Below are 72,089 nucleotides of genomic sequence, written 5' to 3' on the forward strand. Positions count from 1 at the left end.
GCCTTGCACTCAACGCACCCCACGCCCCGCAGCCTGAGGAGTAGAGCCTCGCAGCCCACGCCCGGGCAGGCGGGGTGGGGACACAAAGTTCAGATACCCTCGGAGGCCTGGCTTTAGGCTCACTTTGGTTTTCTTCTGGAAGGGGAAATGGGCGTAGTTCAGTGAGGATTTTCACTTTACAAACTTGGGAAACTGGGTGGTTTTCAACTGGGCTGCTGGTGGCCGAGGCTCCCTTTCCTCGCCGAGGGTCACAGGAGCGCGAGGCGAGAGGTGCTACTTTCGACGAGCCTCCTTCTCCCTAGCTTTGAATGGCGAAGCACCTCCGCCGGCTTTGAAGGCGATTTGGCGACCTCAGGGCCCGCGCTCCGCACCAGTCCAGCCCTGCTCGGGGAGAACCCCAAGGGGGAGTCTCTTCCCGCGTACCGAGTCAAGTGCCCAGGCACTCCCAGGACATAACCGTTTCCAGGGCTCCCTGCTGCGGTCTCCGGTCTTTTCTCACCCTCTTTTTCTTTGGAAGCACCCCCTCCCGCCCCCCCCCCCGTAGCAGAAACTCTGACCTGCAACCTCCCCTTGCTCCCTGATGATCCCACCCGCCCCCCAGCCCCGGACCCTACCCCGACACCGAGTGAACCGAGTCACCGTCCCCACACCCCAGCGCGTCGCGCCTTATTTAACCGCTTCAAGGTTTCCTGGACTGGGTGGGCGGAAAACGGAGGGTTCGGCTCCTGCACCTCTTTGTAGCCCCTAGCCCACGCAGAACCCTCGCCAGAAACTGGCTGGATTGTGAAAGAACCCGGTGGTGGACGTGGGTGGAACGCTACCTTGGGACTTGTGCAGTGTTTGGCACAGTCTTGGGTACACTAGTGTTTCCCCCAAGGGGGTTTTCTTCGCCTCGCAGCGAGCGCGAGGTGTCCGAGGTTTTTTGCAACTAACCACGATGCAGTCTCTTCTCCCTTTCTCCAGCCCGCTTCAAGACCTCTGATCTACAACCTTCAACTTTCTCCTTTGGTTGAAGTCAGCCGCAGCTTAGCGACCCCAGCTGAGGCCGCCGCTGCAGGGTTAACTCAAAAGCTCGGCGCCCAGAGGTCGCCTGAGGCCCTGTGGGTCCAGGCCAGGCGCGGCTGTTTGCAGGAGGAATTCCAGGAGGACTCTAGCAGGGCATGCAGCCGGCTAAAACAGGCGTTCCCTTTTCCAGACCATATTCCTCATAAAATCTAAAGCCAGATGCATCGCTTGGGCATGCTCCCATTTCACCTCGAGAGGCGTGGATTTATTTCCAAACTGGAAATAGCCAAGGTGTCTGACGCGGGTTCCAGTGGCAAGCGCAAAGGACAGGGGTTTCGATGGCTCTAAGGACTGCACAAAGGGACAGCAGTCTGAGCATTTAAGACTTAACGTTAGCTCATGCAAAGCATTAGTTATGAATGCATGGATTTTTTTTCACTAAAAAAACGTAAGAGTGTGGAATTTTTAAAAAACCGCGTGCTTTTTGTTTAGAAAGAATAGTGAGGAAGACCAACTTCACCATTACACACGCCCACTCTAGCAGCAACACCCTATGAAACGGCTCATGACAATACGTCATTTGCAAGAAGGTGAGAAAACTAGCCATATAATAAGACCAAAAGGCGAACTTGGTAAACGCAGACCTTTTTATAATCTCTTGAGTCAAAACTAGCTTTCGTGCTGAGTAATTTTATTTTTTTAAGAAATGGGGGCGAGCTAAGAAGACAGCATCAGGGTCTGTTTCCTAGGTAGCTTGCTTCACCCATGTAGAGGGAAAAGAGGGTAGAGCGGGCCTTCCCTGTCACAGTTAGGGCTTTCTGATCTTTACCAATGTGGTCCTGGGGGTAGAACTAAGAAACAACACATTTTGGAATGACAAAACAGTACCAGGAAACCAACTCTGCCAAAGTTCCACCAAGAACAGGCCGCTCCGCCGACTCTGAAAGGCCAGGCCATTTTTTTTAAAGTCCTATGGTTAAATAAATTTTTGACGAAGTCGAATTTGAACAATGCATGTCCAGGACCCCTAGTCTCAGGTTTTACAGAGCGAATGTGCTCTGTGCGAAAGCGCCTCTGAGCAGCTAGAAGGGCAATGACTGTCTGCTAAGTCCTTAGTCAGGTGTGGGTGGGCAGAACGAGCGAGCGCTCCCGCAAACCGTTTCCACTTTCAATTCCCTGAGACTCTGCAGGTCTTTCTCACACTTGCCCAGACCCATAGATACTGCTGCAGCAAAGGTGTTACTAAACAGAATTAAAGTGCGGGGAGGAAAGTATGGGGGTGGGGTGAGAGTGTCAGCGGCTTCAAGTCAGTGTTGCTTCTCCGTTCGGGAAGAAGAGGAAGCAAGGACACATTTTAGCTGACCAGACGGACACCAGCCGCCCTTCCTGAGCGCACCAGTGGTGTTTGGTTACCTTCACTTGGTGAAGATGCCTTCCCTTCACTGCTAAGTCGGCCCACCCGCCTCTTTGAAAGCTGCCGGAGGCCGCCTTTGTCACTGCAATGGCTCCTATGAGGGAAGAGGAATGACACTAGTTTTGTGAAGTCTCTCAAATGGTATAGAACTTTGGTTGTTTGCCTGTAGGCTCCGGGATGCTTATCCAATTTCAGCGGGGCAAGAATTCCGTGGGCCTCGAGTCCCAAGAGGCCTTTGCGCGCCCTCGCCTGCGCTCCTGCCTGAGACCCTGCTAAGAGATCTATCTGCCACTAGAAACCAAACTCGCTCCAATCTCACACTCCCTTTACTGCTGCAGGGCCCCAGTCTTCAACTTAGAGACCCAGACCAAACTTTCCATACAAGATTGATGTACTATCTATGTTCGCTTTTTCCAGAGATGGGGGTGGGGAGCCCTCGCAACCTAGGACAGATCCTGGCAACTCCTGGGCTTTCTCTAGGAACAGCTCCCCCACCCCACCCCCATCTCGGCCGATCTTCGCGACCCGACACTTTGGTCTGCCACCGCTGCCCTGAGGGATGTGGCTGTGACTGATGCGCCTGAAGTGGTTTCGTTTCGTTTTCCTTCCCTCCTCTCCGCGGCTGGGAAGACAGTGAAAGAACCAAGTGGGGGCGGAGAGCCGGTGTCTTGACGCTGAGCCTTAGTCCGGGGACAGGGTAAGGCAAAGTGCAACCCTGATCGTGCCTTGACAAACTCTGACCCTTGCAGGGGTGGGAAGGATCAGGAGGCCCTGACTTGTTTACTAACTGCAAAGGAACGTAATTTGTGGATATTACTGCAACCAAAGGGTCAAAGAAACGAATTTGCTTCTTTAAGAGATTTGTTTTCCAAATGTCGAAAATTGAATGGGTAGAAAGCCGGGAAGGTGAGTGGCTAGGGCCTCTGGATTAACTGCAGAGGAAGGGGAAGAAAGAATGAGCTCCCGCCCTAGGCTCCGCATACCGTCAGGTGTGGGCGACCAAAGCCTGTCAGGCCTGCAGTTCCAAACTTTAGAAAGGAAGCGACCACTGCAAAAGTTCATTTTATATTGTCTCACTTCCTTCTTTTAGCAAACACACTGACATCAAACTTGGAAGCCATGTTCTAAGCTTTAGAATCTAAAGTTTCTCCTTTAAAAAAAAAGAATGAAAATAAGAGAAAAAGAAAGCGGCCTAAATCTGGAAAGGTTTCTCAACTCTAGGCAAATTTATTTCCTCCCCAACTAACTCTTGGGAAAGTTCTACCAGATTTGGACCCTCTCCTCTACCTAACTGCCAAGGCCCTCACAGGAGTTAGGAGCCCTTGCTGAAGAGTGGCTTTGGTCCGAACTTGGGGCGGGGGAGTTCTTCTAGATTGTTTACCCTTCTCCACTTGCCGGGAAAGGTCAGACGCGTTTCCTGTTCTCCTCGGAGCCCAGCCTGTTTTCCTGAACCAGTGATCTGGTAGCTAACTTATTATATTCTGATCCTGAAAAGTACAACTGCGTTCTAAATCAACTACTTAGGAAAGGGGCTAGAAGCTACGGAAGTTAATTACACTTAAACTAACCACTATGTTTAACTTAAAAGTAAGACCTTCCTTTGGTGTTTATCGCACTTTTTGTTTACATCGAGGGCTCCGCCTAGGCTTTAGGCCAGCAGGGCACTCAGTTTCACTTCGGGGGTTTGGAGGGGCCTATCCTATCGCTTCATCCTGGGGTTTAAAGTCAACTTGTAGTGGTTTGCCCCAATCACTCCTGTAACCAAAGGGGGATTGGTTCTCTTGTCATGGGTTGGATGCGCAAATTCCTGGGTCTTTAAGCAGCTGGGAAAGCGAGAAGGAAGCTAGCGTGAAGCTAGCTGCACCTGCGGATCCCGAGCGCCAGCCCTGCGCTTCCCGCGCCCCGCGCTTTTGCCCGGGAGCTGCAGCGAGCCACCCCCGCACCCCTCACGCCAGTCGGCCACCAGTGCGGGGGGCGAGGCCTGGCAAGCCCCCGCCTGCGGGAGCCGCCGCACGGCGGGGACTCAGGGACTTGTCCAGGCTGTGGGCTCCAAAGCGAGGCCCAAACGCGCGCGCTCTCTTGCAAGTAGGGCGGTGGCGCTCCCAGAGACGGAGGCTGGTAGAGACGCCCGAACGAGCGGATCCCGCTCGGGGCCACTGCGCGCAAACCGCGGATCCCGAGGAACCCCCCAACCCCCGTCGAGTGGCCAGAGTGCGGGTACCCAGGTCGTGCACACCACCCGAGCCTGCGACCCCAGCCACGGGCAGGGGAGCGCCGCAGGGCGGAGGCCGCTGCCACGGAACCAGGCGGGCGGCGCACAGCCCGGGGGAGCTGGTTTTCCCGGGAGGGCACGTGACGGGGTTGGCAGCGCTCGGGCCAGGCGAGGGGGAGGGGGAAGTGGCGAGCTGGAGGCCCGGGGGCGGGCGGCTGGCGCGCTGTGTACTTAGGTCGTGTGCTGGGGCTTTTCTCTCCTGGGAGCTGGCCGAGGGGCGGGGGAGGGGCCACCGCTCCGCCTTCTTCTTTTCGCAATGTTGACGCAATCTATAAATAGTGGAACAAAAGGACCAACTTCCTCGGAGCTTTGCTGAAACTGCACAAAAAATCGAGCTGGGGGGTTCCCTGGTCCCCGATGTTGGGGCGGGGAGCGCGGCGCCGAGGGAGGGGGCGGCGCAGACCGGCCTAGGGGGACACCTGGCCGAGCGCAGCCGCCGCTCCGCTGGAGCCCTGCGCTCCAGTGCCCCCACTGGCTGGAGAGCTCGCCCAGACCGGGGGTCTTCCTCCGTCGCTGACAGGTCAGTGCGCACCGCCCCTTTCCACTCTGGCTTCTTTTCTCCCTCCTCTAGCCTCCACTTTTAGAAGGGAACCGTGGAGGGGGCGGGGGGTAAGGAAATAGAACGAGGAGCAGCAGCGACAGCCAAAAAAAAAAAAAAAAAAAAAAAGAGGCTGTAACACAGCACAGGGAGAAGAGAGTGAGGGGCTCCAGAAGGCGATCTGCGCGTGGCCCCCACGAGAGACGAAGCTGGTAGGGTGGGCGGGTAGACCGGGCCGTAGGGTGAGAGGAGGGGGCTCCTGAGAGGCCGTGCGTGTCTCTCGGTCCCCTTTAAATGCAGACTTGCAGAGTCTGCCTGGTCCACGGTGGGAGGAATGAGTGGAGAATTGTCGCCGCCGCCACTGCACCTCCGAGGCCCACGCACCCTGAGTGCCTGGATTTGGGGACAGGGTGGGAGAGGGGGTAACCGGCGCTCCGGGAGCGGGAACCTGAGATCGGGAGCCCGCTGCGTCGCCGTTGGTGGGGGCGCCAAGGGAAGGGGAGGGCGGAGCTGGCGCTGTTGACAGCGGTGAGGGAGATGGGAGGGCGAAAGTTGGGGAGAGGAGGCGGGAGAGGTGGGAGTCTGGTTGGAGGGAGGAGGGAGCGCGCGCGCGGGATTCAGAGGGGCGTGGATCACGTGATGGGCAGCCACCCCCGCTACAGGCTGACGGTAGGGTGACGTCACCACCCTGCCTGCAGGGGGTGGCACTTCCGTTTTCTTCCCCCCCCCCCCACCAGGCTGCTGCTCCCCAGCCTCTGCGCCCTTCTGAGGGTGGGCAATAATCTGAGGTAGTCAGGTGCTTTGGCAACAACCGAGGGTCGGCAGAGGGTGCTTAGTCTGAAGCTCGAGCCGGGCTGCCCGTTGACGCGCCCCATTGTGTGTGCAGTGGGCGAGGGCGGTGCCGGGTGCCGGGCCCCCCGCGGCTCCCGGCTCCAAAAGGGCGGGGTGGACTGTGTTGGTCTAGGCGGAGTCTGGCCACTAGCTGGTTCCTGAGTCCAGACTTTGAGATCCCAGGGACTAGGGTCTTACTCGCCTGACTAGTCCTCTGGGCGCCTGGTGGTTAGCAGCCAGGTCTATGGCCCTGGTCCATGGCCCAGCTTGATGGGTGTGTGGTCAGTCTGTCACCACTGGAGCGACTCGATTCCAGCAGTCCTTAAGAGCTATTTTGAGTAAACTCTGGGTTTTGGTGACTCAGCTCGGTGAGCGGCGCTATTTATAGGTAGATGAGTTAAAAGCAGGGAAATACGCTTCCCTGGGATCGGTCCGCCCTATTATAGCAAAGATCTCAAGAAGCAACAATTTAAAGTCTTCGGAAAGAAAAATATTTGGTTCTTAGAATCTGTGTTATAAGACACTGGTCAGGAGAAGACTACTTAGGACAGTGAAAGTGGAACATTTTCCAGAGTAAATGGAGAATTTAGGGACTGTCATGACCATTAGCTGGCTTTTGGGTGGAGGTTACTGAACCCCAGGAGAGGAGTAAAGACCCAGCAGCTCTCCTAGATACCTGCAGCTTAGAATACCCATATTAGAGAGAATGAAATAAGGGAAAACTAAACGCTGACAAAGTCCCTGCATTATATTCTGTAACAGGAAGGAATGCGTGATATTTATCTAGCATCAAAAGTCTGGTCTGGTGGGATTATAAATTTCATGTTTATCACCCAATTTCTTCCAAGAAAGTGCAACAAAAACGTGCATGTTTCTTCCCTGGTGTGTAAATGTACCACTCTTAGGTTATTGCTTACTGGGGTTTTATGATTTTAATTCTTACATTCCCACACGCTCCTCCACCCCCCCACCCCCCACCCCCGCTTTAGAAATCCAAGAGGCATTTGCTGTGAGAAAGATTGTGAGGAGATTGCCAGGTGGGGAGAGTTGAGTGAGCCCTCAGCCTTCACAGCTTTCCATAGGTAGTTGTCACCTGGGGTGTCTCTTGAAAGAAAGACGGTGACTTTCTGGGTTGTTAGGTCAGCTAAGAATAAAAAACCAGTGTCCAAAAGAGAACAGAGTGCACACTGGGGTGGGGCCTGCATGATAGATATGAGTAGGGGTGCTGGGTGGGACTTGAAGAGAGGTAAGAAGGAAACTGGACAGATGATCAGGGCCTTTATTATTCAGAATAATCATGCTGAAGAATTTGTATTTGTATCTGAATGGAAATTTTTATTTTTTAGCCTTTTAGGACGAACAAAAACACTTTAAGGGGGGAAAAAGCAGTGGGTGTTGTTTTTTTTTTCCTTCCAACAAGTCAACAGAAAATTTAGTACAGAATTTCAAAGGGTTACTCTGCTTTGTGAGTCAATTTCTTGCAATGCCTCAGCTCAAAACCTGTAAGAAAGCAAAAACCTCCAGAAGATGTTTGATGGATGTAACAGTTGGTCACATATGCCTTGTCAGGATCCTGGAGACACTTAAATGTAAAAGAATTGTGAGCTAAGATAGAACCTGTTAGAACCACTGCCATGTGCCCAGAGACAGCAGGGCTAGAGCAAAGACTCCAAGTCATCAGCTGTTTGAGGTCAAGGGATGCACAGTCTTGTCTTTGGTGAGTGAGGAGGTGTGAACCTCATGGTAAATACATCTTTTACATCATGGGAGGACCTTTCCCAGGGAGGTTGGTGTAAAGTCTGGATCTCTACAGTCACAGCAATGTAAGTGATAACTAAAGCCATGGGGGAGACTAAGAGGACCGGGAGGTTGTCTAGTTAGCCAGGAACTCCAAGGCACACTCACACTTAGGGCAAGTCTGGAGCAGGAGGAGGCTTTAAAGGACAAGGCTAAGTAAAAGCAATGTTGTCATAGTGTGTGGCTATAGTCCTGTCATATAGTCCTTAGTGCGTGGGTATAACCCGGCATGGCTATTGTCCTTTGTGCATGGCTATAAGTCCTCCACTGTTCTAATCCCTAATGCATGGATATAGATCTGTAGGCCATCAGTCCTGCTACCAGAGAATAAAGAGAAACCTGCTGCTTCCTTCATAAGACCCAAAAGAGCCAGGCATGGTGCTTAGTGCCCGTAATCCACTTGGGAGGCTGAGCAGAAGGACTACTGTGAGTTCAAGATCAGCATGCACTACAGAATATGACCGCCTCAAAAACAATGGGACTGAAAAGACTTCCACTCTTAGTGGAAAAGAAAGCATAAGAGTTGTGTGTACTTCTTCCATTTTCACAGTAAATGCTAAGTTATTTGGTAAATGGGCCGAATATCTAGGGAACTAAAAATAACACTTTTATCAAGGTAAATAAAATGTTCTTTATAAACTGGTATCTTTTATAATTTGCCTTAAGCTTCTATTATTTATGCATCTTTGGTGTTAGGTTAAATATGCTTCTTTTTTAGAGAAGAATAGTGGTTGGGCTATTTTAATAATTCATATTCTCCTAAGGGCAATTCAAAATACTTTTGTAGTTGCATAATTATGAGTCAAAAGCACTATACATTCATACTATGCACATTTTAAGATAAATACATCCCAGGGCTGGAGAGACAGCTCAGCTGTTAAGAGCATGTATAGTTCTTCCAGAAGACTGGTGTTTGCTTCTCAGCACCCATGTTGGGAAAATTGCCTGTGACTTTTGATTCCAGGGACACCTGGTACCTCTGGCCTCTGTAGCACCTGCACACACATATGTGCACATGTGCATATATACAAATATATAACATTTAAAATAACAAAAATAGAACTTTAAAAAGTAAATACATCCATATAAAGAGAAAATATTTAGTGAGTCCTTTGTAGATCACTTAGTGATTTTTTTGAAGTAGCTTCTAAAAAAATCCTTTTTAAAGTTTCTTATACAGCAGTGATTTTCTTTTTAAATGGACACAGCATTCACATTACATTAACATGCTTTGTGATCAGGCCCCAAACCTTTGGACTTCGCTGTGATGTCACGGCTGCCATGGAGGCAGCCCAGAGGAGCTTAAGTAAACACTTTCAGATGACATAATGCAGTCCTGAAGGAAGAACCACCTCAACCAAACTCTACCATCTAGATTTGCACATGCTGTTTTTTCTATATGCCAGAATGCTTCCTACCCTGATGTTCTGGCTATCCCTGGTTGTCAACTGCGCCTGGAATTAACTAAAACCCTAATGGCGGGGTACACCTGTGAAGGATTGTTTTCTTAATTAAATCATTTGAAGTTTGAAGACCTAATTCTACTCTGGATATCTGAGATAGGAAGATATACATTTAATCCAGATATTTTGAGGTGGGAAGATCTACCTTGAATCTGGGCCATACCTTCTACTAGCAGCCTATAAAAAGGTCATGGAAAAAGGAAACTTGCTCTTGCTCTCCTAGACAGTTAATTCCTTTACTGGCATTCAACCAGATGAGACATTTCATTTTGTGGAATGAACAACTATTAGATTTGTGGGCCTTCCATTGGTCAACAGCCATTGATGGCCTAGCTGGACCACAACCTGTAAGCCATTCTATATTCACACATATACAGTTTCATTCTGAAGCTCTGTTCCTCTAGAGAACCTTGACTAATACAGATTTGTGGTACCAGAAGTGGTTCTAGAACAGCAGAAGTATACAGATGGATTTTCAAGTAATCTCAATTAGGCTTTCTAATTTTGCCAACAAATTACTGAAGCCTCTCCAGTTCCTGAGGCCTCTCCTGGAAACTTAGTACCGAAAGCCATGATGTGAGCTATTTTACAATCTTGACAAAAGTATTTGATTATCCTGATTCACCAATTGTGAGGCAACAGACTATACATAAAACTTTTAGCAATTTACGGAAGAGTAATGACGCGAGTTGGTTGTTCCTAGCATTTCCGGATAAATTGACAAAGGAAAAGAATAAGCTCTGTGATTAAAAAAAAAAAAATTAACCAATTTTTAGCGTTTTGGAATATGTTGAAGGACAATGAACCCAGTGATAAAATGGCCAACTCCAGATGCACAGGAGCAGTCTAAAGTGTGTCCCGGAAGTGAATCTTCTCTCCAGCAGCCATTACACATCATATTAATAGAAATCAAACTGAAGCCCCTCATTAGAAGGTTGGCCAAATTACAGTGAAAATTTAAATTAGCATTTGAAAGATATGAGCTGTTAAAGTGAGGGCATTAATTGGTAAAGAATGGAATCCTGTAACTTGGGGTGGATATATAGGTTCAGAATCTGAGATCTCTGAACTCTGAAATTCTCAAGGGTTTTTTCTCATCTGAGGAAGAAGTCTACAACCTCAGCAGATGTACTTCCACCCCCACCCCCTGAGATACCGTCTCTTCTGACTTTGGGGCAATTAATCCTTCATTGTCTGCTAAACCAGCAGTGAGTTTCTCTGAAAAAAAAATGTCAGATAAGACATTACTGCTATCCCTCAGTACCCACCACCAGTTGCCTCTAGACCCATAACCATTTATGAGTAAGTGGCCCCAGAGAAGAGCTATAAGTAGTCCATGAGGAGGTGTGCTATACTACTAAAGAGCTTAGTGAGTGGTAATTTACTCAGGCAGAGATCTAGAGAATGTGTATGGGAATGGATTTTAAGGCTGTGAGATAATGGTGGAAAGAACATAAAACTGGAGCCCAAGTTTATTAATATGGGCCCAGTAAGTTGAGATTCTAGTTTAATATGGGAGCAAGCCAGTAAGCAGCACCCTTCCTTGGCCCACACATCAGCTCCTGCCTTCACATTCCTACCTAATTTGAATCCCTGTCCCAACTTCCATTAATGATGGACTATGATGTGGAAGTGTAAGCCAAGTAAGCCTTTTTCCCCCAACTTGCAATTGGTCATGGCATTTTATCAAAGCAATAGCAACTCTAACTAGGACACCTGGCTACAGAATTATTGCACATTAACAATAACATGAGGAGCCAGGCAGTGGTGGTGCACCTGTAATCCCAGCACTCTGGGAGGCAGAGACAGCCGAATTTCTGAGTTCGAGGCCAGCCTAGTCTACAGATTGAGTTTCAGGACAACCAGGGCTATACAGAGAAACCCTGTCTTGGAAAAAAAAAAAAATCCAAAAGACCAAAAAAAAAAAAAAAAAAAAAAAAAAAAAAAAAAAAAAACCCCAAAAAACCAAAACCAAAAACAAAACAAAGCAAAAACCAATAACATGAGGGCTAGAGAGATGGCTCAGTGGTTAATAGCACTGACTGTTCTTCCAAAGGTCTTGAGTTCAATTCCCAGCAACCACATGGTGGCTCATAACCATCTGTAATGGGATCTGATGCCCTCTTCTGGTTTGTGTCTGAAGACAGTGACAGTGTACACATAAAAAGAAAACAAATCTTGGGAAAAAAGACTTCTTTACAAAAAACAATAACATGAAAGGCAACGAAGTGGGACCATCTAGCTCTTGATATCTTGATGTCTCAGATTGAGTAAGGATTGAGGAAATTATTTCAAAGTAGCTATCAAATGAGGGTTTTGTTTTGTTTTGGGTTTTTTTTTTTGAGTTCAAGTCTACAAATAAATAAATTGTCTCAATAAATAAATAGATAGATATAGATAGATAGATAGATAGATAGATAGATAGATAGATAGATAGATAGATAAAAGGAGAGAGAGGATATAGCACTATCCAACAGTAAAACTGGCACACTAAGGGTTCGAATACAAACCATGACAGTACTGTCTTAGTCACTTTTCTATTACTGTGTTAAGGCACTGTGACTTACTTGTGACTTTTAATTTCTAAGAGTTAGGCTCCAGGATCATCATGGCAGGGAGCATGGCAGCGGGCAGTTAGGCATGGAGCTGGAGCAGTAACAGAGAACTTTACTGAGACACAATCAGGAGACAGGGAGGAGGGAGACTGAGAGACTGACCTAAAGAGAGACACCCTGGGAATAGCCTGGGCTTTTGAGACCTCAAACCTCATCCCCAGAGACACACCTCCTCCAACAAGGTGACACCTTCCAATCCTTCCCAAAAAGATTCCACCAACTGGGAACCAAGCATTCAAATTTATAAGTCTATGGAGGCAGTTCTCATTCAAACCACGCTTACAGTTAAAAACAACAATGTTGTTAAAAGTCAAGTATGGCCTAACTGTTCATTAAATAGAATAATTCAAACTCCTTGTGTAATTTTTCTTTACCTTTCTTTGGTAAAGAAATACCTTTCTGTGGGTTCAAAATACAATTTGGAGTGTTTGTGGTATAGGCTCCCATGCATATGCGTGTAGAATTCAGAAGAAAATGTTTAGGTATCTTATTTTGCTCTCCTCCTTGGTTTTTGAGACAGTCTCTCACTGAACCTGAAGCTTGCTATTTTGACAAGATTGTCTGGCCAGCAAGTTCCAGGATATGTCTGTCTCCAGTACCAACATGGGAGTTAGAGACGGCGTGGGGTGTAGTCACGCCAAGTTTTATGTGGTTCTGGAGGTTCATACTCGGTTCCTCTTTCTTGGATAGCGAATGTTTTTGTTTGCTGAGCCATCTCCTCAGCCCCCTATTGGTTTATTTTTTTTAAGGAATATTTCCAAAGTCAAGCAAAATACATATTTTTTAATCATGTGAGCAAGTCCTTATGTTAAGCATAAGCCTTGATGTGTTCATATGTATAAATATTTCTGTGCCACAAATGAGCTTAGTTACTAAATATTGAAAGTAAAAAAAAAATGCTATTATCTACATATTTCAAAATTACAATTACCTCCCTGAAAAGTATGTTTATGAGATGTATTATATTTAGCTGTTTTCTGTAATCTTAATTTCATTGGTCATTTGGCTTTGATCTATGTTCAGATGCTATTTTCCATATAATATATATATTATATTATATGTACATATATTATATAATATTTGTGTGTGTGTGTGTGCACATGCGTTTCTGTGTGCAGTGGAACACGTGTGGAGGTCAAAGGACAGCTTTGTGTGGAGGTCAAAGGAGTTCCCTCCCTTCCTTCCACTGTGTGGATCCTGGGATCAGAGTGAGGCATCAGGCTTGCAGCAATCACCTTCATACATTGGGCTGCTTTTCTTTCCCATTAACTCCTAGGTGGCAGTCACTTAGATGTGATAGTTTAGGATTCTGCTACCTTTGATGAAAACTGCAGATTTTTAATTTATTTTCTGATGAGTAATTGCTTAGAGGAATGGTAAGGTCAGCTTGATGTCTTCTTTCTTGTAAGTGATTGTGTCTTCTGTTAGGAGGTCTGAAAATGTTTTTTTTTTTTCATTTCTTATGAACATCTGATTATTGACAGCCAAGCATGGGAACACACGTCTATAATCCCAGATCTCACGATGTGCAGGCAGGAGGATCTAGAGCTCAGGGGCAGCATCAGCCTGGACTATGTGAGACCTTATCTCACTCAAACAAAAATAGCTTAACCAGGATACGCCTCAGAATTGAAGATTATACGCCCATTTTGTTTAAGCATTTCCTGCAGTTATAGTTTGTTCACTAGTTTTGGGGAAAGCTCTTCCCTTACCTCCTTAAGTGTAATTTTTTGTCTCACTTGCTGCATTATGTGCTAGGTGTGTGAATATGTATTGTGTCTTTTTGTCTCACTTGGATAGTGTCTTCCTTGCAGTAACTTTGGTTTATTTCCTCCAGTATTTGTTTCAAGTTCTACAGTTCCTTAACTCTACTTGTTTCCTGGAACTTACTGAATACCTTAGCACTGAGCCAGGTACCTTTGCCTCTATAAAGTTTATATTATATTGCAGTGAAGAAACAGTTTAGTGTGGCAGTGGGACTGAGACAATCCCAGATCAGAAACTAGAGAGTAGGAGATACTTCCAGTAGTTCTCAGCCGGTGGATCTAACCCCCAGCAGTCCCACATCAGATATTCTGCATTCTTGGATATTTACATTACAATTCATAACAGTAACAAAGTTACAGTTATAAGTAGCAGGGAAAATCATTTTATGGCTGGGGGGTCACACAACATGAGTGTGAAAGGGTCACAGCATTAGGAAGGCTGAGAACCACTGCTTTAGATCGAGTTGTTAGGAGGCTGTAAGTCTGACTTTGAGAAGAGAAGTGAACTTGGCAAAGCCCCAGGCCACCTAGATACAAGAAACTGTGTGTGCAAAGGCCCTGCGGGAATGCACTGTTCAAGGCAGGGAGGAGAGCCAGGCTAAGCATCTTGCTCAGTGATATCGTGCGTGCTTAGCATCCCATGCATAAGGTTCAGTCCTCATAACAATAATAGTAGTTTTTTAAGAAGCCAAATGAGTTACAAGGGAAAAGTTGGGAGATTAGAGAAAAAGATGAGTTTAATCACAAAAATTGCAGGCCATAGAAAAGTTTGTGTTTTGTTCTAAATATGAGAAGCATGCAGGTGACTGCCGCTGAATAAGAACTGCCAAAGAGCAGAGAGAGTTAGATCTTGCCTGCAGTGGTGGCACACACCTTTAGTCCCAGCACTCAGAGGCAGGACATATGTGAGAATCTCCATGCCTGTGTGGGACAGGCTCTGCCCTGCCACTGAGCCCCACGGGCCACGACTCGGCTCCTAGGGAAGTGAACCAACCACATGGAATTTGACTGCACTGATTCCAATGCCAGACACTGCTTTAGGGGTGGGAAATCACACTCTGAGATGTGGAAAGGCAGAAGCTGGTATCTCCTGACCCCTGGGCACCCAGTCAATGCTTGGAGCCCCGCACAGAGGAGTCAGAAACAAAGTATGGGGGTCCATAGGCTGTAATGAGGCCAGGATTGTTGGGGGCCCTTAGGCTGAGGATGGAGTCTAGCCTGGAGCTGGGGCTGGGGGCTCCTACTTAGCTCTGCAGTGGTTGTCCTTAGCTTGGCTGTGGGGTGGCTAGAGGCCTTCTACAGGAGACTTAGGCAAAGGCATTCTCCATGCTCCCCCATGGCAGTGATAGATGAAAGATAGACAGTCCTTGGTTCCAAACTGTTTTTTTGGTTGTTCATCGTGGAAAATGGATGTATACCAGCTTCTTAGAATAGACCCAAGATTAAATACCTTTTGCAGGGCCTCTAGGTACCTAATTAGCATGGAGAACTCTGTTCTGGACCTATATGACCACAGGTCACCGTTCTTTATGTGGGAAGTGTGGCACATGGTCCAGATCAGGGATTTGGCAGAGAGCAGGGAGTCACCTACCATCTCAGGTGTGTACCCCGAGTTTCCAGTGACTCAGACCTGTTCTACCTTACCAAGTTTCCTGGCATGGTCCACTGTCTCATGTCTGAGGCCAGTCTGTCTACATAGTAAGTTCTAGACAAGCCACATTGAGACCTTGTCTCTGGGCAGCGGGAGGAGGGAGAAGCATTTAGTCAGATAGATGTAAGACTGACAAAGCAAATCATTACCAAAATAATGGCGCACCCTGTGTTACTGTTACCTGCAGTAACCTGCAGTCACTGTCCTCTTGCTTCTGGGAGCCAGGGAGAGAAGATAACTGGAGAGCTATGAGGGGAAGTGCCGGCCACTTGCTGCCCTGTACCTGAGAGGAAGGCTTGGGGGTGGGGGGGAGAAAGAAAGAGATTTTCTTGAGTCTGGAGAAACACCTCATTAGTTAACAGTACTATTGCTCTTGTAGAGGGCCCAGGTTTAGTTCCCAGAAACCAAAAGAGAGCTTATGCCATCTGTCAGTCCAGTTCCCAGGAAGTCTAGAGGTCCCCAGGAACACACATGGTACATTAATATCCAAGTAGGCAAAACACATAAATCTAAAAAACATAAAACAAATTTTAAAGAACAATCTTTAATGACAGTGTAAGGGACTCTTCTTGGGCCAGCCAGGTGGCTCGTGGGTAACCGCTCTCCTCATGCGAGCCTGGCGCGAGCCTGGCAGATGACCTGAGTCCTGGAACCCATGATGGAAGGGGAACACCAATTCTCAAAAACTATGCTCTAACTTCCACACCCATGCATTGGCGTGTGCTAGCGCATACTTTCTCACAAACATGTCTCTAAGTCTTGAAGTCACTCCTAGGCAGTTCTCCAGTGTCAGTTTGGAGTCTGAAGGAACTCCCGAGTCAAAAATGACTCCAGCAGCACAGTCTGGCTTGCACCAGAGCATCGCAGTCATCTATGACACAGTGCTGGGTAAGAAAGGGAACAGATGAAGCCTCAAACCCAACTTGTTAGAATAGCTGAGAAAAATATCCTTATAGCTGAGGCCAATATGCTCCAGTTTACCTCCTAGCTATATGGAGAAGAGGGGGCTCTTAACATACTTGTTGTAGACACAAAACCAGCGATGGTTACATATTAAACAAATCCAAGAAAAAGACCTGGTCATTTCATTTATTTAGACTTTTTTTAAGATTTGATTTTGTTTCTAAATGACATTGTATGTTTTCTGACTATTTTTTCTAAGCATATGTATGAGTATATTTGGGTGCCTGTGGAGGCCAGGAGAAGGGCTCAGAGTCCCTGAGACTGGCATTACAGACAGTCGTGAGCTGGTCAGTGAGCACTGGGGATAGAACTCCAGCCCTCAGCCGGGCAGTGGTGCCGCACGCCTGTAATCCCAGCACTCTGGGAGGCGGAGGCAGGAGGATTTCTGAGTTCGAGGCCATCCTGGTCTACAGAGTGAGCTCCAGGACAGCCAGGGCTATACAGAGAAACCCTGTCTTGAAAAAAAAAAAAAAAACCAAATCCAAGAACTCCAGTCCTCTGCAGAGCAGTGAGCACTGACCACCTCTGCAGCCTTCCTCTTGGGGTTTTTAGTGAACACTGTGTCACCGTTCTGTTACTACAAATACACAGAGTGCCTTTACACTTCTTAGTGCTCATCCACAGTAAAACCCATAAGTAGTGGGAGTCAGTTTGGCTTTGCTATGTCACATTCCTGGGAGGAATGTTTACACATTCCCATAGCCTCTCAACTATTAAATATGTTCACATTATAATATAAATGCTACACTTGTGCATTATAGGGACTTTGAAGGTAGGCTGATTGCTGTAATAGAGCAACTCGAAAATAAGTAATGGTTCAAATTTGTTTCTTCTTGAAGTAAATGAATAGTTCAATAAGGAGTTTTGGGGGGCACTTTTTCACATAGGCTTTTAGAACTGAATGCTCCAAGATTTCCTTGAGATCTTCTGTTCTAGTCTATTGAGAGGAAATGTTTGGAGGGCTTTTTTTGTTGTTTTTGGACAGGGTTTCATGTATCCCCGGCTGGCCTGAAACTTGGTATATAACTGAAGGTGACCTGGTGACCTGTAACTCCCTGAGTGCCTGGACTACCAGCATGTACCACTACAGCCAATTTATGTGGTGTTAGGGACTAAGCCCAGGGCTTTGAACATGCCAGACAACTGCTGTGCTGGCTAAGCCATGCCCTCAGCCCACAAAGGTTTTTAGGGTAGGGTCTCAAAGTAATAGGCACCATTCCATTCTCACCACACTGACTGTAATTTAGTCAAATAATGACTTTACCTAACGGGGAAAATAGTATATGAAGGTTCTCTGATGTGGCCACAGTGGCTCTTGATGTCTAGTTAGGAACTATTACTTGCTTGGATGTTCACCATCACCATGACCATACACAAATTCTCAAGTGGAAACTGGCTACTGAAAAATAAGCTCTCAAACTTAGTTTTTATTAGTATTATGTGGCTCAAGGTCTGAAATCATAAATGTAAATGTCAGTAGACCAAAAAAGATCTATAGTTGAGATTTTATATTTCCCATGGTTTCATGTTTGTGTGTGCTTTTATGTGCACTAGAAAAGACTTCAAAAGAAGATAGTACTCTCTGACAGCCCAGCGCACTCTGGGAACCTGTGAAGCACCCTAAACATTGGCACTTTGGTGGAGGGTGAGGAAAGGCCTAACAGACTGTTGTGAAGTGCCATCACTAGAACCTGCTTTAGTATTCACTGTCTGGCTTTGTTGTTGCTGGGTGACAGGTGGAGAGAGAGGCCACCGGGGAGTGACTTTCTCTCACTTAAACTACTTGAAAAGCTATTATAGAAAACATAAGTTACACTTTCGCAGCCTTACCCTGACAGCTCAGCAATCCTCTCACTGGGTCCTAACACATCAATTCCTCTGTGAGGCAACAAGGAATAGTTTAAGGACTGTAGAGATGCAGAGTAATGTAATCCAGGGTACTTCTCTGAAAAGAAGTAGAGATTTTCTTAAAGCAAATTACTCATATTAACTATGTGACATGAGTCCCATAAAAATCTCTATGAAAATGCCAAGACTCAAATGACTAGTGTACGGTTTTTATATTGCTTTATTACTGAAAAAAATCTTACCAATATAAATGCTTTCATACTTTTATATGCTTTTTCTTAAGAAACATCCTTGGTTTTAAACTAAACACTGAGAATTTATTAAAATCATACACTATACCAATAAAATAGCAAAAAATATAATTTTTGTATCTAAGTTCTCTTGAAAGAGCATAGACTCAGAATATGTCTATCTACTTTTCTTCTTCTTCTTCCTTCTTCCTCCATGTTCTTCCTCCTCCCCTGTTTTCGTTTTTTTTTTTTTTTTTTTTTTTTTAAACAGAATCTACATAGCCCAGCCTGGCCTAAAACTCATCATGTAGGCAAGGCTAGATTTGAACAGTCTTCATGCCTGTACACCTGGGTGCTAAGATTACAGGTAGCAGCAATACCACTATCAATGTCAGTGTCCTTTTTTTTTTTTTTTTTTTTTTTTTTTTTTTTTTTTTTTGCTGCACATAACAACATCGTAGCTCACAGCGTATATGTACTTGAAGCACTGCCTTTTAACTTCAAATGTAAATGTATGTAGAATAGATAGGCATATAAGAAAAGCACACACATGTAAAAGGAAGTAAAAGCTATTAAGTAGTTGCTAAGAATGTGTAATAATGAAGTGATTGAAAACTGAAATTTAGGGCTGGAGAGATGGCTCAGTGGTTAGGAGCACTAACTGCTCTTCCAGAGGTCCTGAGTTCAAATCCTAGCAACCACATGGTGGCTCACAACCATCTGTAATGGGATCTGATACCCTCTTCTGGTATTTGAAGACAGGTATAGAGTACTCACATACATAAAATAAATCTTTTAAAAGAAAACTGAAATTTATAGAATAGGGAAAGGTGGGAGCAAGAAAGGGGCTTTTTAAACAAGGTTTCACCATGTAGACAGAAGGCTGAGCACAAACTCATAGTCCTCCTGCTTTAAACTTCCATGAGCACACCTCCACACCCAGTTCAGGCAAATCTTATATATGCAAGAGAGTGTGTATATGTGTGTGTAATTTTAAAGCAGCAATGGTCTTGGACTACCAGAGAAAAAAAGTAAAGAGATTTATTGACTGTGTGCTTAGTGTGGTTAGTCAACACACTAGACAGAACAATGAACAAAACTGCCCAGGAGGAGGAAGGTTGTCATTTCCCAGGCAGTTTGATAGTAACAAATACTAGAAAGAAGCCAGGCATAGTAGTTCACATCTGCAATCCCAACACTCGAAGACTAAAGCCGGAGGAACTAGAGTTTGAGGCTAGCCTTGGCTAGAATGAGTTGGAGGCCAGAGGGCTGTGTAGTGAGATTCAACAAAGAAGTAAAGAAGGGGATGGGTAGGAAAGGGGAAGGGAAATGGTAATGAGCTCAGACTAAGAGGCCTTTGTTGTTGGAAAAATTGTTTGGTAAATCAAGCTAAGCTGTTGGTTGCAGCAGTATGGTTTTCTTCTCTTATGTGCTTTTCCTTACCCTAGGAACTAAAAAGCTCACATAATACAAAATAATATTGCCCATATCAAGAATCCCAGCTGAGGCATGAGGTAAGCAAAAACTTCAATCTTCTATCTCCTTATCATCACAGAGGCTAAAAGTTTACAGAGAATCAGCACTGTAGAGATAGCCTTGTATTCGGTGTGTCCTGGCAGTCGGTCCTGGCTGGTCTCTGGAGGCTCTGCTCTTCCGCTTTCTTTCCTGGTGGGATTATTAAAAGAAAAAGAGATTATCATATTTAAGTTCCCTTTCCCCAGGGAATCAGGTTTTCCTTTTTCTCCTAGTTATACTTCCCTCAAGTGTCTGATCCAAGTGTTTTCTGTCTGTACAAGCTGGTAGAGACAGGTATAGTAAGGGAAGGAGCTAGGGTGTCTACCCAGAGGCAAGTGGCTGTCTGAGGAAGCAGTAACCAAAAGGAGGAACAAGTTTAGCAAAAGGTTTATCTTTATCCCTGAGGAGGAAAGAAAATGAGGAAATGAACACAAGAGTGTTACTCTAAAGATGTAAAATCTTATCTCCAACAGCAGACAATTTGAAGAGATATCTTCAGGTGATTGGGATGGGCTCAAGAGATCAAGCAAGCTATCAGACCTGTTGATGAACAAGTGAAAGTTACTGTAATATAGAAATTGAAATCCTAGGGACTGAAGAGAGAGTGGAATGAGCATCAAGTGACTCCACATAAACATTGATTCTAAGATGAACTGAGTTTCAGACTCATCACATGCATACCACGTGGATCCCCATTTATAGAGTTCTAAAACATGCAAACTAATCTATACAGTCATAGCCAACCAGTGACTCCCTGAGAAAAGGAGTGAGAGGTAAAGAGGCTGAGAGCACTCTCAGAGATGATAAATTTCATCAGATTTATTTCAGTTTCTTGACTTATTGAGTAAGGACAGATATCTTTGTATCATTCCTGGTCTTAGAAGGAAGGCATGATTAGACATAGGTTATCTCTGAGCCATTGTACACTTTTGGGTTTTTTGGCTTTTGGGGTGGGGGGGAGTTGTAGTTGTGCTCAAGATTTTTCTCTTTATCACTGGTCAGTTTGGTCATATGTGCTTCGGGATGGTTTCTTACTGCTTCTGGGTATTTTGAACATGTGTTGAACATAGTTTTCAGCAAATTCAAAAATTTGTGCCATTATTTTTTCAAATTTCTCTTCTACAGGTATGTTTCTTCTCCTTTGCTCACTCAAATTACATGTGTTTAAGATCCCTGGAAATTATCACATAGCTCACTGATTCTCGTCATTAAAAAAGAATGTCTTCATTCTTTCATTTTTTTTTTTTGTTTGTAACTATATTTAAGAATGTGGGAGTCGGTGGGTTGGAAAGTGCACGTGGGTAGGTGGGTGGGTGGGTGAATGACCTGTGAGGTCAGAAAATGTCAGATTTGCTGGTGCTGGGGTTTTTAGGCAGTTGTGAGCTGTCCCATGTGAATGCTGGGAACCAAACTCAGGCCCTCACAAGAGAGGCACTGGCTCTTAACTGCTGAGTCATCTCTTCTCTCCCTAGGAATACTTTCTGTGACTGGGTCTTCACATTTACTAGTCTTCTGCCATGTCTAATATGCCCTGAATCGTATTTAGTTGATTTTTATTCATTCCAAATATTACAGCTTTCATCTCCAAAATTTTGTTTTTGAAAATAGAAATATGTCCAATATGTCTGCTACTCAAACATGTAGGTCATTACTATAATACTGTTTTGTGTCCCTTTCAGCTAATTCAAGCACGAATGTCTATAAAAGGTCACTTTCAGTTGATTGACTGTTCTCCTCATTATGGGTCATTTTTCTAACTTCATTGTGTAGCCAATAATCTTTAATTAGATACTAGGCATATCGCTAGACTCTTCTATTTCTATAAACACTCCTGAGTTTTGTTCTGGGATGCAATTACGTTGTTTAGAAAAGTTTGATCCTTTGGTCTTACAATTTTATCACAGAGCTCAGCCTACAACTCACTGTTCTGGGAGTAAAGGTAGAATGAATGCAGCAGGATAATCTTTTAAGGTTAGGACTTAGATACGCAAAGGGCTTCCTAACTGACCCTAGAGCATATTTAATTCCACTTCTGATTTAAAAAATAAAACACATTTCATTAAAATTATACTCCAAAAAAATGAAGTGTGAGAAATCAAGGACACTGAACATTCCAAAAATTCTTCTTGTGAGTAAAGGTGACTTTGGGTTAACAACTGCCCTATGACAGTGCATAAACGTGTGAATATAGTGAATATAGATTTAGACATGATAAAAAGACTTGACCATACAGTGTACCTTAACCTGTCTAAACCTGTTTTGATCCTGTAAAACGGCATGGTGTTTTATAAAGATCTAGAAGAGATTAAATTGTTAGTCCCACCAAACTAAAATATGCAGAAATCAAGAGAACTATACAGCTTCATTAGGTACTATCTTCTTTCCTGTCTCCAGCCATTTCTAAGTGGTTTAAAAAGGATCATCTAAAGGGTAGAAAGGGAAAAGGAAAGGGGTAGGTGATATAATTCTATTTTGATTAAAAATGTATAAAAGTTTTAAAAAGAAACCAGGTGTAGGGGCATATGCCTTTAATCCTAGTACTTGGAAGGCAGAGGCAAGAAGATTTCTGAGTTCAAGGCAGGGCTACAAAGAAAAACCCTCTTGAAAAACCTAAATAAATACATAAGGGAAAGAGTGAATCACCTGAAACATTCACAATTTAAAAAACTACAACCTATGGAGACTATCTCATAAGATACATGCTTGGTTCCTTATAGTATAGCCATTAGTGTGCATGTAAGCTTACTAATACCAGATCCTAGAGTCTGTTGTTTTAAATTAAATATTAAGAATAATGTTATTTAAACAAATTCTAATGCTAAAATTAAGTTCTATCTGTTTCATGTATAGACATTGAACAGGCACACAAACCAACAAGATTTATTCTTAAACCTATAGCTGACAGCACATTTTAATATTCTGAACAAAATTGCCTTTACAGAACAAAACAAGTAACTAGGCTTAGCCTTTTAGATTTTCTTTTTAGAAATAAAAAAGCACAAGTTTTTTTTTTTAGATTATTAATAGATAGGAGTTCTAGGAATGAGAAACCTCTGCTAAACAGTTTTGTGACCTTATTGTTCTATCAGTGAAACAATTATTTAAAAATGTTATTCTAGCCTTCTCACTTCCACTTATGCCTCTTTTTTTTTCCCCTAAAATTACCCTGACCTGAGTTCTACGCCTGATGTGCACAAGAGCATTCTCCTTTGTTTCTTGGGAAGCACCCACAGTTTTGCTTGTGTGTCCTTCCTATGGTAATATGTTCAATGTGAGCTGTGCCCTCTTAACAGACTACAGAAATGTTCTTAATTCTGAGAACTGGGGTACTTGAGTTACACCTCCTGCCAAAAGAAAGGACAACCAAAAGGGAGGAGACTGGTTATTCTTCCGAAGGTGTGACTGGTTTTATGAGGACAGGCAGAGATGAGCTCATCTTATTATACTTGAAAAGAGCTTGAGTTTGGAGGTCAGATGTTGCGTGTAGCTTTTGCTGCCCTGACTACTGAGCACAGGGATCCGGCTGTGCTACCAGCCCCACCCAGAGAACATTGGGTCCACAGATGAAAACACAGACACACACAGCTGTTCAATTTCAACTTGCCTTTTTGGCACAATTGCTGAATACTACTTATCCGCTGCCTGCTCTTAGTTCCACGCCTCTCCACCTGCCCTCAGCTCTGGTTGCTCCTTTACATTTAGTCCCAGCTCAGCATCTCCAACTGCCCACCTGCAGGGGTGACCTGTAGCCACTCCTTCTGAGATCTGGCACTGCAAACTCTCTCTCTCTCCTCTCTCTCTCTCTCTCTCTCTCTCTCTCTCTCTCTCTCTCTCTCTCTCTCTCTCTCTCTCTCAGACCGGAAGGCCCGCCTGCTCCTTTGGGGAGCAGGACATTAGCATCAGAGCCATGCCTACACTTGGACTCATATTCTATTTCAAGTGCTGCCATTGTTTGTCAGAGTGGGCCACACTCCCCTAATGTGACAGCTGGGTATGAGGACTAAAGTTATTACAACCAGACGGTTTGCAAAGCAGGGCTGAGTGTTATATGCCTGAAATCTCATCAGTTAGGAAGCTGAGGCAGGGGATCATGATTTGCTACATGGTGAGACCTTGTCTCAAAAAAAAAAAAAAAAAAGTCAGAATTCATAGACAGCTGAAAAAAAAATTACTAGTCTTTGGAAAAATAAGGTATGCCCTAGCCATAACATTAAATCACTCTGTTTGCACAGTAAGACTATTTTGTGCACTTGTAATGATGAAGTGTGAGATAATACAAAAGGATGCTCTGAACATTCATTCTGAATTCTCAGTTTCTGTGACACATTCATGTTCAAGGGAGATAAGCATCAATTAGTCTGTTGCACAGCCTACTATAAATAGCCTTGGCTAAGCTGTAAAGAAAACTAAAAGGGACATGTTATACAACCACAGAATGGCCTAGAACCTTGCCTCTGAAGTCCAGCTTGGAACACAGCAGGGATGGAAGTGGGGCTGTTTCCATGAGCCTAGAGGATTAAAAGCCACTGGGGGAGGGAAGATGGGGGCTCTACTTAAAATATTATGTTTACACTGAGACTGAAGACACTGCATCATCATTATATTTAAAACAATGGAGCATTTACATTAAATTTAGGACAAAACAAAATGCTAAAATAATTTTAGTCTGGGATCAGTTTTTAAGGCACTTGTTCACTCTTCGAGTAACCATACTTTTTTCTTGGGGGGCGTGTAAGAGGTTCAGTAGTCTTAATGACTTCCAAAGTTTGCTAGATGAAGATAGATAATAATGGTGGTTATTCACATTATGAATAAATTTCATACCACAAAACTGAAAATTTTAATTTTACCAAAATTTAAAACCTGGGAGAAAAAAAATCCTCTTACTCAAGTTGAATGTTATTAACACATGTGAAAGTTTTATTTGATTTTAGTATGGGTTTTAAATTGGCCACTATTATTTTAGAATCACCTCTATTGTGCCCATGAAGAGTGTGTGTGTGTGTGTGTGTGTGTGTGTGTGTGTGTTTATGTGTATAGGTGGCTATGGCCAGTCCAACATGTATGCTAGAAGCCAGTAAGTACTTTTAACCACTAAGTTATCTCTCAGGATCTGATTCCACATTTTTAAAGCGTACACCATCAGATACCCTTGTGAAGAACATCTACTTGGCAGTCTTCACTCCTGGAGCTGTCAGCATGCCTACATGACATGCATGAGTACAAGTACTCAATATTCTGTCCAAGTTCCCAATTCCAGTCAGAGTTGGAATAAAAGTGCACCATTAAAACATTATAATAGTTGAGATAAATACAAATAGTTTCTCTGTGAAAACCCTACCAAAATATTTATTTTTAAGATATCCTTACTATCAGTCTCACTGCAGCAGGGAAAACCTAGAGTCAGTATACATACTGCAAAATGATTAAAAGAAATGCAATTTCATGGCAACCCTTAAACAGAGTCTCTTAGGCGAGACAGAGGCTCTCTCTCTCTCTCTCCAGGCCTTCCCCACTTTGCTCTCAGTTGATGGCTGAAAGAGGAAACTACCTAGTCCATAAAATAGTAAACTGTAATTTCCTGAAAATTAGAAACAACAGTATTCAGTAATCCTAAAGAGATAAAATTCAGTAATGTTTTAAGATAGTTTTCTTATATAGCCCAGGCTAGCTTTGAACCCTTTGATCTTCCTATCTCTGTCCTAAGTGTTAGAATTGACTTCTGTGCTATCACCCAACTAATAATGTTATTGGTACTATAAAAATGTTATTGATATTATAAAAAGAAAACATGAGCCTTCGTTTGTCAGTTGAAAAAGGAGGTGGAGAAGAGGTTTATTGTTAAATGTTCTTCAGAAAACAATGTCTTCCAGTCATTCCTAATGATTCTAATGATCCACAATCTTATATATGCATTAGGTAATTTAAGAGGAAATGTTTAACCTCAATTTTTAAAAGCACCCCCCCACACAAAAATACCTTGACATAATATATTTTTATATCATATGGTTTGGAAATAACGTTGCACTTTAACAACTGTACACTACGATTTTTGCATCTATAGGATGTAGAAGAACCTTTGAGTCAGATGGTAAGTAACTGTAATCCCAGTACTTGGGAGGCTGAAGCAGGAGGATCACAAGCTTGATAAGCTTGGATACAAAATAAGACCCTGCCTCTCTCCAAAAGGAAAGCAGTGGGGGAGGAGAGAGAGCAGACTGGAAAACTGTCAGACCTGCAGAAGCCGGCAAGCCTGTTGTGTATGTAGCCTTGCAGCTTATTAAAAGCCTATAGCTAAGTCAAAGCAGCTTCGTTGTTTCACAAGTGGCGCAACTTCTAATTTAAACATCTGTTTGTTTTTCATATACTTCTCTTCTAATATGGGGAGATAAATTAATTAAATTACATACAGTCTCGTTTCCTATCACACGTACCATGTGTTTTATAGTTTCTCTCAGTAGAACATGGTATTTACTCTCCTGACTTCTCAGAGACTTAAACAGTAACAGTATGGGAGCATCAAATAATTAAACATCAACAGCAAGAATTTTAGGACTAAATAAACATAGTACTCCTCTTATGACAGAAAGTATTCCCATTAGAGCTACAAACTCAGCTTTTTAAAGTAAGTTTCTTCAGAGTTGCCTTTAACAGTCTATTTATATCTATTTAAAGCAGTAAGGGTTGTAACATATTTTATCTTATTTCCCCACAGATTTATACTAATAAGAACCTTACACATGTAGCATTCAACCCAATTGTCCTAAAGAATTGGTCACATGTCCTCCATCATGTATCCTAGAAACTATGACTCTAATTTCATTTCTGATTATTAAAAATAAACAAGACAAGCTTGTAGATTCCTGATTTCCTGTCCTCCTCAGCTTCCAGGATCATCCCAAATCACCAAAATTTCTGTTGTCATCAGATGTAATCTGACATTTTCTACACATCATAAAGTTTTATTCAATTAAAACTCTTTTACATTTATTTATTTTGTGTACATGTGTGCTATGTATGGGAGAAGTGTCTGGGGATTAAGCTCAGGTTGTCTGGTTTGACAGCAAGCACCTTTTGTCCCTTCATTTTTTAAAACTTTATTTTTACAAAAGTAGCAAGGTAACTTTGTCAAAGTACAGGAAGCACAGATTAAGAAGGAGACATGGAGCCAGGGCTGACAGTGGGCCACATAACTGACAGTACTCAAGGGCCTCAACTTTTTAAAATAAACTGACAACAGCAGATAGTGATAAATTATCACTGTTTATGGGTCTAAATTTGCTTCCCCAGATACTGGGATTTTAATAGATGGGACAAAAAGTGAGTGCTGTTAGGATATCATTCAGAACATATATAAATCTGGCTGTCACTTTTTTTTTTTTTCTGAGACAGGGTTTCTCTTTGTAGCCCTGGCTGTCCTGGAACTCACTTTGTAGACCAGTCTGGCCTCGAACTCAGAAATCAGCCTGCCTCTGCCTCCCAAGTGGACAGGACCCAGACCCAAACAGTGGCACCCAGTGTTGTACTCTGGCTTCCACAGGTATCTTCTCACGTGCATCTGCCTCTGTCACACATAAAGCATGCAATCCCTTACTGCCAAGAACCAGCTTCAGCTTGGAGAGGGGTTCTCAGGAAGGGGTGTCTAGGACTGGCAAAAACAAATAACTCAAATTGTGGGCCCAAGCTGAAGGCCTGTATTCTGCTTGAGACAGCTTTCCAGACTGCTCTCTGTGTTCTGCCCTGCTAATACAGCGTTCTCTTACTATTCTAAAACCCTTCTGGAGAGCTTGTCTCTTGCAAATCAAAAGCCCGATTTTTATTTTACATATCCATTCAGTCATTACAGTTTCTGATTCTCCAGTGAATCAACAGCCTCTTGAGTCTTAGAGACTGCAAGCTTATAGACAATAAGATAGCTGAGTGGGACCCCACCCTGAAATCACTATTCCAACCTAGCCTGGGCCAGGCTGACCTTAAACTCAGGAAACCAGCAGCCTTTGTAAGCATAAACAAAACTGGGTGGGATCTTGCCTCGCAATCACCACCCCCTAAATATCTTTATCTCCTTCCTTCCTTAGTATCTTTCTGACAAACTGGCTCATAGCACAGCTGTCTCTGTTCTTTTAGATCTGTGAATTCATATTGCATCCTTATATTTTACATAGTTGAGAAATTATATATTTTCAAACTTGTGTTTTCAGTGTTTTTTTTTTTTTTCAGCCTTAAGGGCTGCCCTGACTTTCACAGCCATAAGGTCACAGCATTACCATTTTGCTGAGACATAAACATGCCACCCCTCCTGGACTCTAGCTGTCTCTGATTATCATGGAGTCATTAACCTTGGCAGAGAGGGCATTCCTTGAAGAAGGAATGTGAAAATATGTACAGTATTATACAAACAAACCTTATGCCCACAGGAATCATCGTTTATTTGTGGAGGCCCATGCCCTGCTGGCTCCATTCCAGGGCAGGAAACTGTCCTACCATCCCTTACATGCCCAAGCCATCCAGGGCACCACCTTATATAAATAACCCTATGAGAAGGATTTCTGCCTAAGAAATGGATATTAGCTATAGGGGAGAAATAATCTAAGTTATTTGAACAAACTAAATATCAGCTTAAAATAAATCTCAAATTTAAGTAGAAAGAAGACTTAGATGAGTAAATTCACAGGAAAAGCCCTCCATATTCCAACCGACAAATTACAGTGTGATCTCTAGGTATATAATTTCAGTGGTAGACTAGATGCTATATTTAACAAGTTTTTCATCTTGAGATCTGACACTTTGTAGACCTTAAAAAAGGAACTAAAAAATAATGTATGAATTTCTATAAGCAAAGCATTATATACTTAGTACTGACTGTTCATTTTTCTACCACAGCTACATAACACAAAGAAAATGGCAGTGTGCTGGCCAATGGGGCGGCTTGGTGGGTAAAGACACTTGCTGCCACGACTAATGACTTTAGTTTGAGTCCCTGGAACTGACATGATGTGAGGAGAGAACCAACTTCTCCAAGTTGTCTTCTGACCTCCCTATGCATTTGGCAAACCTGAGTCCCCCTCCCCATGACACATAATACACATAGATGCTTTAAAAACAAAGACAATGACTGTTTACATGTTTCCTATTGCTGTGCAGTTATACAATTATAAAGTTAGTGGTTATAAACAATGAAAATATATTACCTTATTATAGTTTTGAAGGTCAGGAATCCAAAATGAGTGTCAGTATCACAAAACTAAGAGGAAGGCAGAATTGTGATCCCCCTGAAGGCTCTGTGAAACCCCCTTTTTAGCTTTTAGAGCTCACAAGCTATTCCTTGGCTCCAAACCTTCCATCTTCAAACCAGCAAAACCTGGTTGAGCCGTTCTCACATGGTTCTCACCACACCCTTCTCACGCTTCTTCTACCACACTTAAAAGACCTATAGTGAGGGGTCTATTCAGATAATCTAGGATAAGCGAGTTTCAAACCACAGTGGCCTTACTTTCAAACAGAACTTGAATTCTCTCTTGACATGTTTGTTATGTATATAGATTCCAGATATGAAGGCACAGCTATCTTTGGACGTTCTGGTATGCGTTTGTTCAGCCAGAGTGATAGCTCAGTGGGTAAAGTGCTTGCTGCCAAACCCAACAACTTACATTCAATGCCCAGCCCACACTGTCCTCCGGCCTCCAAACGCACTCACTCTATGGCACTTCTGCACCATGCCCCCCACACACAAAATGTTTATGTCCAGTGTGTACTCCCCGTATTACAGTGCTTTTACAGCACCCTGTACTTTCTTGTTACTGCGGAGCTGTGATTCGTAAGGTCATTAATGTCTGCTTTTCTTCATTAGATTAGACCATAAGAGGGAAAAGTGTGGTTGTTTTGTTCACCCTTAACATACTTGATAACTAACAAAAGTATAAAATACATGCAGCACAGAGTAAGTGCTAAATAGTTACCTAGGAAAAGTTACCTGCATGCTGAACAAATAATTCTTTTTTCTTTTATACCTCATTTCACTCATTGCCTCTTCTCCTCTAAGTTCAAGTGCTCAATAATTTGCCTGGGCATTTTTCTCCAAAGAAGTTTCTCCACACCTCTCTGTTCTCTGAGTAACCTCATTAAGAAAATTTTGTGGATTTCTCTCAAAGATTCATTTATTTTTAATTATATGTATTTGTATGTCTATGTGAATGCAATGCTGAGATGGAAGTATTTATATATTTATTAATTTTCACAAAATAATGAAGGAACTGAACTCTTTAAGAGTTCAGGGTCCTCTTTAAGAGCAGTATGCCCTCATAACCTCTGAGCCACCTCTCCAGCCCTTCATTTAGAAAGTAAATTTCTAAAATACAGGTCTCATATTGGGAAGAGCAGTGGTGGTTCCCACCTTTAATCCCAGCACTGAAGAGCCAGAGGCAGGTGGATTTCTGTGTGTTCAAGACTGGTCTACAGTGCTAGCTCCAGAACAGCCAGGGTCCACAGAGAACCCTGTCTCAGAAAAAACAGACAAGCAAAACCAAATTAATTTAAGACTTTCCAATTGCATCAATATAAAAACAGCACATAAAACCATTAATGGTCTAACCTCTCTCCAGTTGAGCAGGCTGACCTTACTGCTTTCAAAGATCCCCAAGCTACAAACTATAGCAGACTAGCTGTCTAAAATGCCAGGTGCTTCCCAACTGTTCCATTTTCTTACACTCTAATGATTCCACTTGAAATGCTTTCCATGGCCTGGCCCATCTCTTCTTTTCTGTGTGCACTGACATGGCTCATTATAATCCCAGCGTGCCCTCCACCAAGCCTCTCGCAACACACAGTCTAACTACTACCTCCTTTAAGTTTCCTATATTACCCATTTCCATGAAATGCATGATCTTCCTCTATTTTTTCAGGCTATAATTGTTGGGAAATTTTATCTTTCAATGTATATTCAACTGTCTACTAAAAGAGATTACTCTTTTTTTTTTTTGTCTCAATCTCCAATTGTAGTTTAAATTCTGGTAAATGTTTATTCCATTTTGTGTGAGAACATATATTAAAACCCACAGAGGGCTTACTTCTAGGAAATCTTCCAATCAATTGACAAAACATTAAATTAAAAGGGGCATATATATAAAAATGTTCATTTCAGAATTATAATACCAAAAACGAGAAATAAGCTAAATGTCCAGAAATAGAAAATTCTAAAGATATATCTCAGAGCAATCTAAAATAAAGATTGTGAAAATTATATAGTAACTCATATGTTTATGACATGTTAAGTGGAAAGGGATTAAGAGAACTATGAAACTATATAATTATGTATATAGACACTGACTAAAAGGGAACATGAAGGAATTGATGGTGTGGCTGTGACTATTTCTTCCCTGAAGCCCTCATCCCTTTTAGTTTTTCAGACAGGGTTTCTCTCCGTAGCCCTGGCTTCTCTAGAACTCTTTCTATAGACCACACTGGACTTGAGCTCATGGAGTTAGTTCTGCCTGCCCCTGTGGGCTGGGGATTTCATTTCTTTTATCCAGAACTTTATGTCACTATATAAATTATATATTTTAATTATATGTAATTTAAAATTAAATTTATATCCTTTGCAGATTGCAAGATTTGTGTATAAATATTTGTGAGCATACACACAAATACATTTCTCAGGACTGTCTCCTATAAGCTCTAAGAGCAGATAATCCAGTACCAATAAGCATACTGAACCTTGTTCCCTAAGATCATTTTCCACTAACATGGAAACAGGCCTTCTAAAAAGGAAAAGACTTATTCCATGGAAAAGCAAACTTAAGAGACAAACATGTACTATCTCATTATACAAGCAAGGGAGTGCTTTTTAAAAATAAAAATGAAGTAATGCTAACAAAAGCCACAAGAGGAAGTGCTTCTACTAGCTACACAAGACAATTTGAATACCAAAATAATTAAATATATAGTTTAAATTAGAGGTGAAAGGCAATGATATATGTAACCTACCCTAAGTGATTAAGAAAAACAGTACACAAATATACAAATAAAAATATGGGTAGAATGGCTGGAGAGATGGCTCAGCAGTTAAGAGCATTTGTGGCTTTTGGAGAGGACCTTGGTTTGGTTCCCAGCACCCACAGGATGGCTCACAACACCAGTTCCAGAGGATCTGATACTGTCCATTTTCTGACCTCTAAAGGCACCAGATATAACATTGTGTACATACATACATATAGGCAAAATATGCATATAAGAAAATCTGAATTTTAAAAAATATTTGTAGATGGACGTCATAAATGAGAATAAGCAAATACCGAAGTGGAAAAACAGGAATTCAAATGTACTCGTGTAGATAATGAATAGGTTAGTAGGGAAGCCACAAGGGCTTTGTTTCCAGGAGAATGCTGTGGGCTGAAAATGAAGAGGGGATATGGGTTTGTTCAGTCATCTTGAATCCATCACATAAACTGTATAAGCAATGCTGAACACACAAGGAACTTCTGATGAGTAAGATATAATGTCCCTACAAACTGCTTTCTATTTTCAGGAAGGAAAAAAAAAAAGAGTAACTACACAGTTGGAAGTTTGGGTCACACATTGACAAGGTGATCAAAATTATGATCATCAGTGAGTAATACATGGGTGTCATGTTCTACAAGTGTCTCTGAGGAACAGGCCACAGAGTCTACAGCAGTCAGCTGAAATGCATAGTCTCCCTCTAACTGTAAGGAAACATGGAGTTATTGTTCTAAAAGTCCTTCAAATACATCAAGGACTTAAAAGACAAAATGGGAATTTTCCAGAGCAAAGGATGCTTAAAAAGATAAGACAATTAAATTCAATCCCTGGCCAGAGACAGGCTCCTGTGGGGTGGCGGGGGGAGAATATTATAAAGGGCCAACCTCAAAAATTGTAACATGATGGTAAAAATACCGTTCAAGTGTATGTTTACCAGGCTGTCATGAAATGCACTCCCAGGAATATAGAAGTGAAGAGCTAGGACCCATGCTTGCCTGAGGAAAGTTCAGAAGTAAAGGTGTCCTGGAGGGGAGAGGATGTAATGTATGTTTAGAGAGAAAGAGAACTGGTCTCCCCACAAGAGGCAGCAAATGAATGGATGATCTAATAACGTTTTATAAATTTGAATCTCTGATTTGTTGTTAAGTTCATTTTAAAGAAACAACAGGAATATAAAAGGGTACTGAAAACTGCCGAAGAAGCCGGGTGTACTCATGTGCGCCTTTCCTCCCAGGACTGGGAAAGCAACAGGTAGAGGGCTCTGTTATGATAGATGCAACCTACCCTAAGTGATTAAGAAAAACGGTACACAAATATACAAATAAAAATATGGGTAGAATGGCTGGAGAGATGGCTGAGCAGTAAGAACATTTGTGGCTTTGTGGCCACTTTACCATTCGCTCGCTGGTGATTGCATTCCGGATTTTAAATACGACTTGGGTTCTGCTCCCTGACAGGAATATACAGTGTATACTGTATACAGAGGCTTCAACTGAGTGGGTGGAAGTAGGCAGACAGATTATTACGCCTTTCTAGAAGACACCCTGGTACCCAAATACTAATTACTACCTAAAGACTGGGATTCTTTAGTCTTATAAGGTGTATCATGTTTCGGAGTTGTAAAATTCAGATTTTTATATCCAGAGTGTGATGATCTGATAGAAAAATCACCGTTTTTTTTTTCCCCCTTTGAAATTTAACTCGGGAATTTGCACCCTCTTGTGGTGGAAAGATAATTTTCCCCATTGGCTTTCTGTTCGGACATCAGAACTTTGTTACTTGATTTTTGGTTTCTCCCACTTTAATGACTCAATAAGGATTTATGGTTTGTTAAGATTTTAAACAAAATAGGACTTAAATATTCTAAAAGGGATCGACATATAAGTTTTAGTCAGAGCAAGTGTAGATAACTGAACACTATTCAGCCATGTCCAGTCTTGATTTGATTGCTAAAGTCTATTTCTTTTCCAGTTGCACCTCACTAATGGAAACCATGGAAGCCTTCTCCAATTCATTTACTCTTTAGCACTTAAGTCTCATATCCATTGTTTTAGCAGGCATAACAACAAGATACATCTTTTTATGTTCAAAAGTTACAATTCTGCAGGGTGTGGCAGCACAAACCTGTAATCCTAGCACGCAAGGGACTGAAGCGGGCTTATCTACCTGGTCACAAAGCTCAGTTCTAGGCCAGCCTCAACTCCATAAAAAGGTATTTTTTAAAGTTGCAATTCATCACAAGTTGTTTTTTATAATAAAAACTAGAGCAAACATAGTAATATTCCTGATTTTTAAACTGTTGGATTCTTTTTGATAAGACAAAACAAAACAAAACCATTTGATAGTGCTGGAGAGAGAGCGCCGCTGTTAGGAGCACTTGTTGATTTTGCCGAGGACCCAGGCTTAGTTTCAGCACCCACATGGTGGATCACAACCATCTCACTCCAGTTCCAGAAAATCGCTCCTCTCTGAATGTTTGAAGGCACATATAAGATGCACATACACACATGTAAACAAAACATTCACACAAAGTCATTTTTAAAAATTCATGAGAATCAAAGGAAACAACAAACTACAACCCTATAGTCATGTAGGAGCAATGGCAGGTTTTCTTTTTAAAAATGTCATCTTAATCAGCCTAGTGGCAGGAACGATGTCTTGCAAGCAAAGGATCAAAAGATGCTTTTGTAAGAAAAATTAAAATATTAACTTCATTTTTTTTGTCCTGTTATAGAGCCATTTTTAAAGGTGGTTTGCCTAGCTTGCTCTCACCAGTTGTAAGACAGCAGAATTCCTAATCGGAACATCTGGTATCGTCAGCCATAAAACAAAAATAGCAGTAGGTGTTACCATAGAGGTGTTGTGCGCACCACATTATCAATACCTAGTGGCTCTTAGAACTTTTTCAGGACTTCATACAACGGAAAAACTATCTGGTTAATCCGTAATTTACTACAGCACTATTTTTTTTTCTTTTGGAAAAGTACCCTAGTGACGTCGAAAGATTGTATATCTCAGGCTCCAATCCAGAGCCGAAAGCTCGGTCTCCAGTTCAGAATCAAAAGGCTTGTGCATAGTGGGCGGGTCGCATGCCTCGAGGTCTGGGGTGAAGGGAAACGTCGGTGTATGACAGCCGCCCGCTGGTCCTGTGACTGAACCGTAAAATTCCTACCTCGTGAAGTGGTTCGAGGTTTAGGTGTGACAGACCAGAGAGGCGCTGGCGTAGGGCGAGAGCACGACAGCGATGCGCGGTTTTAAGTTCCTGATCGGCCACTCAGGCTCAAAGGCACACTCGGTGGCTTAGAGTTTAATTAAAAGCGGTTTTTGTTTTTACGAAACGCTTAAGATAGACCCTAATTTGTTTCATCCCAAAGGTAGGGTACTAGTGTGTCATCGGAGTAGGGTCCGAAAGCTGACCACCTCCACTGCGGTACAGGGACGACGCTGGCACACACACAAGCGCGAGGTACAGCGGGGACTGGAACCTAGGAAGTAGAGGGCCTTGCGCCACGGCGATCCTGCGCATGTGCCGGGGGAAATCGGAGGTAGAAGTTTCCGCATGCGCAACAGGGTCGCGCGGGGGTTGGGGTGGGTGGGGGGAGGCAGGGACAGCTGTGGAGACAGCCCGCGTTCCCGGCATGCCCCGGGGCGGCGGGGTTGGCTCTAACGAATTTGAATGAGGAGCCTCAGCGCTTTCGGCGCCATTTTCGAGTGATGCCTGATCTCATCAATCTAGCGGAGGGAAGGGATAACCTGTCCGCGCGTAGCGCAACGCTAGGATCGCGCCGGAGAACCTCCCCAAAATCATCAAAAAATAACTTAGACCAGAGGGCAGTCAGAGGGGGTTTCGCCAGATCCCGCGCAGTCGGTAAGAGCCTCAAGTAGCAAAGCGGGTCTCGGGAGGTGGCAGCGATGGGACCGGAGGACGGTGAGGGGCACAGGCACCGGACCCGGGGTCTGCCCTCACTTTAATGGCTTAAGCTCCCCAGGAGATCCGGCCGGCGTAACTTAGGTGTCCTCGGGTGGGCGGTGTCTGGCCGCTTGTGGCGGGAGCGCGGAGCTGGGGGAGGGGAGGCGCGGTTTGAGCGGGACGCGACCGAGCGGCCGCCGCCCGACCTGTCAGCGCGAGCGGCCGGCCGTGGAGCTAGGCCGGCGCGGCAGGTCCACCCGCGCTCCCCGGTGTACACGGCGGTCGGAGCGCAGGCCGCCTCCTGCCGGGAAACTCGGGTTCCCGAAGAGACGGCTGCCCGCGGCCCCCGAGGTGTGCTGCGGAGCGCGGGGAAGAGGCGGCGCCGGCCGGTCCCGGCCCCGGGCGCGGCGGGCGGACGCGTCCAGCTGGGTCATTTTGTCGTTGCTCTCCCGGCGGTCCCCTCTCTCTCGAGGGGGGAGGGGTGTCGGGGTGAAGGGAAGGACGGGGCTGCGAGCTTGCGATTTCCTGGCGGCGCGCTCTTAGAAGAAGACTTTTTCCTTCTCCGGTCCTTGAAACACAGCGTCTCAAGGAAAAGTAGCGTGGAACTTGGTGTTTCCTGCGGACGAGCCTTTGCACCTACGATTTAACGGCAATTTTGCAGTCCGCAACTTTTCTTTGGAACTCTTGACGCGAGGCGGAAGAAAGCGGAGTTGTCTTTCCTTTGGGGGGTTCGTGTCTTTTTTTTCCCCCTCCCCGTTGGCTGTTGGCTTTTTGTCAACCCAGATTCGACAGCTCTTGAATTTAGGTAATCTTGACAGCTTTGACGTTAGGTAATGCTCGCTAGGTAGTAGTCTCTGTGAAGGGTGCACGTTAAACTCTCGTCCCGCTTTCCTCCCTCAGCACCCCTAGATTAACCCTCAGCTACTGTGACGCCCTGCGGGAGGGTCGCACGGACCTGGCTTTCAGATCCTCTGCAGATGCTTTTGCAGCAGCGTCTCGGTTCCTCGCTCAGGAATACGGCTTCTTGGGAACCTCAGTGACTTGCTGTTTGGAGCAGGCCCCCTACAGAGCTTTCTCCTTCTGGAATTTTTTTTTTATCAGATCCATGGATTTGGTGTGTGTCTGTGAAAACAGGGGGACCCGCCCTCATTTTGATCCCTTCCAGAAGAGCAGGAGCGCAATGTGATGTTTTTCAAATTGTGTCTAACGGAGCTCCCAAATGCCGGGCTTCTTACCCACTGATTGGCTGGAAGGTAGCGGGACTGGGGGGGTTGAATGTTGATCCCGGAGCTGATAATTCTTGACCTACCGAAAAACTATGTTTAGTCAGAGAACTATTCAAATAGATCCAAAATGTAAAATTGGAGGTTTTTTTTTTAAGTTGGTACACAATAGAGCTGTTTCTTCCGTAAAAGCCTTTCAGATGGCTCTAGAATATATATTTAAATATAAAACTAAAAAGGCTGATTTAGGAAAACTGTATTTCTGCTGTTGCAGTTATAAGACATTTCTGGTCTTCAATGGTTGAAAACTTCTCCGATGGATCTGAGGTGCTTGGTTATTCCTTTGATAAAATTTTTTCGTCTCAGCCTTCATGTATTTATTGGATACATATTATGGGAGAATTGTTTATTTTGATGAAAGTGAACTTTAAATTATCTGTTCTGCATTTTTTGTAAAATTTGAATATATTCTTAGAACTTTGCAAATTTGTTTTAAAATGTCTTCTAACTCAGCCATTGGAGTTGATTTAAAATTTTAGTTTACAAGTCATTTATGTTTCTTAGTTGAGACTATAACAAGTAAGTATGCACAGGTGAGCATATATATTAATGCATTCCTTTTACAAATTCATTATGAGAGAATGTGTTGTGTACAGCATTGCGTATGTGTTGGTTTATTTAATTTCAGTTAGTTTTTGTTTAGTGTCACTTGAGACAGGCGACAATATTTATTACCCTGCTTGACATTCCTTTTAAATCCATCTTGATAAGAGACAGGGTGGGGTTTTCAAACAGTAGATGATTTTGAAAGGAACTTTTAAATTTTATATCTTATAAATAATTGAAATTTTGAGACATTATTTCAATTTAAGACAAACATGCAGTTAGAAACATTCAAATGAAAACATTTTCATAAATGTATAGGACTGTAAATTAATTAATAATAAATACATTCTATTGTGTATTACTTTCATGATAATTAAGTTTACTGAACCCATAATCCTTTTTTTTCAGAATCTATTTTGTATCTTTTCATAAAATTTTCCTAAAACTATAAAATTTGATTTACTAAAATTGTTGATCTCGTTTCTATTCTGCATGTAATAATATGTAAAATGTGTTTTGCTTTTTACTGTTGATTTGTATTTGTATTTTAATTTTTATTCAAATTCTATGACTGGGAGAGAATTATGGGAATGGAGGAAATCTTTAAATTTCACCAAACTGGTGAAATTTAACCATAATTTTTTGACAGTTCCGTTTATGGAATGTGTGTTATGTTAAAACCATAATTGAAGGGTTTTTTTTCTTTCATTTGTTTGTTTTACTAACTTTTTGAAAGTGATATTCTTTATTTAAACTAATTCTTGTAACTATTTAGAATACACTAACACCTAAATAAATTTCACAGCATTCAAAATATGTTCATGTTTTATGTAATGCTAGGTAGAAGGGACAATTCCAATAGAGATATACCTACTTGTTTAAATATTTAAATACAGTTATCTGTGTTTTTCTACAGAAACTGATTACTCTAATTTTCTATTCTTTTGTAAAAGCTGCAAAAGTTATTTATTACCATAGGAAAACAGCACTGAAGAATGGTGCTGATAAAGTTCTCCCGGCACTCCATTTACTATTGTAGGAGACTGGGAACAGAAGTATCAGTTTCCCTGGTAGCATTGATTTTTATTTGTTCTTTATACTAGTTCCAATTAAAGGTCTAATTTTAGACAATTTAAAAAAAAACCTATTAACTTGTCTTCAGTGTACATTTTCAAAAGTTAGCTTCAGGTTTTTGTGTGCCACTAGATTAGTATCTGTTTTAATGTTTGTTAGGAACATTAAATATAAGGAACCAAATATAAGGATAAAAATGTAAAGGTTCATGTTCTGTTACCATGTTTTCTTTTGTGTGTTGCTTTTTAGTTTTTGTTTCCTGAAGACTTGTGTATGTCTATTATTCGTATATTTATTTGTACGAAAGAGTCTTCAGTCTAGAACTATTGAGTTTATAGAAAGACATTTCCAGGCTATATTTAATATTTCTTCAATAAGCTTTCAACAACTAGATTTTAAATTTAGAGTTATAGAAATTTTATAAAGTTCATCTCAAATTATAAACTGTTTCTAACCTTAAAAAGGCTTTTGTCTTTTTTATTTTCTTTTGTTTGATGACACTTAATCCCCACGTTGATTTCTTTTTAACCCCTTTTATGAGAAATATAATTAGTATAATTATAATTAGAACAGCACATTTTAGAAAGAATTTTAAGACTATGCATAGTTTACCCTTTTTATTTTTTAATGGCACAAATTTAGAAACTATACGCTTTGCAATTAATTTTAGCATATAATTAGATTTCAAACTATGACTTGCTCTAACTTTCTGTTCTCAAATCTCATAAAACCAAAGGAAATCAGTAATAAAATACTGATTTTATACCGCTATTTCAATTAAGTGTTGGAAAATGAGATAAAGCATTTAATTTTAAGAGATTCAGTATTAGAACCTCAAAATATGGTTGTCTTAAAAACTGATAATGTCTATGAAATTATTGAAATGTTACTATTATGTAATATCTGATTGCTAGTATATATAAATGATCATAAATTCTGTAAATAATGCTTTCTGGTAGGTAAGTTTTTGTTTATTTGCCTTTATAAAAGATGCTTTAATGGATTTTTTTCTTTGAGACAGGTTTCAAGTCTTGGAGTTAATAAATGTGTGTGTGTGTGTGTGATTTATTCTTAATACTTTTCTCGAGGTTGTGAATTTAATGTGCTCTTATTTAAGCCTGTTTTGTTTGAACAAAGAAATGCTCCATAGACAAGATTTGTGGTATTTTCTTTCTTTCTTTTTTTTTTTTTTTGGTGTTTTGGATTTGGTTTTTTTCGAGACAGGGTTTCTCTGTGTAGTCCTGGCTGTCCTGGAACTCACTCTGTAGACCAGGCTGGCCTCGAACTCAGAAATCCGCCTGCCTCTGCCTCCCAGAGTGCTGGGATTACAGGCGTGCGCCACCACCGCCCAGCTGATTTGTGATATTTTCTAAGTATAAATAGTAAATTAATAAATTTAAGTTTTACTTTGAAATTTTTCTTTTAGTCATAAACATTTTATTTTATATCCAAGCCTTTTGTTCCTTATTATCTAGTATTCTTACAACCTTTAAACAATCAAATATTACAGACATAAAGGGGCTTTTGGTATTCGCTCTTTATTTTATTTCTCACTTCAGCTATTCTTAAAAGTAGAAGCATTAGGATTCATATGTAGTACATTACTCCTTTGGTAATTTAATAACTTGCTCTTTTAATATAGTTGCTACCTATTAAGTCATTAAGATCCAGAAAGGGTGAAACAAATGAAAAAAATAAATAAAGTTGCATTTTCACCTCTATTTGGAAGCATTAAAAGGTTAGTCTAGTAGTGGTCCATGTATTTCTCATTTGTTTAAAATTATTAAATTGGTAGAACTGTAAGAAAAGATTTGGAATTCACTCAAGTATAACAATACTAAAGGTGAGAATAATAGTAATTTGTCATCATTGATCCATTTAGTAATTTTAGGGGAAAGGTAGTCAAATTTTAATCTTTATCCTTTGCATACTTTTAGGCTATACAGATTTTAGAATTACAAAGAATATTTTTTTATAATCTTTCTCAGTTCTTTCATAGCTACTTTGAAAATGAATGTCATAAAGAGAAATGAAAGCAGAAACCTACCTGATTTGTTTGAAGAGGCTTTGGGTGATAATGCGTATTAATTGTTCTTAATCAAGTTATTTTTTTGTTCTAAAAATATTTTCAGAGTAGTGGCTCTGAGCATTGTCAAGATGGATTAGATCAAGTGGAAGGAACTACAGGAGATATTTATCTGTTGAGTATCTTCATGCAATAATACATGCCATTTTTATTTCAGATTTTAACCTTTAGAAGACAGCCAATTCTGGAAAACAACCAAAGTTTCTTTGATTGAATACCCACGTAATGCATTGGAATATGATAGGAGATTAAGGTATACTAATGTTGTGATTCTTTGTCTGGTTTTGTTTTCTTAAGTCATGGTCTTAATTCTACAGCCCAGCCAAGAACTTGCTTTGTATCCTAAGCTGGCCTAGAACTATTAATTTTTGTGCCTCAACTTCTTCCTTAGTGTTGAGATTGTAAATATGTGTCAGCACGTCTGCCTTATACTAATGAATTTTCGGAACCTATCATTATATATCTTTGTAATATAATTGGACTTGGTAGTAATTCTGAAACATTTGAATGAACTAAAATCAATAAGTAAAGAATAAACAGAAATCTTGTAAATTGGCTGAATCTAAGTGTCTTGCTTGTTGATATTCCAGATTTTTAAGAACATAGTTGATGTTTTTATTATGTTGTAGATTCCTTCACCCACTCCCTAATAAAGAACAAAGTATATATGGTGATTTTTCTTTTTCCTGAGGGTGTTAGTACAGTGAGCTATGTAAGGTATTTAATTATGTACTGGACTTTATTCTTACAAAATGAAGTGTTTTAGGTCAAGTGGAATTTAGTACTTGGCTGTTTGACTAGTGGAGAAGTAGGTAGAGTCTAAAAATTAGATAAGAATAATGAAAATATTTTAAGAAAATTTGAAGTATTCCAAGTACCTTCCTAACCAAGTCACGGTTTCTTAAGCAGAAATAAGTATTTTACTCATAGATACTCAATACATTGTTAATATCAAAAGTTACAGCACTCTAAAAATAAAATTATAGAACATTTAAACTTTCAGTAACTACTACCTTAATCTCCAAAACACTTAGAGTTCATTTTTCTAACATTATTTTTACTTGATTTTTGTATTTAGTTGAGCATTTCAGATAGTGTGCAGCTTAAAAAACTGTTATTTCCTAGATGGTAATCTGGTATATATTGATGTTATTACTAAATATTACTTGGTTAGGATTTTTTCTAGTAAAGTATTAACCATAAGTTTTAATAATATTTGCTAAATAAAATGGCAGTTGCTAAAACTGATTTTCTTTAGAATTGTTGGCTTTGTAATAACTATGAATATATAAGCAACAAATAAAAAATCCCAAAGGCTTTGTTTTCTTAAGAAGTGCAGTTTAATCTTAAGACTAAAGTACAGTTTTCCTGCCCATAAAACCGCTCTTACTTTAAATAGTTTAAACATTCTAGAACACATTCTCAGGTATGTTTAAGAATCCTAGAGTGTTAAGGTCCATTTTAAAATATTAATAAACTGGATTTTGATATTTTTATATTATGAGATAGATAATCCAGAAATGCACATTTGTTAATAATTGAGGCAAAAAAGAAGTGTTAAGAGGTAAATAGAAATCAGAGTTTAATTAAAAGTGAATTTCTGATAACTTTTTGTTACATTGATATATGGTGACTATTTCAAATAAATACAAAGTATAGAATGTCTTTATAACTTTAATTTTTAAATTATGACAGAACAGTTTTGATGGGTGAAGAATGAATAAACTTTTCCTCTATCTTACCCAGTGTTTTTTAGGTTAGAGAGTATTAAGATGAAAATGGAGTGTCTTGGGGGTTGGCAGGAATCGACATTTAATTTATCTTTTTATCCAGATAATTGACCCAGTTTTAATGAGTTAAATGAAGGAGAAAGCATAGTTATCATATAGCTGAAGATTGAAATGCATGGTGGTTTCGAATTTAGAGTTTAAAATTTATGATACCTGAGGGTCTTAGAATTTATTGTTTGAACCAAATATTTGACATGTTATTGTTCTCGATACAATTATAAATAGCTTATGAACATAGGAAATTTAGCTTGTTACATAATTTAGTAACTAAAAGCAATAGTACATATATTAAACGTTTTCTTATAGTTGGCCACTTCTGATACAGTAAGAATCCTTAACTTGGCTAATAATAAAAGCTGTTACAGTTATAAATGATTAGGTATTCTTTAACCGCTCTTTAAAGGACGTGTTGTAAATACTTCAAATTCACAAATCTCTCCAATTCTCTCTTAAAATGTGGTTTATTAGGTACACAGAAATTTATTGAATTGATTTAAATGTTTTAATTAAAATTGTTCTCCAGTTATATCTTGAATTTAGTATTTTTACTTTCAGTTAAAGGCATGATCAGGGTTTCAGGAAAAATAATTGCCCTTAAAGTAAAGTTGCACTATCATTATTTTTATCTTACTGAGATATTTACCTTACAATGAAAAAAATATTTTAATAAACTAGGATGGAGTAAATTTAACATTTGTTGATGAGGGACCTTAAAATTATTGTGATTTATAATGTTAGTTCATAAACAACTTGCATTTGAAATGTCAGAATTGTTTTCTTTGATAGAGATTTTAAAGTATTGCAAAGATTTCCTAAATAATAACAAAATTAACTTGAACATTTTAAATGTTTATGTGGAACAGTTTTGTACATGGATATATATTTTGTGGTTTTCTAAAAGTAACAAATATCCCTAATTTATTTTGTTTTTGAAATAAGGCCTAATGTATCAGAACTGATACTTTCTGATTAACATTTTTCAATAGTCAGTATTTAGTTAATTCTAAATCTTTAAATTTTTTTAAATATGACTTGAAATATAATTTGTTTGCAGTACTATGAACTACACTTTGGACATTTCATTATCAGATTTTAACTAGGCTAATATTACTTTGCTATTTTGATATAATTACTTGAAAGAAAATATTCAGCATTTTTAAATATGATTTCTAAAATTAATCCATCACTATGTCTATATATCCAAATGTTATAAATTGGGTAGTGGCGGTGCATGCCTTTAATCCCAGTACTTTGGAGGCAAGGCTGAAGGATTTCTGTAAGTTTGAGGCTGGCCTGGTATACTTAGTGAGTTCTAGGACAGTCGGGGCTAAATGGAGAAACTTGAAAAAGAAAACAACAAAAATAATCAAGCAATGTATTATATTACAAATACCTTTCATACTAAATAAGTATATTCAAAATTACCTTGTTATTCTGTGGATTTTTTAAGTTTATTTCTAACATTCAAATTAAGTGGAAAAAATGTATTCATTTTGGTAAGAAATAGAAGTTATTTTGTTTTTGCAAAATACCTAAATTTACTATATTGCTATATTTTATACTTTAATTTTTAATTTCAAGACTAGGTATTACTTAAATTTAATATCTAGTTCTAATCCATGTTGTTTTGTTCAATAATATCCAAACTCATGTTTCTGAATCAATGCTTAAATGAATCAATGTTGGAAGATAACTTGCATTTAAAGTTGGGGTCCTATAAATAGCATTTTATTATATATAAAGTATTTTAACAGAATAAACATTTCTATTTCTCTTATGAATTGATAATTTTGAGTCTAAGTTTTTAGCTCTATTTAACACAGATTATACCAGAATGCACATATTTAACATAGATTATACCAGAAATTTTTTTATATTTGTGATTTTTCAATTTTTATCTTATTTCTGTTTGTATGGTGGGGGTGGTACATTCACAGAGATCAATTCCTGAAAGGAAAAAAGAAATCATATTGGCTAAACACTTAATGCTGTATTTATTTTTTGCCATTCTGGAGATTGAAACAAAGGCCTAGCAAACACTCTACCACAAAGCATATATCCAGTGGTTGAATCTCAGGGTGGTAGTTTTGAGGGTTTTTGGTTGAAGGGGGTAGTTGTTTTTTGTTTTTCTAAATAGTACCTGAAGTCAGTATATGATAGTGATTTAGGTCATGTGCCTGGGAAGAAGCCAGGGAGGGCATTTTGTGAGCAAAAGTGTGCTTTTATTTTTTGTATTAGAATTTGAACAAGTCTGTGCACACACTGATAAATGGTTAAAACTTCTCTGAGAGATTTGATAATCAAGTAAATGTAGCCTTAGAAACTGAATACTGTTAATGTGTTAACTTTTTAAAATACATTGTAGGTTCCCTTTCTAATAACCAAAACAGTAATTTTGTCTTCTTTCTCCACCTTACCCTTTTTAAATTCCTTCTTAAATAATTTTATCCTATAATGTACTTAACAAGTGTACTTGTTAAATAAACTGTACAAAAGCACTTTTCTCAGAGTTAGATACATATGTTTTTCTTGAGTGGTGCTTTTTAAATAGTAGGAACTTCATGGGGAAGAAGCAAGTGTCACCACCATAGCAGTTGTTCTTGTCTCTTGTAAGACTTGAAGTTGGGTGGTCGCTGTAGTTAGCTTGTATTGCAGGGTGCTGCTGTTGGTGTATAGTCAGAGTGGCCAAGGAAGTTTCCACACAATGGGAAGGTCCCATTTGTGGTTTGAAGAAGGTTGTTTTGAAAAATACTTTATTTTCAGTGCATCCTTAAGAGAATAGTAGCCAGGCAGTGGTGGCACATGCCTTTAATCCCAGCGCTTGGGAGGCAGAGGCAGGCGGATTTCTGAGTTCAAGGCCAGCCTGATCTACAGAGTGAGTTCCAGGACAACCAGGGCTATACAGAGAGGCTATATATATATCTGTCTCAAAAAATCCAGAAATGGAGGAAGAAAGGGAGAATAGTAAATGTTTTTTTGGACTTTTTTTAACTGTTTATTCAGTGGTGTTGTATTTAATTTTTATTCAGGAAATTTCGTGTTAGGGTTGAAAAGTCTACAAATATGTGTGCTTTTCTATACTTTTAAGCTAATAGAGTAAGAAAACTTAACTAATAATTAAGTTATTTGTACCAGAGATTCAGATATATATTTGAGAAGGAAAAGTTGTGGCCACTTTGCAGTATTTCTTTCACTTTAAGGACATTATCTTCCTTTTACAGCCTCACATAAAGAAGGCTGAATTATTGTTAGTTTCACTATAATAAAAACATTCTATCCTTCATGTTGTCAGACAGTAGAACCAACATAGGCCAGAGGTGAAAATGTACAAGTTGTTATTTTTTTCTTACCCTTAATTTTTTATATTTCTAGTCATACTCTTACGATTTCTTAAAGTGATACCATGTTCTATTCTATATCTTTTAGAAATCAGACTTTGTAATTTCAAGTGATAGTTTTGTAGATTTGTACATATTTATACAAACTTGCTTCAACCTACATGTTTTTCTCCTCTTTCATCTGTATAATACAGTCCTAGGTAAGTGAATACTAGATCTCTGTTAAAGTTCTGGTTTCATTTATAAGACTTTGATAGAAAAACTATAAGTGATGTTTGTTTTTGTTAATTGCTGTCCTAATTTAAAGCCTGACATTTGCAGTTGTATTTTTTAAAGATACTCATCACTTCTCTTTTGTTGTCTTCATTAAAATTGTTTCTGATCCATCCCCATGGTTAGTGTTTGCTTTACCAGTCAGAGTAAACTCACAGTACCATTCCTTAATTGTTATTACTAACAAAAATAGCTTTTGTCATAGGGTATGTTTATCTAAGTTAATTGAGACCATAGTCTATTCTGGCATTGTGAAATTAAGCATATTAACTCTAAGTTGTAATTGCTTTTTTAGGCTAGAACTGTTTTTAGCTTATATGCTAATGTGAAAGTTGTCAGATAGACATACTAATATTGCATATGCTTAACCTAAAAGTTAGCTGCATAATCAATCCTCTCTTGAAAGTATCTTCTACCCTGATTGACTCCTGCTAAAAATTATCTGTGGACTGACTGGCTAGTAAAATAAGCTAAAATAAAGCATTTTTCCTGACCTGCTTAATCAAAATCTCTGATACTAGGTATCCACAATTTATACTTCTTACAAGCTCTAAAAGATTTTTCCTCTTTTTTTCTCATACTTCTTTCTTTTTTAAAAGAATATCACAAATGAGATGGCAGGGGTGGAAAGAACCACTTTCATCCAGCCTTACCATCCCCAGTTATCTTGGACCTACAAAGTTCAGTGTCTAATTAGAAAGCTTATCATTTCTACAACACTTCTAAGTGTTGGTATTTTCTCAGGCATACGAGGAATAATTCATTATCAGAATTTTATTTTTGTGAATAAAATAAAATTATTATTTGTTTTATTTTTATATTTGGGACAAATTTTGGTTTAATGGACACCTTAGTATACCTGTGTTAGATATACTAAAAGCAGAAGAGAATCACTTAAGAAAAACTGCGAGCTGGAGAGATGTCTCAAAAGTTAAAAGAGATCACCTGCTCTTTCAGAGGACCTAGGTTCAGTTCCCAGAATCCACGTGGCAGCTCATAGCCAGGTTCCTGGAAAACCAAAAAACCCTTTTCTAGCCTCTGTGGCACCTAGGCATGCAAGAAGTACATGGACACAAAAGCAGGCAAAGCACATAAAAACATGAAAGAGATGTGAAGAATAAAAGGAAAATAAAAAAATAAAACTCAACACTTTAAAAATGTTAATTTCTAACTAGAAGTAACTTTTTTTTTAAATGTATTTTCAGATGTTGGGGAATTTGTAGTTTGTGGGGTACTTGGTAGCTTTGTACTGCAGTTGAAATTACAATAGTCACCCCCCCCCCCATTATATATTGTGACATAGTCTCATAAACTACATAGCCGTTAAAATAAGAGTTGTATATATTCTGAATAACTGTATTCAGCAAATAAAAAACAACCTTTTAGGAAAGTGTATATTGTAACAGTAACATTTTTAGTCATAGTGTAAAAAACATGTAGGATAAATAAAAATACTGTATCAAGATTATAGTTACATTGTAAGAGCTTAATGAGATCAGAGCTTGGCACATAAGGATTTTTATGTGTAATTGGGATTTTTTTTTTTTTTTAAGCATTCAGTAGAACTGGCTTTGAGGTAGAGATTCATGTTGGCATTATTGGAAAAAGAGATATGTGGATTTTGAAATAAAAAGAAATGCTGAGCTGGGCGGTGGTGGTGCACGCCTGTACTCCCAGCACTCTGGGAAGTAGAGGCAAGCGGATTTCTGAGTTCGAGGACAGCCTGGTCTACAAAGTGAGTTCCAGGACAGCCAGGGCTACACAGAGAAACCCTGTCTGGAAAAAACCAAATTCAAAAAAAAAAATAAATGCTGATACTTTTGTGAGAAATTAAGTATTTTGCAATAAAATAAACACTTGAAATATTCTGGTAAAGGTATAAAGACTTAATGTATACTTTCTATGCTATATCCTGTAATATATATGTATATTGTATGTAGGTACACTGGTATATTCCAGTAATCCCAGCACCTAGGAAGATGAGGCAAGACTATCCCAAATTCAGGGCCAGCCTGGGCTATATTAGCAAGGCTGTCTCAAAAGTACAAGTACAGTGTCTAATCATATCCCTCAGAAGCAAAACATTGTGACTGACTAAGGTCACTGGGGTAGTTTAAGGTTCTGCTTTAAAGGATGGGCTGTGATATATTTCCTGCTGGGGTGTAAGGCTCTAAACCCTCTCTCTTAGAACTAAAGTTCAGCCGTGAAAAACAATTGTAGTGTTGCTAGTTTCACTTATTTTTTGCCTCAGACACTTCTAAACCATATTTTCTTCTGGTGTGTGTTAGCATGGCATAATGCTTTATTTCCAGATTTTTTTTTTTACCCGCCTCAGAATTAATTATCCTCATGGAGATCAGTAACCACTGAAGTTTTTGTTTGCTTGGTTGGTTGGTTGGTTAGGTTTTGTTTTGTTTTTAATGTATAAGAATCAGAAAACAGATTGCTGGCATCAGTTGAAAATGTCTTTGCTTATGTAATAAGATCAAATTTTAAAGTCTTTACTCTTTTTTCCCTAGGTTTAACTGATAAAGTGAAGATATTACTAAAATGGCCCTCTAAGTATTCCAACAATTATTATTTTGTAAGTATTAGTTTCTAGCTCCTTCCTTCCTCAGTGACCCACCACCACTGCAATGAAGACTTGTGTTTAGTATCATATTTCCATTTATATCTGATTATTTTTCTATTTATTCTTGAAAATTTAAATTGCCCATTAGCTCTCTATTCATTGATGTTTGATAATAATTTAGAACAAGAATGATTTCATTGCCTCAGGCAACTTTACTAGTGTGGAAAGCCCTGTTATCTCCAAGTCTGAAATCACAATATTGAATCCTTTCTTAAAAGTTTACAAATCGCCTGTAATCCCAGCACTTAGGAGGCAGAGGCAGGCAGATTTCTGAATTTGAGGACAGCCATGGCTATACAGAGAAACCCTGTCTCGAAAAAACCAAAATCCAAAAAAAAAAAAAAAAAAAAAGTTTACAAATAAGCAAAGATCTTTTTTTAAGGCTTTTATATATATATATATATATATTTTTTTTTTTTTTTTTACTTTGTGTGTTTAACTGCATGTATTATATGTGTACTGTGTATGGTCCTGATATGCATGAAGGCCAGAAAGAGGGTGTTGGATCCCCTGAACCAAGTTTATAAGATGTTGGTTGTGAGCCGCCATATGGGTGCTGGGAATCCTGTTATCTGCCAAAGCGAGAAGTACTCTTAACCAAGGAGCCATCTCTCCAGTCCTGGTGATGGTATTTTTATTATGGTTACTAAAAATGTATTGATCTTGTGGTTTTGTAGCTTGAAAGAGACTCTTGAAATATTTTTGGTTTTTATATTCATTTGAGACTTCTTTGTACATTTAGCTTTTAAAGCTTGGGGATGTAGGGAAAACAGCCAATGCAATTTCTTTTCTGTGTGTGTACACACATTCACATATTTAAATTTATTTAAATTTTGATTAAATTTTTGATTCATTTAAAATTTGAAAAGTATAAATTACAACAATAATTCTAACAGATTAGCTGACATTAACATATCTCTAAAAAAAACTAGCGCTAAAATTATGTTAAATACACACAGGTAATTATTTCTGTGAAAGTAATTCAGACTCTCAAATTAACAAACAAAAAATTTCATTTCCATCTACTTGAACTAATTTTGCATCTCTGCTCAATTCAGGCTCAAGTTTCTGTTGCTAATAGTGTTAAGGGTTAAGTGACCCCAGTTGAAGCTTCTAATGCTTCCTTTTTGTCGTGTCACAGTCCCATTGGTAATCCAGAACCTGTGTGTTAGATGACCCTTAAATACAGATGATCAACCATTCAACTCAAGTATTGATAATGATTTATTTCCGGTGAGGCAATAGGAGAGGTAAGGTAAATAAATACTGAAACCTTCATTTTACTCATGGTGAAATGTTTTTCTTTTTTCCATATTTTTATCTCTGAGAAATTAGAATAGAAATATTTATAATTCCTAATCTTGTACCATTAGGCTTGGGTTCATTAATTGATCACATGGAAGCCAGCTTCAGCCTTGGCATCAACTTAAGTTTCTAAAAAATATAGTTTTTCCCAGTTGATAGTGTACTCCTACTGTGACCCACACTACATGACCCTATGTGGTCTTGTATGCCTGTGTCTATCTCACTCTTTTAGTGTTTATTTAATACCATAGTTTCTCTCAAGATAGTGATTTAAGTTAATCCTTGATGAGGAGTGTATAAGAAAAGAGCTTTGCTTTCATTTGGTTAGTTTTTGGTTTTTGTTGTTTTGTTTTTTCGTGATGGTGGTGGTTTTTTATTTGGTTGTTTTTGTTTATTTTCATGTTTTCTTACAGTGCTAGAGATGAAAACCAGAGCCTTACAAGAACCTAGACAAGCACTTTGTCTCCCTAACCCTTAATCTGTGGAATGTGGATGTCCTAGAAGTTGTGGCATAATGGTATTAATATGCTAGATGCTCATTTGAATAATGGTAGTGTTCTGCATTTATTTTTCTAAGTAAAGAGATTTTCTTTCAAGTTTGCTTTTTAGAGTTCTAATAGAAAGTTTTTGTTGCTTACACAGTTGATAAAGTCATACCGTTCTTTTGCCCCTTGCTTTGTCTATTTTTGATTGTCACATTACCTTTTTAGCTACATAAACTTAATTATATAATGCCAATTTAAATTATATCATTTGAGGGGCTGGAGAGATGGCTCTGGTTAAGAATGCTTGATGCTCTTCCAGAGAACCCAGGCTTGGTTTCCAGCACCTATAGCAGACTACATGGGGTAGTGAGTATCTGGGCATCCAGCACGCTCTTCACTGCAGGGATACCGCACACTAATGGCACACTTGTACATACACAGTTACAGAAAAATTAATTTAAATATAATTAATAGTTTAAAATCTTTGAGTACGTTGTCCACATTAAAGAATATTAGATTATCTTTTTAATAATAGAGCAACAATACAAAGAATTGTCCTAATAAAGAAACAACATATGAAGAAAAATTCACATTTAGTCCTGTCAATATTGATAATCCTGTAATCTAATAAGGACAGAAACTAATTCCTAATTCAGGAAACATTAAACTTGACGACTCTCAGAAGCTTTGCCAGTTTAAAAAAAAAAGCTATTTTCCATTAAGAAATATGTCAGGTTAGTAATACAATATTTGTGCCACATAATACCAGTTTTAAAAGTATTATCAGTTGTTGGATTATGAATAATATAAATATGGGAGTTAATACTAGAGAGGGGGTAAGAGTCAGAATATTTTTATTATGAGGAAGTTAGAATCAGTGATAAAATTTTTTGTTTTCTGTAAAAATGTAATTGTGTAACTGTGTAATAGATAAATGAAAATTTGTTACTTTAATTTATTTGCAATATAAATTTCTTTACAGTATCAACTCTGGTCTGCTGTGCTACTCCAGAGGAAAATTTACCTATCTTAATTCTCTTCAGGGAGCTGGAGAGACAGCTTAGCGATTAAAAATACTGGCTGCTCTTCCAGAGGTCCCAGGTTCTATTCCCTATAGATACACACACCCAGGTAAAACACCAGCCCACAGTGAGCGAGCGAGCGAGTGAGCAAGCTTGTTTAAAAAATTAGTTTCTTTAAAGGGAAATGTTTCCTGGGAAAAAGTGTATGTATGCCACAAGTGAAAAAAGTAGTTGCTTGTTTTGGAGTTGACTGGTTGACTAGTAATAAAAGCTGTCAGCTACTATCGTAATTGTGGGCAGAGAAGGATGCCTTATACCTACTGATAGGATGGCTGTTGATTTAGGAAGTATATGAATTCAATGTCCTGAAGGTTATATATTACTTTATAATTCATGAGTTCATTGTATTCTCTAATTTTTTTAATTGTTGAAGTTTTGAGAATTATCAAAGGTTATTCTTTGTTCTCAAAGCCTTTAATATTTGATGTTTAAGTATTTAATAGAATGATTATGCTGAAACTGTGCCTTTATGCTTAAGCCATGGTGATATTTCTATTCTCAACAAAATAATAACCATGGAGTTTATTAAGTTCTGTTGCAAAATATGAATATGAACTCTTTTCCCCCCACTTTGAGCGATGTTTCACCTTCTAATTAGATTCAGTTATTAGCATTTATGTATGAGGTTACCTTGCATCTTAGAAAAGTTAAAGGCTCGGTTAGTCCAGTGCTTCCCTAGAAAGTGTGACACTCTGGGTTTGATGTCCTGCAATAAGTAGACTGGGTGCCGCGGAGCATCCCTGCAATCCCCGAGATGGGCTGGAGAGCAGGAAGGACGGAGACTATGGTCATCCTTGACAAGTGAGTGAAATTCAGGACAGCCCTGCTTATATGATCCCTTGTATGGGGGGGGGATGGTAAAATTAAAACAGAATTTTGGTGGGGTGTATAATCATTTTTTGTGTGTCTGAGACAGCTTATCTCTGTGAAACCCTACTTGGCCTTGAATCTGTAGTAATCTTTTACCTCCATCTCTAGAGTGCCAAAATTATAGTCATATTCCACTCACAACACTTAGCCACCCTCTGAGGCATGAAGATTGCAAGTTTTCAGCCAACATGAACTACAGAGTGAGACCCTGTCTCAGGAACACATTAACAAAGAAAAATTCCAGAAAGTTCCAAAATGGAAAAAAAAAGTGGGGTCTGAAGAAGTGGCTCAGTGAATGAAGGAGTTGCTACTACACAGTAGCACATAGTAGCATCAAACAAGACTGTGTTTCAAAGAAGGTAGAAGTTTAGGGAAAAATATATATATATATAAAATCATAAATACTACACATTTAAGGGGGTGACTTGAGAAGTGGCTTAGTGGGTAAGAACTTTCTGCTCTTGCAGAGGACCCAACTTCCCTTCCCAGCGAGCACACACATCAGGCTCTTATACCTCCTATAGCTGTAGGTTCAAGGGATTAGACACCTTATTCTGGCCTGCTAAAGCACTGTTCATACATGGCACATATGTAGACACACAGACACATATAAGTAAGAGCTGGGTAATGATGAAGTGCTTGTGACGTAAGCACGAGGGCCTAAATTCAATCTCTCAGCAGGTAAAGAATGTGGTGGTAACTCACACCTTTACTCTAAATTACTCCAGAAATTATAAAAGTAGAAGATTCCAATATATGTTTCAGAATAAATCTTTTAAAATTTGCATAAGTGAAGTTAAACAGAAAGTTTTCTTTAATTGTACGATAAAACAAATTCAGTAGACAGGGTAGAAAGTTAAGTTCTTAGGACTAAGGTAAGAGGAATGGACAGTTGGTGTTTAATGATTAAGGTATCAGTTGGAAAAGAGTTACAATGTTTGCAATATGAATGTACTTGATGCTACAAAAATGTAACCCCTTAAAGTACATACATTGCTAAACTTTGTTACATATGGTAGAATAGTTTTTAGAAATAAGAGCATATCTTAATGTGATTTTTATAAGCATGACTGTGAATACTCTTTCTGTTTCAAGATTAGCTGTCTTGGCTTAAAAAAAAAATAGAGGTTTTGCACACAAAAGATTGACTTGATTCTGAAATCATTCAACATTGGGATAGTTATTTAATGTCTATGTGTACTGTATAGGAACAAAGAATGAATAGTTAATTCATGATGTTGTCTCTTATAATTTAGGTCATTCTAGAGTCCTTCTAAAACAAAAACTATATGTTGTACATCACTGTAGCAACTATAGTGTAACAAATGGGAAAGTGGTTACATAGAGTAGGTGTAGAGTAAAATATTTAAGTGAAAATACCCATGTATGGTTTAAAACATGTTTAAAATTTAACTAGACAGTAGATTTGAAGGGAACCTAAACTTTCATGTAACTGATTGTGCTGGTTAGTTTAGCAACTTACATACAGACATCTAGAAAGAGGGGATCTCAATTGAGGATTCTTCTATCAGATTGTCCTATGGACATATCTAGATGGCATTTTCTTGACTAATCCTTGATGTGGGAGGACCCAACCCACTGGGCAGCATCACCCCTGAGCAGATGGTCCTGTGTGGTGGTGTAAGAGAGCAAGCAGTACAAGCCAGTATGCAACACCCTCTACAGTCTGTGCTTCAGTTCTTGCTTCCTGCTTCCTCATTTTAATTCCTGCCCTTCATAATGGACATTAGGTTGTAAAATGAAATAAACCCTTTCCTTCCCAGGTTGTTTTGATCATATTTTTCACAACAATGGAAAACAAACTAGCACACTGTAAATTCAAGTATATGTTGATATATCTTAAATAGACGTTAAAAATTGTGTTAAAACTTGTATGCAATAATAGAGAAATGGGTGAAACCATAGTTACTTATTCATAAATTATCTACATACATTTTAATAATAGAGAAAAGACAAAACTTAAATGGAATATGGCTGTGCTTCCTGTAAACAATTAGAACAGAATGTAATTTTTATTGTATAAATTCATCCTATCTTATAAAATGATATGCCTTTAATGAAATAGCCTTTTTAATGAGAAACATACAAATGGCTATTTAGGCTGGAGCTAGTAGGATTCCTGTTCTTTGACCTGTTATCCTAAGAAGATGTTCTGGGTTAATAGATAATAAATGACGCTGAACTTACGATAACTATTCCAATATTGAGATAAATCTTGAGTGTTCATGTGTAGATTGGGGGATATATTTTTTGGGGAATGTATTTCACGTTTGTGTCTTCTAAGCATTTTGTTAGTATAAATTTCTTGAAATTGAGCTCTTACATGTTTTATGTTTGCCCTTTAATATAAAGCTTTATCCTAGATAGAGTTCGGCTTTGAAAGGTGTGCTGATCTTAATAAGGTAAAAACCAACTTTTATAACTGCTTCATGTGTTAAACATTCAGAAGTTTGGCTAGTTTAATAAATCGGTTCTTATTAAGTTGACACAGAAAGATGACTTGCTTTTCTCATTTCATGATTACTATAAATTACAGCACTGTATTGTTTACTGTAGGCTTTTATTAAACGTATATGAAAATACATTTTATTCTGCTGAAAGCTTATAAAATTATTCATATTCAGTGTTAGATTTTTTCAAACATGAATTTTAATTAAGTATTCTGCTTTTTTCCTAAAAAGACTTTTTTGTAAATTATTATTTAGGTGCTATGAGTTTTCAAAATTAAAACCTTGGAGTAAAGTAGCAGCACATAATGGTTTGTGGATTTTGAAAAGGTGCAGGCCATATTGTGCTGCCTCAAAATACAAGGATCTGATCTTCTGAAGAAAGCACTTGTCTTTTTATTCATGGCTCCTATGATAGCAATGTCAGCTGTGCCTTAGCAGCACGTAAATATTGGCGTTAAGATTCTAACATTATCTCCAGTATTGACTGTGCTGCTGAAGTAAGGTTGGCAATACTCTACAACTGTAATTCAATGTGTATTGATGTTATTTGTGTGTTTTCAAGTTTTTCTAATTGCGGTAGTGATTTTGTGTTTAGTATGATTCTGTAATGATTTAAGAGCTCTCTACATATTGTGTCTGTTGAAATATTATATAATTATGAGATGGTAATATAGCTCAGTTGGTAGAGTGCTTCTGCCTAGCATGCACAAGGCTGTGGGTTTTAGCCTTACCACTGCATACCAGGTGTACACTTGCAATCCTAGGACTGGGGATGTGGAAGAAAGAGAATTAGAGGCTTAAGGTCATCCTTGGCTATAAAGCAAGACCTATATGAGAATCTGTCTTTTAAAAAGCAATACATAATGACTTCTGTGTCCATGAAAAATTCGTTATAGGACTTCTAGATACCCAGATTTATAAAATGTTTGAGTCTCCTGTATAAAACATCTGTGTGTGACCAGTGCATATCCTCCCTTATATTTAAACTTATATCTACATTGCTTTTCATGTGTAGTGCAGTGGAATGTTAACATGGATAGTTTTATTATTCAAGTTATTCCCATAATGACATGGAAAAACTGTACAATTCAGTACACATGGAGTTTTTGCCCAAGAAATAATTTGTTTGTTTTGGTCTTTTGAGCCTGGGTCTCACCACGTAGACCAGGCTGCCATGGAACTCACAGAGATCCTCTTGCCTCTGCCTTCCAAATTTGTTAATTAACACTGTGGGCCAATGCCTGGCCACGCAAATCTTTGAATATGTGGTTGGTTGGATCCACAGGTAGAACACTGACTGTAATTGATAAGTACTTTTAAGTCTTGAATACCTTTCCAGAGTTTCTTAAGAAACTACAGTGGTAGAGTATATACCTAGTACAGCCAAGTCTTGAGTTCTCTTTCCAGCATTTCCATATAAGTTTTTGAAAGAGATTAGGAAGTACCATAGAATTTATTTTAATGTGTTATTATATTTTATATGAATTTGAATTCAGATTACTTATAATAGAAAAATGTTTTTCTTGATTTGAAGTTTTCTTTAGATATAAAGTATGAAATACTACAGATTATAACATAATCTTTAGTATAATGTGTCTAAATATTTCATTTTAAATGAAGGAGAAAACATTAAAATGTGTAAGTTGAATTTTTAAACTTTAAATGTAGAATTTCAAAGGAAATGTCCTTTTGAGTATACTATGTGTATTGTTCAAGATGTTTTAAGTCACTATTTTAAAATGTTCAAGAAAGCCGGGTGGTGGTGGTGGTGGCACGCGCCTTTAATCCCAGCATTTGGGAGGCAGAGGGAGGCAGATTTAGTTCGAGGACAGCCTGGTCTACAGAGTGAGTTCCAGGACAGCCAGGGCTACACAGAGAAACCCTGTCTCAAAAACAAAAAACAAACCAAACAAACAAATATTCAGGAAAATGTAGGTACTCACAATAATGGCCTCTAACTCTGTCATTACTTCTTACAAGGAGCCTCTTTCCTTTTCAGATTAAAGGTTCTTAATGAATTCTACCTGATATCATGTGTTGTGGAAAATATTTCAGTTACTTTTTAAGGAATTATATTCAAAGGAAACACTACTCAATTCTAACTTAAAGGTAAAATTAAATAAGTTTTTAACTAATTAATTTAATTATAGGGAAAAACTCTGTTTTAGGAGCATTCACTCTTTTCTGGTGGTGGTGTCCATAACTAAAGTAGCAAAAGATTATATATTATGGCTAGAATTTAAAGCTTTTATATGAGAATGATATTGGCTCTTTCACAAATCACTGTGGGCCACTAAGGTAAGCATTTGTTACATGAGCATGGTGTGTCTCTTCACAGCAATAGAAAACTCACTAAGATTAATTGTATATAACTTTTCCCCCTACTTTTCATAGGGAAGAAATAAGATTGTATATATTAAAATATATATTTAAGTGTAAATTTTAAATATATTTTCACTGACTTGGAAATCTAGAGTTAATTTCCATCTTTGTAACTAATTGTGAAGCATAAATAGCTAGTAGCAAAATTAAAATTATATGCATTTATATTAATAACAATTTAGTTATCTTTCAAAGAAATAATTATACATGGATGTTCTATAGTGATCTAGGGTTTTACGCGTACAATTTTACATGTCCTTATTGTTTTAAAAAGATTTGACTCCAGCAAATATATAGAAACACTACTTGCATATCTTGGAGAAGAAATGAAAGACCATCAATGAATTCCATCTTTCAAGGAGTTAAGGGATAGCTTAGAACGAGTTTGTTTCTAATACCTGTAACCTTTTAATGCACAACTTATTCCTCCGCCAGAAACCTAAGGGATCATGTTCTTAGCCTTTTATGTTTATGAAACACATCTGAGACATGCCGGCTTTCACTTCCTCTGTTCCTCTTTCAGATCCTTTTGTTGTTTTGTTTTGCTTTGGTTTTGTTTGTTTTAGTGTGTAGGGATTAAACCCAGGACCTCAAAAAAGGGCTCTACTACTAAAACATATACAAATACCAAAAATGAAAAATATTGATGCTACTTTTGTGCTAAGTATTTATTCCTCAGCCTTAATTTATTAATGTGTGTCCCTTATGAATCTGCCTTAGTGAAGCACCCTTCCCTCTATTTATCTTTGGTGATTCTATTAAATAATTCCTTTGGAAAAAAGATAATTTGCATGTTTCTTCACTTTGTATTATAATTATTTAGCAATGCTGATACATAAACTTTCCATGTGCAATATTTAAAATACCATTTTAGTGTGAAGCAATGAAGTCTAGTATTTTGCTTAAATAAAGAGAAAATTTAAATTGTTTCTTTAAAGAAATTGTGAAGTTTAATAATTACAGGTTTTTATATCAGTTTTTATATTTTCTAGTAGTGTGAAAATGTTAAATGTTTGTCAGACTTAAAAAATAGACTTGAAGTCAGATGTGGTACCCACATGTAAACCCAGCACTGGATAATTAAAGCAAAAAAGTACAAAAACAGCCAGACTTGGTGGAAACACCTTTAATTGAGATTGAAGCACTTAAGGCAGAGGCAAGTCTCTGTGAGTTCAAGGTGAGCCTGGACAGCATAATTGAGTTTGTAGTATTTGCATAGTGAGAGATAAAAATTTATTCTATTTCAGTGCTGAAGATCATCACAAAACCAGTTAAGTTCGTGGCTTTTATGGAGTTTATAGTACTGATGGATAGTCAATGAGTACTAGGATGAAGAAAAATATCAGTTTTATGTTCTGTGGAAAAATTAAAGAGACAAGATAGGAGTGGTAGTTATTGCTATTTGAAAGTATTTTTTCAAATAACTTTTCAAAGTATGTTTGGGGTATGTCCCCTGCAGGTAACATTTGAATAGTAAAAATGAGAAAAAAACATATAAGGTTTCCAAAAGAAGACCCGTGAGTAGTTGAAATCACAAATATAAAAAGATTTTGAAGCTAACACATTTGGGGTGTTTAAGGGAGAGCAAAGAGTATGTATGATAAAAAAGAGTTACAATAAATAGAATGGAAACATGTTAGTAGTTGGGGCTGGTGAGATGGTCTGCTAGGAAAGATTCCCACAAAGCCAAGCCTAGTGACCGACTGAGTTCAGTTCTCCAGCACCTAGGTGATAGGAGAGAAGAGTCTCAGAAAAGTTGCCTCTGGCCATACTCAAGCTGTGGCATGGATATGCCACACCACAAATTAATATAATATAACATAATTATACACACACATATATACACATATGTACATATGTATGCATTTTAAATATAAAGTCTGGTGTTGAAGTTTTTAGTTTAATATAAAATTTGGTCTTAGTACTTTCGGGTAACATAGATAGACATTAATATAAAATTCAGTCTTAGTACTGTAGGATAACCTAAACAATTATATGTTCCTTAGCCTTTTTGGCTTTTACAAATGGAAGAAAATGTTTTTGTTTTAACTCAAGAACCTCCATCCAAGACCATTAAGAGAACAGGGAGGAAAATGTTTAAATGGGTGATTAGCCGGGTTTTTATTAATAGTACTTTGTTGGCTCTCAAATTGTTTTTCTCTTGATCAGTTTAGCAAGAATCAAAGTAAGTGGTTCCAAGAAACACTGAATTTCTTCATGTTTGTCAGCAGCCCAAACAGCCATACTCTTTTGATACCTCTAGTTTTGGAATTGTTGCTGTCCCTAAGTGCCTAGTTATTTCTCCCTTCTTAGTTAAGTCTCAACCAAGGATCTTTTTGCATCTGTTTTAGTCTAAAAATTTTTATCACCTTCAATGTATACTGTTTTTATTTTCTAAAACACTGCCGTTTCCTGCAGAATAAACTTCTGAGTTCACAGTTGGTATACCATGCATCAGCCTTTCTAAAATTCTTAAATTTTTTGTTTTTAGATATTTAACTCTAAGCTTTTTCTTTTTAAAGGCCCCACCATGCTGCATGCATCATTGTCTGGGCGTGTCCCATGTGTCCATCAGGGACAAACTGTGTATGTTCTTTCATTCAGTGTTTACCTGAGTTCCAGGGATCAGACTCAGGTCATCCAGTTACACAGCAAGCACCTTTACTAGATGGCCACTTTGTTGGTCCCCTCTCTCTGGCACATTTAAATTTTAGTCCAGACCCTTCATGTGTGCCAGGTATTTCTTCAGCAGCATGCTGTTAACTATTGCCCCATGAGCTGAACAAATGAGTATATGTCGTAGACTTTATTTGGTTTGAGAAGGGTTTTTGCTCTATGAACAGATGGTATCATAGGAAAGTGCCACTTTACTAATTTTATGTAGTATTTAAATCTTTTTTATTATTTTAATGCATCTGACAGATTAACATTTATCAATTGTACCTCCTTTACTTATATGTATTATTAATCTTTTAAAAATACTAGAAATATAAATGAAATTTTAAACTTTAAAATACAAAATTAAGATATGCAGAACTGTGAAGCACTAGCCTAAATATTATATCCTAAAATTCATATATTAATGTTTTTTAACAAGTGGGATAGCCAATAATATATTTCTCAGATAGTTTTCAATCAGCTACAGTAGTTCAGTTTTAGAATTTTTAGCTTGGTAAATGAACTCAGTGATTTCCTGTGTTTATTCTGTTAATAGTGGAATATTTTGAAACATTTGTAAAGTGTCTAGTATGAAAAGTTAATATTTGATGCAACTGTTTAAAGTATAGTTGAATGAGTGAAGAAATTGTAAGTAAATTTAGGTTATCACTGGTTTACTATGGATAAGAAATTTTGTTAAGAATGAGCAATCTTATTTTCTTTATTATAAATAGTATGTGTTTGTTTTTTGAAGGGGAGAGAGAAAATCTTGAAAAATTTTGACAGTCATTTAAAGTAGTTGTGTTACTTCACAGTCACTCCCTTTGGAAATTTATTAAAAAATAATGGTACTGTGTAGAGACATTTTAAGAGTTACAATTGAGAATTAACTATTAGAACTAGCTAAATAATTTCAAAATTAGATAATCCTAAAATTAGCTTCAATTATTTTTGCTGTAAATAATTTTGCTGTAAACATTTTGCTGTATTTTTGTATTTTTAAAGCAAATGAAAATATTTCAAGGATTGTTTGATTCATTTTTAACATTTGAGAGAGTGTGTGTGTACATGTACTTGCATGCATACATACACAGCACACTACTCGGAGGTATTATGAGCTGCCTGCCATGGGGATCAGGAACTGATCTCGGATCCTCTGCAAGAGCAGTGAGCACTAAGCCCCACTTCCTGAATTTTTCTTTTTCTTTCTTTCTTTCTTTTTTTTTTTTTTTTTTTTTTTTTGTGAGACAGGGTTTCTCTGTGTAGCCCTGGCTGTCCTGGAACTCACTCTGTAGACCAGGCTGGCCTCAAACTCGGAAATCCGCCTGCCTCTGCCTCCCAAGTGCTGGGACTAAAGGTGTGCATCACCACTGCCCTGCACCACTTCCTGAATTCTTAATTGAGAGGTTCCATTAGCATTTATTTTTCCAACCCTCAAGGCCTCAAAAGGAAAGTGTTATAGGAAAATGGTAGGTAAATCTAAATTGTCATTTTGAAAACTACTTATAAGCTTGTTTCAAAAACGAATGTGTAATTGAAATTTTAAATTAAGGCCAGCAAGATGGCTCAGCAAGTAAAGGCACTTGCTACCAAGCCTGAGAATGCAAGTTTGATCCCTGGAGCAAACGCGGTCAAAGGGACAAACCAATTTCTGCAAGTTGTTTTCTCACCTCTGTATACATGGAAGGAAAATTAATTACAAGCTTTTAACCTTTTTATTTTGTATTTGTGTATGTAAGTAGATATATACATGTTGTTTTTCACATGCCACAGTATTAGAGTAGCAGTCAGAGAACTACTTCCTGTGTGAATCCTGAAATCAAACTCAGGTTGTCAAGCTTGGTATCAGGTACCTTTACTCCTGAGCCATCTTACCAACCCTAAATTTAAAAAAAACAAAAAACAAAAAACAAAACAAAAAAAAAAAAAAAAAACGTTTTTTAAATTAAACTTCAAGTTAGAGTCTACATTAGGAAAAGACCTAGCTATGCATGTTGGCATATACCTTCAATCCCAGTGCTTGGGAGGCAGAGACAGGTGGATCTCTGAGTTCAGGGCTAGCACAGTCTACAAAGTGAGTTCCAAGACATCCGCAGCTATACAGAGAGAACCCTGCCTCTGAAACTGAAAGAAAAATAGGTAAAAAGAAAAGGCCCCAAAGTAAGCTTTGCAAAAATAGCTATCATAAGGTTTTAGAATTAGTGATTCTGATTTGCTTGGGAGCTCTAAAATGTGAGGAATTTGTAGTATTATACGTTGATAACTTGTCTGTTTTAGATTGTTTATCTGTAGCAAGAACAGCTCACATTTGAAATCAGGCTAAGTTCTGAAAAGGAAAATACAATCAGAAAGGTTCTTTCTAGAAAATAGTATGTTGGTGTAACTCGAGAATTTTGCAATGGATTTAAATATTTTCTCTACTCTATGTTGTGAGGGTGTCAGGTCTAAAAGAAACTTGGGGACAAATGGTTAACTGTTGGGTCTATTCACATACCAAAGAGCATGCTGGCCTCTTAGCCTAGACAGTACCTATTACAGAACCCACGCTGGAATCCTAGCTCTTCTCCACTTTTCTCACCCCACCGCTACCCTAAAGTTCTCCAACTTATGGGCTTTCCTTCCTCCAGCTTTTCATTCCTATATAACCATGCCATTTGAGCCGTGGCTCTCAGTCCTAGCCTCTCACTCTCTGATCCCTGTGGCCCATTCATTCCATTCGCCATACTTTCTATCCCTACTCTGGACTCTTTTTAGATTTCCGTGGCTGTGCTCTCCTTCATAATCAACAATAAAAACCCTCTCCTAAACCATACCTTGGAGCAGTCATGTCCTCACCTCAGACACTTGTTTTCTGGTAAGAAACTAAATTCTTTCAATGCTTGCTGCCTTATACCAGATTGCCTTGGTTTCTCTATAGTCAAATTGAAAGATTAAATTTGAATTCTGTAAATAAAGATTCTGAAAAACTACCATACAAATTCTTCATTTATGCAAATTAAACTATTACTAATAAACACTTGTTTTCCCAAACCATTTGTGATTGGAAGTCTTTCATATATGGCTAATATTAAATCACATGTAGAGTATGGGTGGCCAACAATGTATTGGAAAAAAAGGAAAAATATGAAATATTCAGATGCTTTAAGGAGCAGCCAGAGGAAATAACTACAAGGCTGTTTAGGGGAAAAAATATTAATTTATTGCACTGAAGGACAAAGTTGAGGTAAGTTTCCAGGAAGCAAATAAACTCTAAAAGCCCATCTACCAACTATGGAGTGTGCATTATGGTAATCATTTTGTCATAGGGACCTTAGAATTGATGGAGTGGGAAGACCATTTTAAAGGCTTCTTAAAATGAAATGTGATACATCAGCTTGAACATTAAAATTCTTAGTGCTGGAGAGACAGCATAGTGGTTAAGAGCACTGAATGCTCTTCCAGAGGTCCTGAGTTCAATCCCCAGCAACTACATGGTAGCTCACAACTATCTGTAATGGGATCTGATGCCCTCTTCTGGTGTCTAAAGACAGCTACAATGTACTCATCAAATAAGTCATTAAAAAAAAAATCTTAAAAATATAAAGCATTGCTCTTTCAGGGATCAAATCCAGATCTTCACACTACCGGGTACTTATTGTGATAGGAATAAGGAAGATGATAAAGAATGCCTGTACGGTAAGCTTTTATGAGGCACTTGTTAAGCACAAGTTGTCAGAGCTATTTTACAGTGGTGCTAGGTGTTCCACTGTTCAGATTGTTGTCAGGTCCCACAATAGCATAATCTGTCCCTAAGAAAATGACACGTGTCCTCAATAAATATATGCTACTTCCAGGTTATAGTTGCTCATTTCTAGATTGTAAAGTATATAGCGTTATCCGCTTGATCACATGAAGTCCTTCTGGGAGCTATCATTATCTAAAATAGCAAACCTTTGCCATTGAGCTAAACTACATAAAAATACTAAATGTATGTTCTGAGTGCCTCCTGTCACCTAGCAATGCTTAATTGCTGGTTTCATTCTGCCTTTCACAGTAAATCTAAGTTCTATGGAAAGTTCTACTTAGCCTGTAGAAATTTTCTTGGGTATTGATTCAAAAAAGTAACCTTACCTATATGCCACTAGTTTAATTACATCATAATAATATGATTCTGTATTCCTTACTAGCCTGTTAGTGAAACATGCTTGAGCCCACAATATCTTAGCTCGTATAAGGATGAATGTTGTACATAGAGCTTTTAATTGCACACTCCATTCAGTAAATACATTAGGTCTGTTATTTAATAGGATACAATAACAGTATTAGTGTTGGCTAGCCAAATTAGGACAACTTGTTGGTCAGCTAGCATAACATTGTGTATTCAATAGGAATTTTCAGTCCTCAGTTAAGTAAAATTTATAGGTCACCAACATCACAGTTTCACTGAAAGACAAGATGAACATGAAAGTTGTGGAACAATATTTCATATTTAAGATAATCCTTATAGGGTTCTTTATTTTTCATAAAGATGACATGATAAAGTTCACAAAGCTTATTTCTAGTATTTCAAAGATAAGAGAATCCATATGAAATTTAAAATATATATTTTAAACCTTCAGAAAAGTCTAGAAAAAATTCCCAGATGTTCTTGCAAAAATATTAAAGCACTTTGGAGATAAGGAATTCCAGTTTTGCTACCACCTCAAGATTAAAGGTTTTAAATGTATTAAGTACTTTGGGATCTTAGTGAGTCAGGAGAACATTTAAGTGTTAAAAACCGAAAGTATTAACATACTTGCTGGATGTAGTGGCGCACACCTTTAATCCCAGCACTTGGGAGGCGGAGGCATGCAAATCTCTGGTTTGAGAGCAGCCAGAGCTACACAGATAAACCTGATGGAACCAGAAATTCATTCATGTTCCTGATGCTTTCCCATACTGATCTGCTTCCCCAAACCAGATACCAAGACTGGGTCTTACAAACCGTAATCCATAGGACTTGTGGGGAGTAAGTTTGCTAAGGAAATGTATGAGTGGCTTGGTAACTTTTCTGTTCTAGAGGTCAGGGTGGTCTTGAAAGTTGGCTGTGCTGCTGGTTAATTGCGAAGCTTAACCAAATTTGAGAATTTGAATTCTGTCGTGTCCTGAAACTTTTAGTCCTAAACAAGGATCAACTTCTAAAAAATCATTTTATATATATTTAATATAAACATGATACAAGCAAAAGGGGAAACTTGAAGTTATATGGAATATGTAATGTCACCAAACAATTCTGGAATTTTATGTTTAACTTGGCCATAATATAAAACTTGAACTTGTTATTTTTTTCCTTAAAACAAAATTATCTCCACTGCACCTTGGAGAGTAGGTATGAAAGAGAAGACATTCTAAGTATTGATGGTGCACACCTTAAGTTTAGTACTTGAACTGAAAGCAAGATTCTGTCTCCAAAAATTAATTTAATTAAATCTAACAGTTGCCAAACAGGACAAATAAATAAAACTTTTTAAGTTTTTATCAGACAAAATATTTAGTTTGGTGTGTAGGGAATTCTGCAGTGCCGTTAACTCAAGTTTACATTATTAACTTTCAAATGTCTAAATGCATTAATAGCAACTGCAGTATTTCAGTGTTATCACAATGTACTATTTTATATGATCTTATAATAAATTTTTATAAAGTGTAATGCATGTATAGAAGAAGTTTTAAGAATTGTACTGACTTAAATCCTATAAACTCAGTATTGGTCGCTTTTGTATGTAAGCCCTGCTAGCCTTGAGCCCAGAAGTCTACCTTGGTTGCTAAAGTGCTTGATTAGCATTCAGGAAGCTGGTGGTTTGATGCTCAGCATCTCATGAGCCCGGCCTAGTGATACACAGCACTTGAAGAGCACAACCAGGATATATCTCATGGCCATACTCAGTTGTGTATCAACTTTGAAACCATGAGATCCTGCCTCCCTCCAAAGAAGAAGAATTTGAGTGACTAATTTGGTGTTAAATGGTCAACTTGAAAAATTACACTCTTTTCAGCAAAGTAATCAAAATTGTACTAATTTCACAGTTCATTTGAAAGATGCACAACAAATATTTAAAATTACAAGTCATTTCAATTAAAATATATTGGTTGTGAACTGGGAAATGGCTTCAATCCAAAGGGTTGAATTACCAAAAATGACTTGATCTATAATGCTATCTACACAATAGGTTATAGCATGGCTTTGTTTATACAATGGCGAGATTGCTGGGAGTCAACTCCAGGGCATCAGTTATACTAGGAAAACGAGCTACACCCTCATCCCTTTAAAAACCAAAATTTTTATGTATATGCCTATTCCTGTTAGTTTATGCTTGATATTAAAGGTGTCTGACATAATGTAGCCAAAAGTCAAGTATCAAACCAACAAATAATAGTTTCTGTGGTAAACGTTTCCTTTCTACCTTAATCTGCTTTATGACTTGTTCTCTGGATGTGAATTTTGAAACCATGGATACAGCCATACAGTGGTGGTACAAGCCTTTAATCCCAGCACTTGGGAGGCAGAAGCAGGTAGATTTCTGAGTTTGAGGCCAGCCTGGTCTACAGAGTGAGTTCCAGGACAGCCAGGGCTACACAGAGAAACCCTGGATAAGAAAAGAAACCATGGATACCACACCCCACTCCCCACAAAAAGGTAGAGGTGGGGATTGGGGGGCGGGGGTTGGCGAACTGACCAAACCACTTAGAGCTTGTAAAGAAGGAAAGAAACTAGAAACAGAAAGACATTCTACAAAACAATATCTGGCAACAGTTCACTTAGTAGACAAAGTACCACATGAGTTAATCCCCTCAGTAGAAAAATTTGAAGCACTTATAACAGAGATTGGTCAGTTGCCAGTAGAAATGTCTTTGAGGCTAGGGATGTGGCTCAGTCTGCCTAACATACACAAAAGCCCTGAGTTTGATCACTAGCACCCGAAACATCACTGGGTGTGCTGGCATATGCCTGTAGTTTTGGCACTTGAATGGTAGAGTTGGCAGAATGAGCTCAATTTGTCCTCAGCTATATAAGGTTGACATTAACCTAGCCTATAGGAAACCCCATCAGGGGGAAAAAAACCTTTGTTTAGTAAGTTATGGCCTACCAATTTGCAAACTATAGGACAATGAGTTCTCAGATATCCTGGTTTAAGTAGTTTTGTTTTCTGTTTGTTTGCTTGTTTATTGAGACAGGGTCTTTGTAGTTCTGCCTGGCCTGGGACTATGTTGACAAAGCTGTCCTGGAATTCATAGTCTTACAGCAAGGAAGTTGGGCGTGATTATTGTAGTCCCCTAAGAGTAGAGAAAATCTAAACCAATAAGGGAGCAAAGTGATACCTGTAATCCTATCCATTGAGAGGTTAAAGAAGGAAAGGGGGACCACAATTTGGAACCTATCTGAACTACATAGGCTCAGTCTCCAATGAGAAAATTGGTTGTGAAAGAATAAGTGTAACATTTCAAAGTAAAAAATAGAATATGTGGAACATTATTAAGATAAAAGGGAGGTTGAAAAATCACGTGCTTTTATTCTGGAAGGTGATGGTAATATTACTGAAGGATGACAAACTTATGAGAAACCATCAGAAACACTGAGCTTTTTTACAATATATTTGAACTGATATTTAGGCATTTTAAAATTTCGTTGATTAAAGGTTGGCTTTACCAAGCCAAAACTATGAAAAGTTTAGGATAAAGAGACAATTTGGCAGTAATTTGAATAAAGCCAATAAAAGTTCACTGAAGCTCTTTAATAAGGTCAATAATTCATTTTCTTTATAAAAAGTTTATAGCACTAAAGAGATGGCTTAGAGGTTTAAAGCACTTGCTCTTATAGAGGATCAGGATTCAGTTCCAACACCTACATCATGGTTCATAACCATCAGTAACACCAGTTCCCTGGGATACACAGACATACATACAGGCAAAACTCTCATAAAGCAAATCTTTAAAGGAATGAATAAAATTTTATATAGTTAGAAATATTTGTAAAAATAAACTATTTTAGGCATAAAATATTAAATATTCCCAAAACTGAATTAAAGGGTTTTTTTAAAGTATATCTCAAGTATGTATCTGTTGGAAACTCCCTACACTGTGTCAATTAAGAGGGTCTATGAGCAAAATGTGTTTTTCTAAGAAACTTTTTAAAGAAATTCAGGAATTAAAGTCTAAGTTTGATTAGTTTAAAAGACATATGAAATTTACATGGTTTTAATTTTTCAGGTAGAAAGCCAAATAATGGAAGGTGGGGAAAGTTTGGAGGTAGCAGTCTCCAGGTTCAAGAAACACTAAGACAAAGATCTTCCTGGTGGAGCTGGGCGGTGGTAGTGCACGCCTTTAATCCCAGCACTTGGGAGGCAGAGGCAGGCTGATTTCTGAGTCTGAGGCCAGCCTGGTCTACAGAGTGAGTTTCAGGACAGCCAAGGCTATACAGAGAAACCCTGTCTCGAAAAAAATAAATCCACCCCCTCCCCCCCCCAAAAAATCTATACAGAAGGATCATCTGCTGAGGGGTACAATCATAGTAATAGAGAGCTTACTTTGTATGCATGAGGGTTCAATCACTGACTGGCGGTTTTTGGTAAGTATGGTCCCCAATAGACTCATGTGTTTGAATGCTTGACCCATAGGGAGTAGGCACTATTAGTAGGTGTGGCCTTGTTTGAGGAAGTGTGTCACTATGGAGGCAAGCTTTGAGATCTCCTATGCTCAAGCTATGCTTAGTGTTGCCTAAAGATCAAGATGTAGAACTCTTGGCTCTTCCAGCACCTTGTCTGCCTGGAAACTGCCATGCTTATCACTGTGATGATGATGAAACTGTAAGCAAGCCACAATTAAATGTTTTCCTTTATAAGAGTTGCCATGGTCATGGGGTCTCCTTTCAGCAATAAAACCCTAACGCACTGACACTGCAGAGAAACAAAAGGCAAGGGAGAAAACAAGGCCCTGGAGAAGACATGGGTTTAAAAACAAGTGACCCATGACCATTATCATTAATAACAGTTACTGAATGCCTGCCACACCCAGGCAACATAAGGAGGACTTTGTCTCCTTTAACCACCACCCTCAGAACCCTATGAGGGGAGGGGTTTTTGTTGTTGTTGTCATTGTTTTGTTTGTTTTTGTTCCTAGTTAATAGAAGTTAAAACACAGAAGTGTTAAATGTCTCAATGGAGTCACATAGCTAATAAATGACTAAACTAGGATTAGACACAGTCCAAGTTCAAAGCCTATTTCTAAAAGCTATGAGAGTTCATGGGGAAAGGAGCAAAGCAGAGTACAGTGCTGTTTTAAGAGAACAGGCAATATGGCTTTAACCACTGCTTGAGGAACCCAAAGTTAGACTGATTACAGATCTGACATACATGCCCCAGTAAGGACTTTCCAAAGAACAGTGTTACTTCTGAGATGGCGCTGGCATGGCGGTAGTTTCTGATTTGGGTGTTTTATTCATCCCAAGGACTTGAGGACTTTTTATCCTTTCAAAGACATAACATTCACTTTTGTCTCCAGAGGCCGGTGTTCTAGTGCTGACCAGACGAAAGTCTTCCTTTAACAAAGTGTCAACCAGTAAGCCCAAGACATTACTTCCATTGGCCAATTTTCGATTATCGGGCTTTATGGAAATGTACCTGAGACATACAAAGAAGTAGTCAATCACAAAGCATTCCTTTAATAACAAAACTACACATAGAAATGTATTCACAACCTCAAAGGCATCATATCTTTCTCTTTTGTTTTTGTTGTTGGTTTCTTGTTTAGTTTTTTTAGAGACAGGGTTTCACGGTGTACCATGATTGCCTCAAATTCACAATCCTTCTGCCTCAAACAAAATGCTAGTATTACAGGTGTGCACCCCAGGCATGGCAACAACCTTTGCTTTTTATACAGTCTTACTTTGTATCCCTAGCCAGGCTGGAATTCATTTTGTAGACCATGCTGGCTTCAAAATCAGAGATTTGCTTGCCTCTGCTTCCCAAGTGCGAGGATTAAAGGCTTCTGTCACCGTGCCTTCTGGCTCATAACCTTTTTTAAAAAACCTTTTCTTTTGCGTCTTCATTTTCAAATTTAAATCAGTAACTGAATATTAAAAGAGACCATGATTCCAATTTATCTGTTACACTTAAAAATATATTCAAAATTGTTGACTTTTCATTGAAATTGTTTTCTGCATTGGTCAACTTGGTCAAAGAATTAAACTTGCTGTGTATATATATATATATATAAACTCATTTTCAGTTTTTTAAAATTTTTCTTTAACCCAATTTGACTAAATTGATTTGTTTTTACTAACACTGTATATTTACAATTTTCCACTAATCATTAATACTGCCATTGTAATTTGAGATTTATTCCTGTCAAACCAGCCTTTTCAGGTTAAAATTTGAAGGTGCAAAATTCCAAGACTCCAATTTATTGCTATCTTTTCATCAGTAGCTGCCACTTATTGAAGAGAAAATCTGGTAGTCAAAATCTAAAAATGCAAAACCCTTTACCCACCCACTAAGTATTCCACAATGTCAGCACATAAACCCATGTTTGCTTTAATAATGGCAATATAGCACAGAAAATATATTAAGGATATTTTTGTGACTTCCCACTGTTTGTTCTAATAATGTGACATAAGGCTTAGGTTAGTGTCAGGTAGACACTATATAGTTTCACGGGGGTAAAACTAGTCATGAACTGAGGTCATGAAATGGTGACCACTAGAGACCATGTTCAAAAACTTTTTACTGGCAAAGAAAACAAACAGCTAAAAAATTATCAAGCTACAAAGCACATTTCAAGAAAGGTTTATTGTGTTTGATACAAAATTTTAACAGTAGTAAAGCATTTCATCTTCCAAGTTCAGACCTAAATTATACAGTCTAGAAACATTTGTCAGAAAGTCACAGAATATCATAAGATTATTAGGATACAAATAGCAAGTAGTATGTACTTACAAAAAAGTAGAATGTTCTTACAGTAACTCAGTGAGCTAAAACTATTGTATCTGATTCCCTCTAAGGTCAAATTGAAAAGGATTTCATAAGTTTAAGAAGTGGATGAACTAAAGAAAAAAGGAATGGGAACTTGCATTTCTAGTGCTGCAGGTGGAGCCCAGGGCCTTGCAGTACATCCCAGGCAAGGGACTCTTCCACTGAGCACCATCACCACACCTTATTTTTAAAAAATTTAAGGGCAACTATGCTTTTTCATCTAGTTTATAAAGGAGAAATCAGAAAATGGGTACAGCAGAGACTCTAGAATCCTGAGGCCATTACTTGAACAGTGTTGTCACGTGAATGGACATCTAAAGATACATACCCAGAACCTGAGAGAAAAGCCTACCACACCATTGAATGCTAAGAACACATTGAAGCCAGCCAGGCTTAGTGGAACATATCCACCATCCAAAAGCATCTGAATAGACCACAAACTAGCAAAACCTGCCAATTAGTTATATACTCAATCACCATTAATGTTCATGTCATTTTATAGATTCTGTATCTATTCTGAAACTGGCACTCTCTAAACACCAGAAGAAACTCCAAACTTAAAACAACCAAAAATCCCACCACAAGCTGGGTGAAGTCTATAATCTTAGCACTCAGAAGGCAGATGCAGGAGGATGAGACAGCCCAGGTTAGCCCTAGCTATGAGACCCATCTCAAAAAAAAAAAAAGAAGAAAAAGAAAGAAAGAAAGAAAGAAAGAAAGAAAGAAAGAAAGAAAGAAAGAAAGAAAGAAAGAAGAAAGAAAGAGAAAGAAAGAAACACTCTGGTCTTGGAATTAATCTGTTATGAAAATTTAATATGCCTTTTTAGGATTGAGTTGAAAAAAATTAATATTCTGTGCTTTTCCTGAAACATGTAACAAAAATCCAGGAGTCACTTGGTATAGTATGTATGCAATGACCCAACCTCAGTTTCTTTTTTTGTTTGGATTTGTTGAGGGTTTTTTTTGTTTGGGTTTTTGTTGTTGTTATCTTTTGTTTTTTTTTTTTTTTTTTTTCGAGAC

At 38.8% G+C, this 72,089-nt stretch overlaps 1 protein-coding gene and 1 long non-coding RNA gene across 10 annotated transcripts in view; one reads left to right on the top strand and one right to left on the bottom strand.

Moving 5' to 3' along the window:
- The first annotated feature begins 4,898 nt into the window (after positions 1–4,898).
- Positions 4,899–54,783, top strand: LOC127691436 (uncharacterized). Of its 9 annotated transcripts, none has more exons than XR_007979271.1 (6): positions 4,899–5,211; positions 19,842–19,907; positions 40,959–41,054; positions 48,722–48,786; positions 50,553–50,656; positions 51,607–54,783. It is a non-coding gene; the product is annotated as an uncharacterized LOC127691436 (long non-coding RNA). The 9 variants fall into 9 exon arrangements; XR_007979270.1 differs by lacking the exons at positions 4,899–5,211; positions 19,842–19,907 and adding exons at positions 35,543–35,770; positions 49,976–50,089; XR_007979272.1 differs by lacking the exons at positions 4,899–5,211; positions 19,842–19,907 and adding exons at positions 35,543–35,770; positions 49,976–50,084.
- A 14,518-nt stretch (positions 54,784–69,301) lies between these two features.
- Kcnrg (potassium channel regulator) overlaps positions 69,302–72,089 on the bottom strand; it is a 5,916-nt gene continuing 3,128 nt past the window's right edge. Inside the window, exon 2 of the mRNA XM_052191251.1 lies at positions 69,302–69,719. Coding sequence (XP_052047211.1) covers positions 69,485–69,719 — 235 coding nt within the window. The 3' untranslated portion in view covers positions 69,302–69,484. The remainder of the gene's footprint in view (positions 69,720–72,089) is intronic.

The sequence above is a fragment of the Apodemus sylvaticus genome, chromosome 8 (assembly GCF_947179515.1).
Source record: "Apodemus sylvaticus chromosome 8, mApoSyl1.1, whole genome shotgun sequence".
Taxonomy (NCBI): Eukaryota; Metazoa; Chordata; class Mammalia; order Rodentia; family Muridae; genus Apodemus; species Apodemus sylvaticus.